Genomic DNA, 72,089 nt, shown 5'->3' with positions numbered 1-72,089 from the left:
GCTAAATGAACTAGTGTAGCCCACAGCCATATGGCATAGCCAGATCAGGACCTAACATAAGGACGTATCAGAGGATACTATTCTGTTCTTCTGAAATAGACTACATTCTCGTCATATCATGTTTCTTTAGACCTGTCTAAAATAAATTGATTTATTGTGAAGGTGTAGGCTATATTACACGGGTTTATTAGACTTTTTAAAATGTAGATATTCCAAAGGTCTGCATCAGTGGCTTGTAAGGTTTGTGTGGAAGCCAGGAGATGCTAAATGAGTTTGTTAATTAACGGTCAATCACCATGAGACCGGCAGTTATTTCCTTGACAATCACCGGCTGACAAAATTTCATGACCGTTACAGCCCTACACCAGGCACCTACCACCATACCTGTTCAAAGGCACTTCAATATTTTGTCTTGCCCATTCACCCTTTGAATGGCACACATGCACAATCCATGTCTCAATTGTCTCATGGCTTAATAATCATTCTTTAACCTGTCTCCTCCCCTTCACCTACACTGATTGAAGTGGATTTAACAAGTGACATCAATAAGGGATTATAGCTTTCACCTGGATTCACCTGGTCAGTCTGTCATGGAAAGAGCTGGTGTTCTTAATGTTTTGTACACTCAATGTAGTGCACCACTACTGGAGCTCAATCAGAGCTCCATTGCTCTTGCTCCTCTATCCCTCTCTCCATTTCCCAGCATGGTGGTGATTGATGGGGGTGTCTAGGAAGCCCAGTCGCCTCCCCAGCCCAGAGTGTACAGGGCCAGGCAGGAGCCACTGAAGAGCCATGCAGGCTTAATGGGAAAACAGTAAGAGTATGGCCCGAGACAGTGTTCATCTATCACCAACACCTGAATCTGGGTTGACGTTGTTGACTGTGCCACGGTAGGAGAGATTCTAAGGACCAATCATTATTGGGCCTGCTGTTGTTGTACTGCATATAAGGAAGAATGTTGAGTCCAACACTTCATAGTATATAATGACATGGCACAATTGAATTGATTGGTATGCAAGAGTATACACAGAACTAGAATGTGTCGGAGCTGCGGAATAATGCTGTTGTCCTCTCATCCCTTTCAATGCCTCACATAGCTCAAACACACACACACACTATCTATACTCCCCTCCCACACACACACACATTAAGACAGCAGCATGTGTAGAAGTGTTATTAATGGTTAAAGGAGAGGATAAACCTCCCCATTTTCTGAGTGTAATCCAGTGAACAGCCTGTGCTGTGGAACATCATCGCCTCTCACACATCCAAATCTGCATTAGCAGGAAGCCAGCGAGATTAATTCAGATCAATGCTCATCACACAGTGGGAGAGCGAGGGGGAATTATTAACAACCAACTTTTAACACCCCTGATCACTAACTTGTATGATTACATTAGTGTGACATAAAAATAAAAATAAATCTATGATTCTCTTATTTACATGGTAAATATTAATATTGTGAGTTAATTCCCCAAATCTATGATTATCATGTATCTCATAGTACAATATTGATGCACTAACAGGGGTGTGTAATGGACTAAAATGTAAATGCATCTCGTATTTACTTTTTAATATCGACACGTATGATTATTTTATTAAGGGACATAAAATGTTTACCAACTAAATTAAGGATTTGACTGATGCAGTCAATGCTACGCACCCGAGAAACCCATCATAAGCAACTTAACATGCATTCATGCAATTAATGATCCAGATCGGTTGATTAAAATGCAATCGCTCTAGCTTCCTGGGGCACAAAGGACACAATAATTAAACGCTACACATCTTGTGAAATAGTCACAATGCGAAACAATTTCAACCTCTCAACAATGTTGACATAGAGAAAAAGTACATTTAAATGGCTTCTCATGGTTTTTATCCTGAGCTTAGTTATACTGTGTGTGTGTGTGTGTGTGTGTGTGTGTGTGTGTGTGTGTGTGTGTGTGTGTGTGTGTGTGTGTGTGTGTGTGTGTGTGTGTGTGTGTGTGTGTGTGTGTGTGTGTGTGTGACCTCTAGCATTACTAATGACTCCAGCATCATCACTATCCCATTCTCCTTCTCAGTGCACCAGACTGTGTCCTTATTAGTCCACAGCATTAAGCCGGACCCCCACACGGACAATAGGGAGAGGACCACATCCATTAGTTCCATAGAGAAGTTCACATGCGATGAGAACATTGCAGAGACACACGGTTAAACTGGGAACAAAGCACACTGAGGAGGTAGTCGGACCCCAGACACGGAAACCATAACAGAAGCATATAATATGTGCTCCAACTGCAGGGACGATACAACAAACGGAATGCTAAGCAGTCAGCCGCAGACACAGATAGTCTTTCAAACAGCTGCCTTGCTTGTGGGTAGGCTACATCACCATGGTCTCTCCCCTTCCCTCTTGTTCTCTCTGTGCAAACACGCGCACACACTGGTGTAGCGGTGCCAGGAAAATAACCTGTTCCTCAGCGTAAAAAAACTAAGGAGCTGATGGTGGACTACAGGAGACAGAAGTGTGACGTGGTGAGGTTGGACCCAGGTGCAGAGAAGAGACCAGACGAGGAATCAGTGGTTAAGGATAAATATAATACTTTACTGAGAAACGGTAGCCTCAGGATCACAGTACAAAAAACACCAAACACTAAGTCTCGAAAAGTCACTCAGGAAATGACCGCACACAGTAAACAATTTAAGCTTCTGCAAAGAAAAAGCTGAAACACACCTCTTTTAAAGGGGAAATCACAATGAGTAATAGAAAACACCTCTTTTAAAGGGGAAATCACAATGAGTAATAGAACACACCTGAGTGTCGTTATTATCTCTAGGATGGTCTCTGCTGCCCTCCGGTGTCAAGTGGAACCATGGCGAGAAGAGGGAGCATGACCCCATCCACATTGACAGGGCCGCAGTGGAGAGGGTCAAAAGCTTCAAGTTCCTTGGCGTGCACATCAAATCCCCGTTTATTGGTCATGTACACAGTTTAGTAAAACACAGGTGCAGCAAAATGCTAAAGTATATTTCTTCAAAAGTGCAGCGATATCTAGCAATAGCCGACCTGAAATTGTGAGGACCTGAAATTGTGAGGACCTGAAATTGTGAGGACCTGAGATGGTCCCGCCACACCGACACCATTATGAAGAAGGCGCAACAGAGTCTCTACAACCTCAGGCGGCTGAAGAAATTCAGCATGGCTCCTAAAACCCTAACAAACTCCTACAGCTGCACCATTGAGAGCCTTCTGTCGGGCTGGATCACCACCTGGTACGACAACTGCACTGCCCCCAACCGAACGGCTCTCCAGAGGCTGGTGCGGTCAGCCCAGAGCACATTTACAGCACCGTATACCACAAGTATGACAAAACATTTATTTTTACTGCTCTAATTACGTTGGTAACCAGTTTATAAAAGCAATAAGGCACCTCAGGGGTTTGTAGATTATATGGCCAATATACCACAAACCCCCTCGTGCCTTATTGCCTAAGAATATATCCATATATTACATTTGTAGTCGTTCTGACATTTTTTACGTCTTGTCTATAGTTTTTTATGATTTGATTATTTGTGTGACATTTTATTGCACTGGGATGAGCTGATAACACAAGCATTTTACTGCACCCACAATAACATCTGCTAAACTGTGTGCGTGACCAACAAACGTTGATGTCCTACTCTCTGATAATATCAATGCTTACACCCTTTGATGGACATGGTTTTAACAACCTCTCATTCAAACTGAGACAAGTTCCCAGTACCTTCACTGTGCTGCCAATAGCTTCTAGTGATGCTTTGTTTTCATAACCAGCCAGACTTTGAGCCAGCTTCAAATATCTCCCTTCAATCTTCAATCAAACTGCAATTTCATCTTTTCACAGAAGTCCCATACAACACAACACAGCACGTTACCCAATTATTGCAATTATATATTTTTTAGCCCTTACTGAAATTCCCATTAAAACTTTTCACGCAGAAACTCTGTCAGCCATTTCTCCGCAGCAACGTCTTTGTCCACAAACACTAAAACTTCCGGAGCTGTTTCTATACCCTGTGTCGTGTTTTTTTTAATCAGTTCTTCTGATTAAAGGGGGCTGAAGGTTGAGCCACAGCCATTGTTATCCTCAGTTAATTGGGTCAGTTGATGGTGCAAAAGGTAGAACATTGCAGCACAATACACTGTAGATACAGTGCCTTCAGAAAGTATTCACACCCCTTGTCTTCTTCTTCTTCTTTCACAAATGTATGAAAAATAAAGCCCTAACATATCTTGATTACGTAAATATTACATCCCCTGACTCAATATGTCTTAGAAGCACCTTTGGCAGCGAATACAGCAGTTAGTTTTTCTGGGTAAGTCTCTAAGCTTTGTACACCTGGATTGTACAATATTTGCGCATGATCATTTTTTTCATTCTTCAAGCGCTGTCAAGTTGGTTGATAATCAATGCTAGACAGCCATTTTCAAGTCTTGCAATTGATATTCAAGCCGATTTAAGTCAAAACTGTAACTAGGACACTCGGAACATTCAATGTCTTCTTGGTAAGCAACTCCAGTTTATATTCGGCCTTGTGTTTAAAGTTATTGTCCTGCTGAAAGGTGAATTTGTCTACCAGTGTCTGTTGGAAAGCCGACTGAACTAGGTTTTCCACCAGAATTTTGCCTGTGCTTAGCTCCATTCCGTTTATTTTTTATCCTTAAAATCGCCCTAGTCCTTAATATTAATAACATTCCACCCATGAGGCCACTAGTCATTTAACTGCAGGAAAGGGCTACAGCGATGTTCGGGATTGGAACATAACAGAATAATGCTTGCTTAATCAATAGCAGCAAATAGATTCTAGCCTACAGGGGAAACGCCAACAGGGAGTATGTTACAGTGACGCTATAGGGGAAACGCCAACAGGGAGTATGTTACGGTGATGCTACAGGGGAAACGCCGACAGGGAGTATGTTACCGTGACGCTACAGGGGAAACGCCAACAGGGAGTATGTTACCGTGACGCTACAGGGGAAACGCCAACAGGGAGTATGTTACCGTGACGCTACAGGGGAAATGCCAACAGGGAGTATGTTACGGTGATGCTACAGGGGAAACGCCAACAGGGAGTATGTTACAGTGACGCTACAGGGGAAACGCCAACAGGGAGTATGTTACCGTGACAATAAAGGGGAAACGCCAACAGGGAGTATGTTACCGTGACGCTACAGGGGAAATGCCAACAGGGAGTATGTTACGGTGATGCTACAGGGGAAACGCCAACAGGGAGTATGTTACAGTGACGCTACAGGGGAAACGCCAACAGGGAGTATGTTACCGTGACAATAAAGGGGAAACGCCAACAGGGAGTATGTTACGGTGACGCTACAGGGGAAACGCCAACAGGGAGTATGTTACAATGACGCTACAGGGGAAATGCCAACAGGGAGTATGTTACCGTGACGCTACAGGGGAAACGCCAACAGGGAGTATGTTACCGTGACGCTATAGGGGAAACGCCAACAGGGAGTATGTTACAGTGACGCTACAGGGGAAACGCCAACAGGGAGTATGTTACGGTGACGCTACAGGGGAAACGCCAACAGGGAGTATGTTACCGTGACGCTACAGGGGAAACGCCAACAGGGAGTATGTTACCGTGACGCTATAGGGGAAACTCCAACAGGGAGTATGTTACCGTGACGCTACAGGGGAAACGCCAACAGGGAGTATGTTACAGTGACGCTATAGGGGAAACGCCAACAGGGAGTATGTTACGGTGACGCTACAGGGGAAACGCCAACAGGGAGTATGTTACGGTGACGCTACAGGGGAAACGTCAACAGGGAGTATGTTACCGTGACGCTACAGGGGAAACGCCAACAGGGAGTATGTTACAGTGACGCTACAGGGGAAACGCCAACAGGGAGTATGTTACCGTGACGCTACAGAGGAAACGCCAACAGGGAGTATGTTACCGTGACGCTATAGGGGAAACGCCAACAGGGAGTATGTTACGGTGACGCTACAGGGGAAACGCCAACAGGGAGTATGTTACCGTGACGCTACAGGGGAAACGCCAACAGGGAGTATGTTACCGTGACGCTATAGGGGAAACTCCAACAGGGAGTATGTTACCGTGACGCTACAGGGGAAACGCCAACAGGGAGTATGTTACCGTGACGCTACAGGGGAAACGCCAACAGGGAGTATGTTACGGTGACGCTACAGGGGAAACGCCAACAGGGAGTATGTTACCGTGACGCTACAGGGGAAACGCCAACAGGGAGTATGTTACGGTGACGCTACAGGGGAAACGCCAACAGGGAGTATGTTACGGTGACGCTACAGGGGAAACGCCAACAGGGAGTATGTTACGGTGACGCTACAGGGGAAACGCCAACAGGGAGTATGTTACGGTGACGCTACAGGGGAAACGCCAACAGGGAGTATGTTACCGTGACACTATAGGGGAAACGCCAACAGGGAGTATGTTACGGTGATGCTACAGGGGAAACGCCAACAGGGAGTATGTTACCGTGACGCTATAGGGGAAACGCCAACAGGGAGTATGTTACGGTGACGCTACAGGGGAAACGCCAACAGGGAGTATGTTACAGTGACGCTACAGGGGAAACGCCGACAGGGAGTATGTTACAGTGACGCTACAGGGGAAACGCCAACAGGGAGTATGTTACTGTGACGCTACAGGGGAAACGCCAACAGGGAGTATGTTACCGTGACGCTACAGGGGAAACGCCAACAGGGAGTATGTTACAGTGACGCTACAGGGGAAACGCCAACAGGGAGTATGTTACCGTGACGCTACAGGGGAAACGCCAACAGGGAGTATGTTACCGTGACGCTATAGGGGAAACGCCAACAGGGAGTATGTTACGGTGACGCTACAGGGGAAACGCCAACAGGGAGTATGTTACCGTGACGCTACAGGGGAAACGCCAACAGGGAGTATGTTACCGTGACACTATAGGGGAAACGCCAACAGGGAGTATGTTACGGTGATGCTACAGGGGAAACACCAACAGGGAGTATGTTACCGTGACGCTACAGGGGAAACGCCAACAGGGAGTATGTTACAGTGACGCTACAGGGGAAACGCCAACAGGGAGTATGTTACCGTGACGCTACAGGGGAAACGTCAACAGGGAGTATGTTACCGTGACGCTACAGGGGAAACGCCAACAGGGAGTATGTTACCGTGACGCTACAGGGGAAACGCCAACAGGGAGTATGTTACGGTGACGCTACAGGGGAAACGCCAACAGGGAGTATGTTACCGTGACGCTACAGGGGAAACGCCAACAGGGAGTATGTTACGGTGACGCTACAGGGGAAACGCCAACAGGGAGTATGTTACGGTGACGCTACAGGGGAAACGCCAACAGGGAGTATGTTACGGTGACGCTACAGGGGAAACGCCAACAGGGAGTATGTTACGGTGACGCTACAGGGGAAACGCCAACAGGGAGTATGTTACCGTGACACTATAGGGGAAACGCCAACAGGGAGTATGTTACGGTGATGCTACAGGGGAAACGCCAACAGGGAGTATGTTACCGTGACGCTATAGGGGAAACGCCAACAGGGAGTATGTTACGGTGACGCTACAGGGGAAACGCCAACAGGGAGTATGTTACAGTGACGCTACAGGGGAAACGCCGACAGGGAGTATGTTACAGTGACGCTACAGGGGAAACGCCAACAGGGAGTATGTTACTGTGACGCTACAGGGGAAACGCCAACAGGGAGTATGTTACCGTGACGCTACAGGGGAAACGCCAACAGGGAGTATGTTACAGTGACGCTACAGGGGAAACGCCAACAGGGAGTATGTTACCGTGACGCTACAGGGGAAACGCCAACAGGGAGTATGTTACCGTGACGCTATAGGGGAAACGCCAACAGGGAGTATGTTACGGTGACGCTACAGGGGAAACGCCAACAGGGAGTATGTTACCGTGACGCTACAGGGGAAACGCCAACAGGGAGTATGTTACCGTGACACTATAGGGGAAACGCCAACAGGGAGTATGTTACGGTGATGCTACAGGGGAAACACCAACAGGGAGTATGTTACCGTGACGCTACAGGGGAAACGCCAACAGGGAGTATGTTACAGTGACGCTACAGGGGAAACGCCAACAGGGAGTATGTTACCGTGACGCTACAGGGGAAACGTCAACAGGGAGTATGTTACCGTGACGCTACAGGGGAAACGTCAACAGGGAGTATGTTACAGTGACGCTACAGGGGAAACGCCAACAGGGAGTATGTTACAGTGACGCTACAGGGGAAACGCCAACAGGGAGTATGTTACGGTGACGCTACAGGGGAAACGCCAACAGGGAGTATGTTACCGTGACGCTACAGGGGAAACGCCAACAGGGAGTATGTTACAGTGATGCTATAGGGGAAACGCCAACAGGGAGTATGTTACCGTGACGCTGAAGCGAAACTGATCTCAGTAAACAAAGATATTTCTGGAATGACAGATAGAGGTTGTGGCTCTACAAAGTCTTTCTCATGAATAGTTCACCTCTATCACCTCAATCTGTCAACTGCATTCCAAAATAACAGAAGTATAGTAGAGCATTAGACAAATCGAACAATAGACAGGATCTTATGAATGCATTGACAATGTACTTCAAGCAGAAAGGAGCTATGAATGTGAAAACTAGGGCCCACCACAGAGAGGTGAACATAAATACGAACACACACGGGCGTGTGCGAACACACGCACTCACACGGCGCACGCACACGCAAACACACACCAGCCACAGCTGGAGTTTCTTTACAAATTGAATAAATGCAGATGGCATGGCATTCTGAAATTGTTTTCCATATTAAATATACAGCCCCAGATTCACAAATTACACATGAAATAAGATCAGGTCTCATTCCAATTCATTTCACATCACAGGGGGAATATGCTAATGTTTAGTTGGGGGAGAGGCAGTGAGAAAATGGGAAATTGGATTAAATACAGCCTGAGGCAACTAGGGAAGAGGATGACTAGAACTAGAGAACTCGCATTTTCTGACAAACAGGCTGAGCTCAGGTGCCGTACGAATCAAGCATCAAGGAGTGCTGATCTAGGATCAGGTCCCTCGCTGTCCATGTAATTTGATTAATTGTGATCCAGAAGGAATTACTGATCCTAAATCAGCACTCCTACTCTGAAACGCTTGATAAATAGGAGCCCGTGTGATTGCTATGAGCTAAAACACAGCTCCACGTCTCCATTCCAAACCACTACCACCCTGCCCACAGATGTAAAATAAAAAAAGGCAGGGGAATCACTCCAGTCCAATTCGCTCAATATTTCTCAAATCTCCTGCCCCTTCCAATACGATAAACAGATTTCAACACAGGGGCAGGAAAAAGTCCTAGTCAAAGAGAATCAGCTAATACATTCTGTTCTGTGAAACTAAGCTACTAATGCCGATGGCCTTTGTGGAAACCAAATCTTTAGACAGGACTAATGGAGAGTTCCCTTAGCCTCTATCCAACACGACACCTTACCAGTGTCTATCATGATGACCTAATTCACTGGCTTCTCCTGCAGTCTCCCTCTGCTGATTCCACAGCTGCTAGTGTAGAGGTGACAGAGAGAGAGACTACAGTACCATGGACAGCTCACTCTCTCCTGGATCTCATAGGGCTGTCTGGGGTGTAGACAAGAGGCCACTGGGCCACATGCTAACTTTAGCCACACCAGTCACCTAATATCCCTATGGGCCTCTATGCTATAGATACTTGTTTCACCACACAGCCATATTGGCGAACCAAAGCAAACCACATGCAGTAGAGAATACTAAAGTTGAAGGACTGTTGGTGCAAAACACACATCAAATGAAATACAGCAGAAAATGTGTTTAAACACAAAAAGAGGTATGTTTGATGGGTAGTCTGCTTTTGAAAGGATAAAAAAAAAAGACCAGCCCACAAAAGAAGCAGAAAGAACTGTCTGGCAAGCTAGTCAGAAGAAATTGCTCATCTTTAATCAGGCAAGTTGGCAAATGAATAGTCCTCGTCTCACAACATCAATATATAGGAGGATTCATATGTTCTCAAGAAAGAAAGAATTGTGAATTGATTTTCTCAGAAAACATTGGGTTGCATGAACATTATTCAGTCCCAAGAAAGAATTGTGATTTTGGTACAAATTTGCATCCGTCCTATACATACACACAGACACTTACACATCAATGAACACATGCTGTGCATTGAACAACAATAGGCTATTCTAACAAAATCCCTACAAGTTTGTCACATGAACATCATTGAACACTGGGCACACTGGAAAACTGTCACGACAACCAAAATATATTATTATTGGCCCCTGTCCCAACACTGGAAGCAATAAAAGCTCTCACACGCTGCTGTGCATCACAATCAAACACTGGCACTATAAAACCAAAGCAAATCATTGGCCACAGTGCCAAGTTCCAACATCATCTCTGTAAGGGCCCCAACTCTAGGGGCCCTAACACTAGGGGCCACACAACAACTGTCAACACAATTACACTGCAGGGTTTCACATAATTTCTCTCTCCCTCCAAGAATGCCAGAGGTTGTTTCCTGAGTGCGGCATGCAGTGCCTCTCCAAATCCCTGGGAGGGAGTGAGCGAATGAGAGGAGGATTAAAGGTCTAATGCCAGCAGATGAGAAAGAGAGAGTGAGAGAGATGGATGGAGAGATGGGCAGAGAAAGAGAGAGAGAGAGAGAGAGAGAGAGAGAGAGAGAGAGAGAGAGAGAGAGAGAGATGGATGGAGAGATTGGGAGAGAAATAGAGAAAAAGAGAGTGAGAGAGATGGATGGGAGAGATGGGGAGAGAAAGAGAGAAAGATAGAGTGAGAGAGATGGATGGAGAGATGGGGAGAGAAAGAGAGAAAGAGAGAGCGAGAGAGAGAGATGGATGAAGAGATGGGGAGAGAAAGAGAGAGCGAGAGAGTGAGAGAGAGAGATGGATGGATGGATAGATGGAGAGAGAGAGAAAGAGAGAGAGAGGGAGCGAGAGAGAGAGAGACATCACACTGGATCTCCAATCCAAAAGGATTAATGTTGGAAACAACTTCACAGCCGAGTCTACGTAGAGTATGTCTATGGAGGCCATAACTCTCTGCTGACTGGAGTTTATTTAAGAAATCAATGAATAAGTCAGTTATACCCAGCAGTTATTTAGCCATAATTAAAATAGCTGTTAAAAGTTCATATAGCTGTTAGAGTTACACATAAACATGAGGTTCATAATATCAATGTATGAGCATGTCATAATGACAAATAATCTGTGTACATTCCTCACACTGAAGCAGGTAATGTGATACCTTGTCACGTGTACCTGTTGAATGTATTGTAGCTAGTCCGCTCTAAAAGGTTTTTTTCTGACCAGTGTCAGTGTCCTAATGTATATTATGCTCTCTTGGGGCATTACTGAGGGATGGTGACTGCAGGGAGACTTGTAATTCAGCTATCCAGATGGTCGTAAAATCCTGCGCTATTAAGTGCCATTTAATGCATGCGTAATAGCCGTTTTTCCATTACATTATGAAATTACCACTCTGCACATATCGCACAGGAGACATGCACCCAGTTAAGTGCAGATTTAGTACATAGTACACACCTCGTTCATCTTGTATTTTGACAGTGATTTCGATGAACGGTTCAGTCTCCCTGTCCAGGCGCATGGCTATCACGATATCTCCACTCTCCTTTCCCACGTTGATTGGGGTAATATCTGTCTTCGGATAAACCAGCTCAAAGGAGGCTGCCTGAAACCTGGCTGGGCTCAGGCTCATAACGATAGAACCGATGCTTGCATCTTCGGAGACATTGAGGAAGACCATGCTACCAGAGTCCAACAATGCCCTATGCATCCGCCCTGCCCTACCCAGGCTGCCCAACTCCCCTGGCTGGCCTGGGCGCAGTGGGCACCACTTTCGTGGGGTAACCGTGATCTCAACACCCTTACTGATTCTGCAGGGCCAACCATGGTCTTTAGCAAAAACATAGAACTTGATTGCAGATGGGAGGCCCAGTAGGGAGTCCATCAGCAAAACTTCGCCAGTCTTTGGTACCACATAGAAACTGCCGTTTTTGGGAACAGGGAAGTACGTCAACTCTGCGTTCTTTCCACTGTCCGCATCAAGCGCTTCCATCGTGTAAACCACAGACCGGAGTGGAGTCGCGTCATTCAAAGTTAATTTCAAGTCTGCATTGCGAAATGTGGGTTCGTGGTCGTTGGTGTCCAAAACATCCACTTTCACCGACGCAACCTGAAAGGCAACATGGCCCGCTGAAACGCATGTTTCGCAACACAAACTTACACTCAGTAGGTATTCGAAGCGCTCTTCCCTGTCCAAAATCCTGGAAGTTTTAAGCAATATATTTCCCTGTTTATGGTGGGCAAAGACGTGGAAATCCTCGCTGCCATTCCCATAGAGTTTCAAGTGCATTCCCGATTCTGGACACCATTTTTGCGCGTTGATGCGCTTCACAGGAATGCTTAGTCCATTCACTTTTGATGCCTTCGGCGAGTTCTCAAATACATGCCCATGAAAGAAAGGCAGTCTATCATCCGTTTTATATCCAAAAACAAACAGACAGTAAGTCAATAGAATATACAAAATCATGGTGGTAACAAGTTGTACCACCGAATGGTTCAGGAGTTTCATGTGTGACAGCAAATCAATGAAAGGCAAAAATAAAATGCCCCCGTCTGGTAAAATCAAAAAGCTGTCACATATTTGTCCGATTTCTCCTCCGTGAATTGACCTGGGTCTACTGAACTTTCACCTTAGTATCCGGTGAGATCTTCCGACTGTCTGTCGCTGTTCCACGCAGCACTCCGTGCAATCCACCGCTGCAGGCAGTTACTGGTTGCTCGCTTACCAGCAGCGTTCAGCCCTGGCGTGCTGGACAGCTCCAAGCGCGGGGGCGTGGCGCATAGGGACGGAATTCTCGGAGAACCCAACCCCATGTGACCGCCTGGTAGCTGCTTGCATCCTGGGATCTAGTCCGTTCCACTGCGGTTAAGAAGTCTGTGACCAAATAAACTACTTGTGCAAACATGAACCATTGAGCACTCTCAGTTATTGATCTCCACTCTTTAGCCCGAAGACTTAGCGGGAGTCAAATACAGACGGTGAAGCAGTTATCTCCTGGCAAAGTCAATTCCAACTCAAATATTCAATGAATTGTGGAAAGCTAGGAACATGACACATGGTAGAGACAATATGAATGGACAACATAGTGGCAAATTAGGAGTCAAGGTTAGGCTGCTGTAAATGAGAACTCAAACAAAAATACTTGTATTGTGAGATGCAGCCTTTTATTAGAGTGAGAAAAGGGCTTTGCAAACTGGGCAGTAGCTCTGTGCTGCCTGTGTTCTGTGTTCAGCAGAGTGCTAACAATCAACACTGTCACTGGTCCATGCCTACCCAGCCACCAGAACACCCCCAACATTGTTATCTTCAAGTGCAACACAAAAATTCTCACAGTAATTTCATGGCTCATGACAATATGACAACAGCTAAATATGTGGGTACGGACTTCAAATGTGATGTTGCCAAATTGTTTATAGTGTCACACATTAGATAAGAGGGTAACAGCATGATGTAACCTGGATGTTTGGTTTCATCCAGAACTCTCCTGTAACCTCTGAGGTGAGACAGACACTTGCGGTACATCTACATTTTTCACACTTCCCCCAAAAACTTGCACACTCCCTGTCGTGGATTTATAAACATTGAATTGGTGTAAGCATTGGCTGGAGGGAGTTTCGCCCATTGTTAAATCCATGACGGCAGTGTGCAACACGCTTGGGAAGAAGGGGGTCAAGGGCTCCTTCCTGGCCAGTACAGAAAGAGGATGCTCCTCTATCCTAATGAGATCTAAGAGGTTACAACTGTGTTAGTTACATCAATTATTAATGAATATGAGTGGATGTTGTTTCTGTATTAACCTCACTTGATGTGAGAGAGAGCACAAATACCATGTATACATTCCATATTCATAATGATGATCTGAATGTCATAAACAAATGACACCATTTTTATATCTCATATTACAATTATGAACGCACTACTGCAACTATCAGTGTAAGAGGTGACACGAGCAAGCACAAACTGGCACGCCTAAGGGAGCGCGGTGTACTTAGTGTGTGTGAAGGTGGCCGAGATTCTGCCTGCAGGGATGAAAAACCAACAGGTTGAACAAACACACACACACACACACACACACACACACTACAAAAAAACCTGCGAGGAATACAAAATCTGTGAGAAACCTTTTTTTCACCCCTCCTACAGCAGAAATAGGGGATGCCTATTCAGTTGCACAACTGAACTGAATGCATTAAACCGAAATGTGCCTTCCACAAATAACCCAACCCCTCTGAATCAGAGAAGTGGGGGGTCTGCCTTATCATCATAGCAGTTGGCGGTTAACTCCCTTGCTTAAGGGCAGCACAGCAGCTTTCTCCACCTTGCCAGCTCAGGGAAGGCTACCTGCTGCAAGGGTACCATGGGAAAAAAATACTACCCACAGCCCACAGCTAGCTTCATGCTTACATTTGGCCTGATTCAGACTTAGGAAGTGTATGCCTTTCCTATGCGTTTTGAATTAAGCACTTTTCAGTGTTTGGTATTCAGACCTAACTTACACCGGTGAGCAACGAGCTCTTTGGGAGTTGTTCCCTTATGTGTACTGAAAAGGGTGAGTTCCAGACCCACCAGGTAAGGCCCCTCCCTACCTTGCATGCTGCCTGCCTGAACTGGGACAACTTGAGATCCCTGTTTTTCTACAATCAGAAGACTACAATGGCCAAAAGGCTGTTGACAATCAAAGTAACCATTACTGCAGTTGTTTAACATGGCAGTGACCCTTTCTCCTGTAGTCTCAAAATGATTCAACATGTTGTTTCATGTAATAAGGTTTATTTTCTACTTCAAATGGAGCACATGTAACAGAGAAGAAGACTGGTCTCAGCACCAGTATAACAAACGTGATTGTATATGAGTATATGAGTTGCACTTGTACGTGAAGCTACATTGAGCACATTGGCCACCGGAACCTAATTACCCTCCGGAACCTTGTCCAAGAAAGTTTTTCTCTCGTGGGTAATCAGATTTAACCACAAAGTCTCTCACATTTGGTGACCATAACGTGGGGGATATTTAAAATGGGTTTCAATTGTGGGACAGTATCAATAACGTACCAGTGCTTCCTGATAATGTCCTGAAATCTTATTTGTCACATACACGTGTTTAGCAGATTTTATTGCGGGTGTAGAGAAATGCTTGTGTTTCTAGCTTTAACAGTGCAGTAATATTTAACAGTCATATCTAACAATTTCACAACAATACACTCACATCAAAAGTAAAGGAATGGAATTAAGAAATGCCTTCCCCAATGGTGAGTATTGGGTGAAGCATGATGGGACATGTTCTGCCTTTTCTTTAACTTTTGGTTGAAGGCTTTCCAACTGTGTCAGTCCTTCAAAACAATCATTGGCATGCAAGGATGCAGCTATGGGTGGGCCTTGGAGGGCATAGGCCCACCCACTGGGGAGCCAGTCCCAGCTAATCAGAATGAGTTTTTCCCCACCAAAGGGCATTATGATTACACCTGGCCTGCAGTTGTGAGGCCGGTTGGGCATACTACCAAATTCTCTAAAATGGCGTTGGAGGCGACTTATGGTAGAGAAATGATAATTCAATTCTCTGGCAACAGCTATAGTGGTCATTCCTACAGTCAGCATGCCAAAGTGGCCTTATATTGTACCCAGCACAAGGTGCACCTGTGTAATAATCATGCTGTTTAATAAGCTTCTTGACATGCCACACGTGTCAGGTGGATGGATTATCTTGGCAAAGGAGAAATGCTCACTAACAGGGATGTAAACATATTTGTGTCCAACATTTGAGAGAAATAAACATTTTGTGCATATGGGACATTTCTGGTATTTTTTATTTTAGCTCATGAAACATGGGACCAACACTTTACATGTTGCGTTAACATTTTGTTCAGTGCAGTACAATATACAGTAAATGTAAGTACCTGATGATAGACACAAGGAAGCACATTAGATGTGCATTACAAGAGTATGTTGATGGTTGATTTGTCTGTTAGAATAGAAATAACTGTAAATTAGCAGGGAGTTAATGCAACCATTACAATAACAGCATGCTGGCTAACTCGCTTATCCCAGGAAGCCCCAAATATCTAACAGGTACAATACTGTATATACATCAGGATATGTACAGTATTCAATCATATGAAATGGCATTCAAATAAGTTGACTCACCCACATAAGTATACCTGGATCAGTGGAGGCTGGTGGGAGGAGCTATAGGAGGATGGGCTCATTGTAATGGCTGGAATGGAATCAATGGAACGGTATCAAACACACCACAGATATGGAAACCACATGTTTGACTCGTTCAGATTTTCCATTCCAGCCATTACAATGAGCCCATCCTCTTCCAGCTCCCCCCACCAGCCTCTACTGACCTGGATGCACATGTATCATGCTTAGGCTAATGGCTAGGCTAATGTGGTCCTTTGTAGCTCAGTTGGTAGAGCACGGCGTGTGTAATGTCAGGGTATTGGGTTTGCTTCCAGGGACTACCCATACGCAAAATGTATGCATGCATGACTGTTAGTCGCTTTGGATAAGAGCATCTGCTAAATGGCATTCATTATTATTATTCTACAGATGGCGACAATTAGCATAACTCTCCGTTTTGGCCCCTTTCCCACCAAACATTCCCTTGTTCATAGAGCAGGTTTCCTGCATGAGCTAGGCGGTGGAGACCAACTACAGCCAGAGAGGAAGAGGTAAAGAAATCGGCCCAACCCGGTGGTAAAATCTGGCGCCAGGCTCGAGGTTTGAACTGCCATGCTTGTTCTGCGATCTATTATGATTCCATGATGATTCCATGAAGTTAGCTACATGTCCCAAATTATGGAACAACTTGTAGTGCGTTAAATATGATGCATTATTGCTAGGAACCTACAGGATCATCCACAAGGACATGACAGAGGAAAATGAAAACCAATGATGTAATGGAATGATGCCAAATGTAGGCTAAATATTGAGAGAAAACAAAAACAAAATAAGCCCATTAATGTGACAGTTTATAACGTGTGTGTGTATTACTGATGGCTAATATCTAACATTATACAAATTGTAAAAAAGAAAATATTACAAAAAATGAAGAAAAGTCCAGGCTGAAATTAAAACATTCTAGAGCACATAGAGGTTACATTTGGCCCGAATTTTTACTGCACGAATTTGGCTTGTCATCTCATTTGGCTTGTCATCTCATTTGGCTTGCGTCAAAGAGTCATCCCTGCAAGTTATTTAAAAGGCCATACGATTTCAATTCTGCGTAACGGCACAGCATTTCATATACTTCACTGTAGGAAGCGGCACACCAGTCATGTTGATTTGATTCAGTTTGCTGCCATATGACTGGTTTCACATTTGTCTCCTGCGAGAATGGTCTTATTTCTATAGGGCAAAAAATACATGTGATGTTTTTCCACTTGCAACCGACAGTTTGGTCGACCTTATTCATCGTTTCCTCGCACGTAAAGCTGGCGGAACTATGAGAGAATTAAGACAAGGTCAGAATATGGCGTATCTGTAGACACACACCCGCTACACCTCCAATTCTTTGATCTCCACCCCAAACGCGTACTTTGCTGGCACTGGATTTTCCCCATGCATAAATTCAAGGTCAGAATATGTAGAGAGGAAAGTGCATTAAAAGGGAATGAAGTTATTTTTATGGACGCGTAGGGGAGAGTGGGGTAAATTGAGCAAAGCGCTTAGTTGAGCCACCGCTTGTTTTTAGGAAACCATATACAAAATTAATAATTTGATCAAATATTTAGGAAGATTCCATTTTATGGAGTCTGTGAAGGAAGAAACAACATGGAAAAAGTCGTAAGCAAGTTAGGTTTTCACCAAGACAAATTTTATTTGTTGTGTTAGAGGTTTCATGATGCTTCGATCTAAACCAAAGTAGATCATTTAAAGATTGTTCTATGCATCAGTTTGGGTCTCTATAAGCTTCAATTTGAGGTCCTGAACCTAGCATGAAAGTGCACCCTTGTAGCAGTGTGGGCTAATATAGTAAAAATGAGTGGCAAGTTGAGCAAATTTAATGTACTCTTCCCAGGCATAATGCAAGGCATTGTCGCAGGGATATGTGGTAACACCAGGGCCTGGTCTATGTTAAAAGTGCATTAAAAAAGTGCAAAGTGTTTGTTAGGTCTTAAGCTTGTGTTAAAATAAGTTTAAATGATTAAGACAAAAATGTGATTGTGTTGAATTGTGTTTGGGGAATAAAGATAGACATGGTTTTTAAAAGGTAGTGGTAACATTTCATTCAGTACAGAAATTAATAGGTGGCTCAACTTACCCTGTCCCGAAGCTCAACGTACCCTGTCCCGAAGCTCAACGTACCCTGTCCCGAGGCTCAACCTACCCCATACCCAGGGTAAGTTGTGCCAAGAGACTGTAATGTTTACATTCATTCTAATTATTTCCAGGGATACACAACATCCTGAACTATATGTCGATATCTTTGTTAGAAATCATTTTATATTTCCCTTGACTGAGTGATACTGAATGTAAACATGGCTCAACTTACCCCACTCTGCACTAACTCATGTCTGAATTCCCCCTTCATGAATAATTGACCAAATCCATTCCCTTCACTCAAGTAGAAGCAGCTTTAGCTTCTTAAAGGAAATGGTTGAAGTGTGCTACAGGAGCAGTACTTACTGTCACTGATGTAGCACATTTACCTGTGTCTGTGCTCTGTCTGTGCCTTAGAGAGAGAGAGAGAGAGCGAGAGAGATGGAGAGAGAGAAAGCAAGGGATGGAGTGAGGGGCGGAGGGGATGCCCCTGAACTGCGGAACGTCCACCTTGCTTGGATGAGTTGAACAATAAGGAAGGAGAGGGATGATAGCCATGGCCTTGCATTGTGCTCTGTAGGTTAACTGCCTTCATAAAAAAAAATGAATGAATACATTGATGGATGGATGGATGGCCAGACAGACGGATGGACGGCCAGACAGACGGATGGACAAAACAATGAACCAAGGAATGAATGAAACCCTAAGTGAATAACTAGGCATCAAAACTATTATTGTAGTTCAGTTCTACATTTATAGATTCCCTGTCCCACTCCTCAAAGGAAAAGTTTCAAGTTTCAGGTTTTTATTGTCACGTGTATTAATTAGTACAGTGAAATTCCTTTTTTGCTCTTTCCCAGAAATGCAGTGGTTTATATCAGTACTACTATACGTCAAGTAGAATAAAAACACACAAGAAATAGAAATAAGAAGAACAGGAGAAAGTAAGTCGCCTATACACAAGGTCAGTACCATATTTACAATGTGCAGGGATAGTGGCGTGGTAGGGTTAGATATGTATAGGGGTAGGGTGACTAGGCATCAGCATATACACTGAGTGTACAAAACATTATGAACACCTGCACATTCCATTACATAAACTGAACAGGTGGATCCAGGCGAAAGCTATGATCCCTTACGGATGTCACTTGTGAAATCCACTTCAATCAATGTAGATGAAGGGGAGGAGACAGGTTACAGAAGGATTTTTAAGCCTTGAGACAATTGAGATATGAATCGTGTTTGTGTGCCATTCAGATGGTGAATGGGCAAGGCAAAATTCTTAAGTGCCTTTGAATGGGGTATGGTAGTAGGTGCCAGGTGCACCTCTTTGTGTCAAGAACTCCAACGCTGGTGGGTTTTTCACAATCAACAGTTTCCCGTGTGTATCAAGAATGGTCCACCACCCAAAGGACATTCAGCCAACTTGAAACAACGATGGGAAGCATTGGAGTCAACATGGACCAGCATCCCTGTGGAATTCAACACCTTGTAGAGTCCATACTCTGACAAATTGAGGCTGTTCTGAGGGCAAAAGAGGAAGTGCAACTCAATATTAGGAAGGTGTTTTTAATGTTTTGTACGGTGTCGGCCACTCATCTCTGCCTTTTTCTGTGTTCACGTCGAACCACATTGCATTTTGAAGTATAGGAAATACCACCCATTTTCAAGTCCATTCTCTCATTTTTCATGCCTCTGACATGCGGTAATGGTAAAAAGTGGTGTAGTAGCCTACAGTTTTCTTGACATTTACTTTCACCCCGGCCTATATATCACGGTGACAAGGCATATGAACTAACAGGTTATAGGGTAAACAACACAATTATCACAACAAATAGGTTGTAATATGGCTTTTTTCCCCGGCTAGGCTTCCCCAGTGATCTTGCCCACGCACCGCTACTGTTGTACACTCAGTGTATGATAAACAGAGTAGTAGCAGTGTACATGATGATTTTACGTGAGTGAGCGTGCGTGTGTGTAGAGTAAGTATGAATGTGTGTGCATGTTATGTGTGTGTGAGCAAATGAAGTGTTTGTGTGTGTGTGTGCATACATGGACCTGTGTGTCAAGATTTTGATTGTATGACTTAATAATAATAATAATTGTTAAATAAAAAAAGGGCAAATTAAATCATACGATCAAAATCTTGACACAGAGGTCCATGTATGCACACAGACACAGACACACACACACTTCATTTGCTCACGCACACATTCCATACACATACATTCATACTGACTCTGCACACACGCACACTAAGTAGTATTCCTGTGCTTGTAGCTCTTCCGGCTATTTGTCCTCAATAAAAGCCTTGGGAAACTACTGTAGCTACTGTAGCCATAAAGAATCTGTATAAATAAGGATATTTCAACTATTGCTAATTGGCCCAGAGCTGTAAGCCTCCCTCAAGGGACCACCTAGAGAACTACTTCAGCTACACTGTAACGGCATGGAAGTGATCATTGTGCATTAATGAACGGTTAAGAAGATACCCATTAGTTATGAACAGAGCATCATACTCAAAATCGAGTTTAGTCTTTTACATTTCTCGATTGTCATGGTCATATACACTATCATCTTCTGCAACGAAGTATCAAAGAACAGACTGAGATGAGTGAAAGTTTTATTGTTGGTTGGTTTTCCAATGTGTGTGTGTGAGAGAATATATTCTTCACATTCCTCCAACTCAAAGACATTTAGTCATGAAGGAAGCCCAGAGAATAGCATAGGCCTTCATTGTAAATTATAGTAACAACATTGTCTACCTAATAGGCTGGTTCTAACTAACAAACACACACAAGGCCTTGCGCCAACAGGGTCTCTTGTGAAGCTCAGCAGAGAGGCTCTCTTATGGCCATACTGATTAGAAGAGCTTGAGTCCCAAGCCAAGTGATTACACTCACAAATAATAATTGATTAAAGGGAGACCTTGTTGCAGCTCTGACAGAATCATGCTATCCTACTAGTTCACTAAACGAATTCCTCTACTATCAGAGGAGCTGGGAGATAATTATGTCATTAAAAATGAACTGAAAAAATCATCAGTACTAGACGTCTCTCTCAGATATCTCAGATATTGTATTTATCTGAGAGAGATGGAAGATGTGGGAATTAGATAATGATGTACTATTCAGATTAAAAAGAATTGATGCGTATACAAACAGATGAAATACTTTCCAGAATGTCCCATTCATCATACGAAGGCGAGATAATTAGAATATGTTCTATTGTATAATTCTATTGTATAATTCATTCTCTGGATGAAGGTGGGGGAAACGGACTAATATTTTTTACTACATTTGTTAAGCCATATAGGAAGGAAGATTGCCAAGTTTCGGAATGTCCACCGTCCACCGTCCACGCTTGTCGCTCCGGATGTCCTCTTCTTGTGGCTTTAAAATCTCGCCCACTCAGCTAAGCTTCAAAAAGCAGGTGAAAGGTGTCTGGCGCCACCTTCAGTCCAGTCAACATATTGCAGCCTCTCTGGTTATTATTAAGTGCTCAGTCTCATAGTGTCCTGTCAGGGAGATTCCATCTGTATTGGCTATTTCAAATGTCAAGAGTTGTATATTTTTTTATGTGGTGATGGTTTGTAGTAGAGTAATCTTGTGAGTAGCAGCAAAATGTATCTCCTGTTCAAACATGGATGATTGCTACCTGTTTACCTGTGAAGTTAAACACATGCACCACCTGACATGAGACTGCTCTCTAGTTGTAAGAAATTACAGCTCAAGAGAAACAACTTGATCCTATCATAGATCCTATCATAGATCCTATCAAAATGGCCAACTTGATCTCAGCGCATTTCGTATCATTCTGTATGTAGAGCCGAGACACTCCAATTAGCATATGTTACAATTTGTATGCTATGGATGTCCATCATCCATTTCGGATGATATGTTATGAATTATAATTTGTATGTTATGTTAAGAATTTGCTAAATATACCATATGTTACTAATTTACAAAACATATTCAGTACCAGTCAAAAGTTTGGACACACCTACACATTCAAGTATTTAAAAAAAACTAAAATATTTTCTACATTGTAGAATAATAGTGAAGACATCACAACTATGAAATAACACATATGGAATCATGTAGTAATCAAAAAAGTGTTAAACAAATCCAGATATTTTTTATATTTGAGATTCTTCAAAGTAGCCACTCTTTGACTTGATGACAGCTTTGTACACTCTTGGCATTCTCTCAACCAGCTTCACGAGGAATGATTTTCCAACAGTTCTGAAGGAGTTCCCACATATGCTGAGCACTTGTTGGCTGCTTTCTTTCACTCTGCGGTCCAACTCATCCCAAACCATCTCAATTGGTTTGAGGTCTGGTGATTGTGGAGGCGAGGTCATCTGATGCGGAACTCCATCACTCTCCTTCTTGGTCAAATAGCCCTTACACAGCCTGGAGGTGTGTTTTGGGTCATTGTCCTGTTGAAAACAAATGATAGTCCCACTAAGCGCAAACCAGATGGGATGGCATATTGCTGCAGAATGCTGTGGTAGCCATGTTGGTTAAGTGTGTCTTGAATTCTAAATAAATCACAGACAGTGTCACCAGCAAAGCACCCCCACACCATCACACCTCCTAATCCTCCATCCTTCATGGTGGGAACCACACATTCAGAAATCATCCGTTCACCGACTCTGCGTCTCACAAAGACATGGCAGTTGGAAAAAAAATCTCAAATTTGGACTCATCAGACTAAAGGACAGATTTCCACTGGTCTAATGTCCATTTCTCGTGTTTATTTGCCCAAGCAAGTCTTTTCTTCTTATTGGTGTCCTTTAGTAGTGGTTTATTTGCATAAATTCGACCCTGAAGGCCTGATTCACGCAGTCTCGCCTGAACAGGTTATGTTGAGATGTGCCTCTTACTTAAACTCTGTGAAGCATTTATTTGGCCTGCAATATCTGAGGCTGGTAACTCTAATGAATTTATCCTCTGCACCATAGGTAGTTCTGGGTCTTCCTTCCTGTGGCGGTCCGTATGACAGGCAGTTTCATCATAGCTCTTGATGGTTTTTGCGACTGCACTTGAAGAAACTGTAAACGTTCTTGAAATGTTCCGCATTGACTGACCTTCCTGTCTTCAAGAAAAGCTGTTCTTGCCATAATATGGACTTGGTATTTTACCAAATAGGGCTATCTTCTGTATACCACCCGTACCTTGTCACAACACAACTGATTGGCTCAAACGCATTAAGAAGGAAAGAAAATCCACAAATGTACTTTTAACAAGGTACACCTGTTAATTGAAATGCATTCCAGGTGACTGCCTTGTGAACCTGGTTGAGAGAATGCCAAGAGTGTGCAAAGCTGTCATCAAGGCAAAGGGTGGCTACTTTGAAGAATCTCAAATATAATATATATTTGTTTAACACTTTTTTGGTTACTACATGATTCCATATGTGTTATTTCATAGTTTTTATGTCTTCACTATTATACTACAATGTAGAAAATTTTAAAAATAAAGAAAAACCCTTGAATGAGTAGGTGTGTCCAAACTTTGGACTGGTACTGTATGTTACGAATTCCAATTTGGTGTGGCTAACGTTAACTACGTGGCTAACACTAACTTAGCTTGCTGGCTAATGTTAGCTAAGCTAGGAGTTAGGGTTAAGGTTAAGAGTTAGGTTAAAGGGTTAAGGTTAGGGTTAGCTAAAATGGTTAAGGTTAGGGTTAGTGGAAGGGTTAGCTAACATGCTAAGTAGTTACAAAGTAGCTAAAACGTAGTAAGTAGTTGAAAGTTGCTTATTAGCTCAAATGCTAAAGTTGTCCCTGATAAGATTCGGACATGCAACTTTTATGAATGTCCCAGATTTACATTTAGTGTGTTATGCCTAGTCTATGAAACCAGGCTGAAATGGCTCTTACTCCACCTGTCCTGATAACCATGTGCTCTTTTCACCCTTTGTTCCTTCATCTAAACTACTACATAGCCTAATCACAATTCCATAAGAAAACTATACTTGCTTGGATTTTCAATTAGCATATAGGATGTCATAAAAACTGTAAAACCTCAATCCATTGTTGTGCATCATATAAAATCTCAGGCTCAAAATAAAGGGCAACATCCCTCTACAGGAAAAGGTTGGTTTAATTGCAGAATAAATTGATAGTACAGTACAGCAATAAAACCACTGCCACATCGCTCCTATTTTACATGACTTTTACATTTCTCCGATATGTAACATACATTGGTGTTCAGCTTATGATACAAACAGCAATACATACATCAGTATAATAATACACAACATAACATACAGCCAGGCTCACAGAGCAACTTAGCCCCGTCACTTTCAGACAACAGATGGCTGTGTTAGTACACACACAATAAGACACAGCATTCAACTGCCATTTTGAAATTACCTCCTGGGCCCATATTCATATAGCATTTAAGAGTAGGAGTGCTGATCTAGGATACAATCTTCCTTGTCCATTAGTGCTGAGTGATTAACTGACATTTCAGTTATTTTTCCGTATTTTAACAACTAAACTGACAGACATTGGTTCAATTATTTGAAGCTCATTTTGTTCAGTTTTCTGTAAACTCAATGCACACATTATGCAGTTTCTCTAAAGAACAATCAGATCAAGCCCAAACTCTGTGATGTTGTAGTAGTTTCCAACAGGCCAATATTCTACATTGTTAAGCTCAGAAAACATGAACTACAATGACCATAATCCATTGAGCGCCTACTGGTCCGGTTTGTTTCTTTTACGCCAACTACGTAAAAGAGACAGATTAATGTGCGATCGAGAGAGAGCTCTCGCTTCATGAGGTATTTTTTCTTGAAAATACATCATTTAAGTGTTTGATAGTTGGTATTCAGCAGTCATAAAAGTATGCCTTATTTACTTTGAAGAACTACTAAAATAGTGAGAGTGTGCAAAGCTGTCATCAAGGCAAAGGTTGGCTACTTTGAAGAACATAACATTTAAAATCTATATTGATTTGTTTAACACTTTTTTGGTTAATACATGTGTTATTTCCTAGTGTTGATGTCTGTCACGCCCTGACCATAGAGAGCTTTTTATTCTCTATGTTGGTTAGGTCGAGGTGTGACTAGGGTGGGACATCTAGGTGATTATATTTCGATATTGGCCTGGTATGGTTCCCAATCAGAGGCAGCTGTTTATCGTTGTCAATAACTGGGGATCATATTTAGGGAGCCTTTTTCCATTTGTGCTTTGTGGGATCTTGACTATGTATGGTTGCCTGCATTTCGGTTTGCATTTATTGTTTTCTTTGAGTTTCACTTCAAAATAAAGAGGATGGAACTATACCACGCTGCATCTTGGTCCATTTATTACAAACGATGTGACAATGTCTTCATTAAAAAGCTGTCATCAAGGGCCTCCCGGGTGGGGCAGTGGTCAAGGGCCTCCTGGGTGGGGCAGTGCCACCAGAGACTCTGGGTTCGCGCCCAGGCTCTGTCATAACCGACCAGGAGGTCCGTGGGGCGACGTGCAATTGGCCTAGCGTCAGCCGGGTTAGGGAGGGGTTGGCTGGTAGGGATATCCTTGTCTCATCGTGCACCAGCAACTCCTGTGGCGGGCCGGGCGCAGTGCGCGCTAACCAAGGTTGCCAGGTGCACTGTGTTTCCTCTGACACATTGGTGCGGCTGGCTTCCGGGTTGGATGGCGGCTTGGTTGGGTTGTGTATCGGAGGACGCATGACTTTCAACCTTTGTCTCTCCCGAGCCCGTACGGGAGTTGTAGCGATAGTAGCTACTAAACAATTGGACACCACGAAATTGGGGAGAAAAAAAAGAAGAAAAAAAGCTGTCATCAAGGCAATTGTTATTTCATAGTTTTTATGTCTTCACTATTATACTACAATGTAGAAAATTGTAAAAAATAAAGAAAAACCCTTGAATGAGTAGTTGTACTGTATATATAATCAAACCGAAACCAAACAGACCTCAAAAAGCACTAATCACTCAGCACCATTGTCCAAATAATTGTATTATAGATTCATTATACACGAATCAGCACACCTCCTCTGAGACACTTTGTGAATACAGGCCCTGATCACTGAGTCTATAGGAAAGGTGCCTGGGCTGATTCATTAGGAGACAGAGGGAATAGACAACCACAGCCACTAAGCCCACAGACAACATGGGAAATAGGAATACGACATAAAAATACATTTGTACGCAATTCATTACGTGAAATTTGTCCATTGGCCACCCATGGCCATTCATTGAATCTTTACACATTGACACTCGTTTTCCCTTTCCTTTCATGCAGTCTTTTCCTGTCGAAGATGAGTGTTCATTCATTTCACTACCAGAGCTTGCAGTGGCACCACAGTTCTGTGGTCAGTCCCGGTAGATACTACCGCAGTATCCTGGATGCTGCTGCAGTATCCTGCAGTATCCTGGGGGCTGATCTGTCGTTGGAGACCGCCTTGCGGAGCCTCACACCTCTCCGTATGGACACCAGCATGTCCACACCCTCCTGGGGCCTGTGTGGTGGTTGTTGTGGGTGTTGGGTTACAGAGTTGGTACCCATTGGGTCCGCTGGCAGAGGGTCCAGAGAGGAGAAGGGGAACTGACCCTCGCCCAGGGCGTGGGCGCTGGCCGCAAGCTCTCCGATCTTCTCCACCAGGCTGTGGCGGTTGGCTGCCAGCTGGGGGTCCTCCTCTAGGCTGAGGCCTGTCATGCCAGGGGGCTGCTGGGCATAGACACTTTGGTCCAGCCCCCCTCCGGAGCTCCAGGCGGTGGTGTCAGGTAGGCTCAGCCGCTTGGGGGAGGCTTTCATGTACTCCAAGGCGCTGGATGGAGTCTCGTCCCCATACAGGTACTCTTCGCTGCCCATGCTCTGGATAAGGCTGGGAGAGTAGCTGGGGGAGTAACAGGGGGAGTAGACAGGAGAGTCTGGCACCGTGGGGGTCTTGACTGGAACGATGGGGGGGCGGATGGCGATGGGGCCTGAGGTGGACGGTGTGCGTCTCACCCCCGTTTTGGAGGAGGGGGTCCGGCGGATGGTGGCTGTTCCAGAGGTGATGGCTCCGTGCCTCCCATCACGCCCTCCATCACCCCCATAAATCACTCCATGCATACCACCAGGAGGGCTCACTCCGGCGGGTAACCCGGCGGTGCTGGCCGGCCTCTTAGTCTGGATCATGCGGCGGTAGTTCTGGGCGATGTTGCTGTGGCGGGGGATGGTGGAGGACTTGTCGAAGTCAGCCTCCCTGCTGGTATCAGCGTCCCCGTTCAGAGAGTAGCACTCATAGTCAGACCCTGAGAACAGCAGAGAGAATGAGACAGCCGGATCCTATTGGATTTTCTATACAATTTCAGGTACTACTGTTAGAAGGGATACGTGTTGTTATCTGGTGTTGATCAGAGTATGTTACCCTGTGAGGGGATGGTGTCCTCTGAGCAGCAGGGTGTGTTGGTCTGGGTGCTGTAGCCACTGGAGTACTGCAGAGATTCCCTGCTATTCTTCTGCTGCTCTATACTGAGACCACGGGTCAGCACCATGGCTAGTGTACTGGCTGCTGGGGACATGGCCTCACCGCCGTGCTGTGCGCGCACACACACACACGCACACACACATGGTCACACACGCAGAGAGAGAGAGAGAAAAAACAGAATGAGAAAGAAAGAAAAAGAGAGAGAGAGAGAACAGAGAGGAGACTCACATTACCGTACAACAGTAGTAGTGGCAAACATTAAAATCTACATCTCAACAACTCATGCTGATTGTTGAGTACTGTTACTGCATCCAAAGTGTGCTCATCATTACCTTGGCTGCTATAGTAGCTTGGGCCATCCTGGACCTATGAGTGTCTGGGTGCATCCCAGAGAACCCTTTAGGACTGGAAGGAACCTCCTGCTCCCTCATCCTGTCCAATGACTCTCTGGCCAATGAGGGCTCATAGGTACTGGTTTTAGACCAATCCTGTGACAGTAATATTGAGGCAATGAGGAAATTAACTAAACAATGTACCCTTGGATTGGACATGTCTATCATTCAGCAGTTCAGAAGTCTTTCCATTGTGGTACAATGGAAGCAGTATGAGGGTCCATGAAGAGGTTAAATTCTAACAGCATGGTACCAAATCTGCTTGTGCTGTCTACACAAATAGATCTCAGCCCTAAGAATGAGTCCTTTATTACAATGAGTTTAGCAAAGTCCGCTCAGCTTAGCAAATCTTTGGCATGAGAGATTTGAAAGCGGAATTCGACAACAGAATGGATCCTGAAGATATTATGCATCATGAGTTATGCAAATTAGTTGTTAAAGCCAAGGAAAAAGCAGTTAAGCAAATAAAAGATTAAAACAGAAAAGCAGCAAATTAAAACAAACCTTCCAGCTAGGAACCTTTGAGATGGGTGAAGGGGTTTTGGATCCAGGAGAGCGGTTAAATGTGGGGGACCCAGGAAGTATGACAGAGAGAGGCCTGATGGAGCCAGTGTGTGAGAGAGCGGGGCGGAAGGTACCAAAGGATGAGCCCGAGCCAAACTGCGGAATGGACAGACATGTCTGAGTCATCGTGTTCATCACATACTGTACTATAGCAAGATTCCTCTGGGCCTCTTAAGCCATAGATATGTCACACAGATTCTTTCTTTCTTTCTTTCTTTCTTTCTTTCTTTCTTTCTTTCTTTCTTTCTTTCTGGCTGTCTTTCTTTCTTTCTTTCTTTCTGGCTGTCTTTCTTTCTCTTTCTTTCTTTCTTTCTGGCTGTCTTTCTTTCTTTCTTTCTTTCTTTCTTTCTGGCTGTCTTTCTTTCTTTCTTTCTTTCTTTCTTTCTTTCTGGCTGTCTTTCTTTCTTTCTTTCTGGCTGTCTTTCTTTCTTTCTTTCTTTCTGTCTTTCTTTCTGGCTGGCTGTCTTTCTTTCTTTCTTTCTGTCTTTCTTTTCCTTCCATTTCCCTTCTGAGACATGGGTGCCGTTTAATCCCCACAATTCCTTGGGTTTCAACTGTCTGTCTGTCTGTCTGTCTGTCTGTCTGTCTGTCTGTCTGTCTGTCTGTCTGTCTGTCTCTGTCTGTCTGTCTCTGTCTGTCTGTGTCTGTCTGTCTGTGTACTAACCGCGGTGGGAGAGTTGCATTCACTAACAGATTGGCAGGTTTCTGATGCCTCAGAGGAGGCTGAGCTGGTGGACTTCTGTAGATGGAATCAGAGAGATGGAGAGAGAAGAGTAGTGGGAGAGATGGAGAAAGGGTGAAATAGATTAAAAGAGTGACAAGAAGTGAGTGAGATTGAGAAAAGAGGAGGAGAGTGAGTGAGAGGGAGGGAAAATAAGGGGAAAGAGGGGAAAGAATATGACTCAAGGAACTATTTACTCTTCTACAACAAACCATCACACAATATTGCTCTTCTGCTTTGGAAGATTGCATCAGATTCCCATTCTATGTACAGATAAATTTTAACAGCCATCTGCCACAATAATTCATAGTATATCATGGAGGAAAACTATAGCATCTTCTAACAGGCTTGATGGTATAAGTAATAACACATACCAGCCAGAAAGAAGATTCTCACGTTACCAAACCTGGGTTCAAATACTATTTAGGATATTTCAATTACTTTTAAAGACATATGGAAGTTACATCTTTTTTACTTGGAAAGACAAGTAGTTGAATATTGTAATGCATTTGGAAATGCACATGAAAGTATTTGAAAATACACTGATTAAAATACACTCCCATGCATTTGAAAATAGTATTTGAAATGCAGTTCAAGTCGGAAGTTTACATATACCTTACCCAAATACATTTCAACTCAGTTTTTCACAATCCCTGACATTTAATCATAGTAAAAATTCCCTGTCTTAGGTCAGTTAGGATCACCACTTTATTTTAAGAATATGAAATGTCAGAATAATAGTTGAGAGAATGATTTATTTCAGCTTTTATTTCATCATCACATTCCCAGTGGGTCAGAAGTTTACATATACTCAATTAGTATTTGGTAGCATTGCCTTTAAATTGTTTAACTTGGGTCAAATGTTTTGGGTAGCCTTCCACAAGCTTCCCACAATAAGTTGGGTGAATTTTGTCCCATTCCTCCTGACAGAGCTGGTGTAACTGAGTCAGGTTTGTTGGCCTCCTTGCTCACACACACTTTTTCAGTTCTGCCCACTAAATTTCCATAGGATTGAGGTCAGGGCTTTGTGATGGCCAATCCAATACCTTGACTTTGTTGTCCTTAAGCCATTTTGCCACAACTTTGGAAGTATGCTTGGGGTCATTGTCCATTTGGAAGACCCATTTGTGACCAAGCTTTAACTGATGTCTGATGTTGCTTCAATATATCCACATAATTTTCCATCCTCATGCCATCTATTTTGTGAAATGCACCAGTCCCTCCTGCAGCAAAGCACCCCCACAACATGATGCTGTCACCCCTGTGCTTCACGGTTGGGATGGTGTTCTTCAGCTTGCAAGCCTCCCCCTTTTTCCTCCAAACATAACGATGGTCATTATGGCCAAACAGTTCTATTTTTGTTTCATCAGACCAGAGGACATTTCTCCAGAAAGTATGATCTTTGTCCCCATGTGCAGTTGAAAACCGTAGTCTGGCTTTTTTTATGGCAGTTTGGAGCAATGACCTTACTACTTTCTGAGCGGCCTTTCAGGTTATGTTAATATAGGACTCGTTTTACTGTGGATATAGATACTTTTGTGCCTGTTTCCTCCAGCATCTTCACAAGGTCCTTTGCTGTTGTTCTGGGATTGATTTGAACTTTTCGCACCAAAGTGCGTTCATCTCTAGGATCAAAGTGCGTTCATTCTTCCTGAGCGGAATGACGGCTGCATGGTCCAATGATGTTTATACTTGCGTACTATTGTTTGTACAGATGAACGTGGTACCTTCACAAGTTTGGAAATTACTCCCAAGGTTGAACCAGACTTGTGGAGGTCTACAATTTTCTTTCTGAGGTCTTGGCTGATTTCTTTTGATTTCCCCATGATGTCAAGCAAAGAGGCACTGAATTTGAAGGTAGGCCTTGAAATACATCCACAGGTACACCTCCAATTGACTCAAATGGTGTCAATTAGCCTATCAGAAGCTTCTAAAGCCATGATATCATTTTCTGAAATTTTCCAAGCTGTTTAAAGGCACAGTCAACTCAGTGTATGTACACTTTTGACCCACTGGAATTGTGATACAGTGAATTATAAGTGAAATAATCTGTCTGTAAACAATTGTTGGAAATATTACTTGTGTCATGCACAAAGTAGATGTCCTAACCGACTTTCTTAAAAAACTATAGTTTGTTAACAAGAAATTTGTTGAGTGGTTGAAAAACAAGTTTTAATGACTCCAACCTAAGTATGTAAACTTCCGACTTCAACTGTAAGTATTTAGGAAATTATTTTAAAATAAATACTAATAAATAGAAGTATTAGACTCGGGACATATTATTTGAATACTGAAATATACAGAACATAAGTATTTAAATAACAAATAATCAAATTTCAACCCAGGTCTGTGCATTATCATACTCCAAAGGTTTGATAATCAAGAACGTGACAAGAGAACCTGGAGTGGAGCCTAGAGACTGACTGACTCCGAGGAGTGTCTACCTGGCTGGTGATGTCAGAGGCCATGGGCGAGGGGGGCTTGGAGTGGGTGTTGGCATCCTGAGAGATGAACCCTGAATCATGGGAGGAGACACTACTGAGACGATGGGCACCGACAGTTGGCATCTGGAGGATACTGCACATACTGCTCTTCCTGGAGGCAGCACTGCTGGGAGAAGAGGGAGGGGTCTGGTAGGACCAACTGTAGTCTGAACCCTTCAGGTCCCCGATCACCTGGCGAGAGAGAGGAGAGAGTTTACGCAAGCAATACCTACACTAAGTGCATTCACTGTTTGACATGTTGTGCTACTGGTTAAGCATGTTTGCTTGCAAGACTGATTTCTTGCGTAAGGAAAGTCTTGTTCTTTTGTGTATATGTTGGAGATTACCTGCTCACTAGCCGGGGGCAGTTTGTGTGGGTCTTCAGTGAGCACAGTGAGGTCATCAACAATGGCCTGCAGGTGAGTGATCTCTCCCAGCATGGCTATCTCTCCATTCTGAAGAGGAGCAACAACAAGACCTTTCGCTCAGCAACACACAAAGACATAACATGTGCATTATTTAAGACTAACTGAAATAACTGTGACAAAAAAAAAAAACTTTAACATGAAAGTTAAGACCACCAAACAACAAGAATGAAAACATTCTTTCAACCAGTGGTCGGCTGGCGGTTCAGAACAATTATATTGCGGGTTGGAAACGTTTGAATTACATCAAGATAAAAAAACATTGTACAAGCCCAGGAGCTTGTTGTGTTGAAATGTGTTGCGAATTCCATTATGTGAGCAGTGAGGCAGATATAGTCTAGGACTAGGCGACCATCCATGCAGCAAGAGACTGGAGCAGGGAACTGTCCATTATGTCTGTGGTGCTGAAACATTCATAATTTGTCCAGGTGCAGATCTTATGTTCCCGTCTGCCACACGACAATAAGTTGGCAAGTTTATTTTCCCTGACTCCTAGCTCACGCGAAAATGGCTAACCTAACAGGAGAAATAAAAAGAAAGGTTATGATGGTGGAATACACCATCGTGGTAACAGGTACTGCGCGAGTGAAATCCCCAGTTTGGAATCTTGTGGACAAGGAGGACAACAACCCGATAAAAGTGCAAGCAGCAGGTGTCATGTACTGTCATGTTGTCTTGTCTCTGTCCTTTCCCTTCACCCTGTCTCCCTCTGCTGGTCGTTGTTATGTTACCTTTTCTCCCCCTCTTTTCCCCAGCTGTGCCCTGTCTCCTCCTAACTACCTCGTCACCCCGTTCCCCACCTGTTCCCTTTTTCCCTCTGATTAGGTCCCTATATCTGTCTCTGTTTCTGCTCCTGTCCTTGTCGGATTCTTGTTTGTTTGTGTCATTCATGCCTGAACCAGACTGTCGTCATGTTTGCTGTAACCTTGTCCTGTCCTGTCGGAATCTGCCGGTCCATCTGAGCCTACCTGTGTGTGGTAATTAAAGAAGCTCTGTTTAAGTTGATTCGCTTTTGGGTCCTCATTCACGCACCGTAACAGAAGAATCCGACCAAGAATGGACCCAGCGACTTCGGATCCTCTCCACTCAGCCGTCGAGATCCAGGGAGCGATGCTAGGCAGACACAAGCAGGAATTGTCTGCTGCTCGACATGCCGTTGAGACCCTGGCCACCCAAGTCTCCAACCTCACAGAACAGGTTCACCATCTCCGCCTCGATCCACCGGCCACTTCCAGGGCTTTCGAATCTCCGGAGCCCAGAATCAATAACCCGCCGTGTTACTCTGGGGAGCCCACTGAATGCCGCTCGTTCCTCACCCAGTGTGATATTGTGTTTTCTCTCCAGCCCAACACTTACTCCAGGAGCACTGCTCGTGTCGCCTACGTCATATCTCTCCTTATTGGACGGGCTCGTGAGTGGGGCACGGCAATCTGGGAGGCAAGGGCTGAGTGTATTAACCAGTATCAAGACTTTAAGGAGGAGATGATACGGGTTTTTGATCGATCTGTTTTTGGGGAGGAGGCTTCCAGGGCCCTGTCTTCCCTATGTCAAGGCAATCGATCCATAACAGACTACTCTATTGAGTTTCGCACTCTTGCTGTCTCCAGTGGCTGGAACGAGCCGGCCTTGCTCGCTCGTCTTCTGGAGGGTTTCCGCGCAGAGGTAAAGGATGAGATTCTCTCCCGGGAGGTTCCTTCCAGCGTGGATTCCTTGATTGAACTCGCTATTCGCATTGAGCGACGGGTTGATCTTCGTCACCGAGCTCGTGGAAAGGAGCTCGCGCTCTCCGTCGCCTCCCTCTCCGCATCACTACCATCTTCCTCTGCCGGCTCGGGTGCTGAGCCCATGCAGCTGGGAGGTATCCGCATCTCGACTAAGGAGAGGGAACGGAGAATCACCAACCGCCTCTGTCTCTATTGCGGTTCCGCTGGTCATTTTGCCACTTCATGTCCAGTAAAAGGCCAGAGCTCGTCAGTAAGCGGAGGGCTACTGGTGAGCGCTACTACTCCTGTCTCTCCTTCAAGATCCTGCACTACCTTGTCGGTCCATCTACGCTGGACCGGTTCGTCAGCTTCCTGCAGTGCCTTAATAGACTCTGGGGCGGAGGGCTGTTTTATGGACGAGACCTGGGCTCGGGAACATGACATTCCTCTCAGACAGTTAAAGGAGCCCACGGCCTTGTTCGCCCTGGATGGTAGTCCTCTCCCCAGGATTCAGCGTGAGACGCTACCTTTAACCCTCACTGTTTCTGGTAATCATAGTGAAACCATTTCTTTTTTAATTTTTCGTTCACCTTTTACACCTGTTGTTTTGGGCCATCCCTGGCTAGTTTGTCATAATCCTTCCATTAATTGGTCTAGTAATTCTATCCTCTCCTGGAACGTCTCTTGTCATGTGAAATGTTTAATGTCTGCTATCCCTCCTGTTTCCTCTGTCTCTTCTTCACAGGAGGAGCCTGGTGATTTGACAGGGGTGCCGGAGGAATATCACGATCTGCGCACGGTGTTCAGTCGGTCCAGGGCCACCTCTCTTCCTCCACACCGGTCGTATGATTGTAGTATTGATCTCCTTCCGGGAACCACCCCCCCCCGGGGTAGACTATACTCTCTGTCGGCTCCCGAACGTAAGGCTCTCGAAGATTATTTGTCTGTAGCTCTTGACGCCGGTACCATAGTCCCCTCCTCCTCTCCCGCCGGAGCGGGGTTTTTTTTTGTCAAGAAGAAGGACGGGTCTCTGCGCCCCTGCATAGATTATCGAGGGCTGAATGACATAACAGTGAAGAATCGTTATCCGCTTCCTCTTATGTCTTCAGCCTTCGAGATCCTGCAGGGGGCCAGGTTTTTCACTAAGTTGGACCTTCGTAACGCTTACCATCTCGTGCGCATCAGGGAGGGGGACGAGTGGAAGACGGCGTTTAACACTCCGTTAGGGCACTTTGAATACCGGGTTCTTCCTTTCGGCCTCGCTAACGCTCCAGCTGTCTTTCAGGCATTAGTCAATGATGTCCTGAGAGACATGCTGAACATCTTTGTTTTCGTTTACCTTGACGATATCCTGATTTTTTCACCGTCACTCCAGATTCATGTTCAGCACGTTCGACGTGTCCTCCAGCGCCTTTTAGAGAATTGTCTTTTCGTGAAGGCTGAGAAGTGCACTTTTCATGCCTCCTCCGTCACATTTCTCGGTTCTGTTATTTCCGCTGAAGGCATTAAGATGGATCCCGCTAAGGTCCAAGCTGTCATTGATTGGCCCGTCCCTAAGTCACGCGTCGAGCTGCAGCGCTTTCTCGGCTTCGCGAACTTCTATCGTCGTTTCATCCGTAATTTCGGTCAGGTGGCAGCTCCTCTCACAGCCCTTACTTCTGTCAAGACGTGCTTTAAGTGGTCCGTTTCCGCCCAGGGAGCTTTTGATCTCCTCAAGAATCGTTTTACATCCGCTCCTATCCTTGTTACACCTGACGTCTCTAGACAGTTCGTTGTCGAGGTTGACGCGTCAGAGGTGGGAGTGGGAGCCATCCTTTCTCAGCGCTCCCTCTCTGACGACAAGGTCCACCCACGCGCGTATTTTTCTCATCGCCTGTCGCCGTCGGAACGTAACTATGATGTGGGTAACCGCGAACTGCTCGCCATCCGGTTAGCCCTAGGCGAATGGCGACAGTGGTTGGAGGGGGCGACCGTTCCTTTTGTCGTTTGGACTGACCATAGGAACCTTGAGTACATCCGTTCTGCCAAACGACTTAATGCGCGTCAGGCGCGTTGGGCGCTGTTTTTCGCTCGTTTCGAGTTCGTGATTTCTTATCGTCCGGGCTCTAAGAACACCAAGCCTGATGCTTTGTCTCGTCTCTTCAGTTCTTCAGTAGCCTCCACTGACCCCGAGGGGATTCTCCCTGAGGGGCGTGTTGTCGGGTTGACTGTCTGGGGAATTGAGAGGCAGGTAAAGCAAGCACTCACTCAAACTCCGTCGCCGCGCGCTTGTCCTAGGAACCTTCTTTTCGTTCCCGTTCCTACTCGTCTGGCCGTTCTTCAGTGGGCTCACTCTGCCAAGTTAGCCGGCCACCCTGGCGTTCGGGGTACGCTTGCTTCCATTCGCCAGCGTTTCTGGTGGCCCACCAGGGAGCATGACACGCGTCGTTTCGTGGCTGCTTGTTCGGTCTGCGCGCAGACTAAGTCCGGTAACTCTCCTCCTGCCGGCCGTCTCAGGCCGCTTCCTATTCCCTCTCGACCGTGGTCTCACATCGCCTTAGATTTTGTCACCGGACTGCCTTCGTCAGCGGGGAAGACTGTTATTCTTACGGTTGTCGATAGGTTCTCTAAGGCGGCTCATTTCATTCCCCTTGCTAAGCTTCCTTCTGCTAAAGAGACGGCACAAATCATCATCGAGAATGTTTTCAGAATTCATGGCCTTCCGTCAGACGTCGTTTCGGACAGAGGTCCGCAATTCACGTCTCAATTTTGGAGGGAGTTTTGCCGTTTGATTGGGGCTTCCGTCAGTCTCTCTTCCGGCTTTCACCCCCAGTCTAACGGTCAAGCAGAACGGGCCAATCAGACTATTGGTCGCATCTTACGCAGTCTTTCTTTTCGCAACCCTGCGTCTTGGTCAGAACAGCTCCCCTGGGCAGAATACGCCCACAACTCGCTTCCTTCGTCTGCGACCGGGCTATCTCCTTTTCAGAGTAGCCTCGGGTACCAGCCTCCGTTGTTCTCATCTCAGTTCGCCGAGTCCAGCGTCCCCTCCGCTCAGGCTTTTGTCCAACGTTGCGAGCGCACCTGGAAGAGGGTCAGGTCTGCACTTTGCCGTTATAGGGCGCAGACTGTGAGAGCTGCTAATAAGCGTAGAACGAAGAGCCCTAGATATTGTCGCGGTCAGAGAGTTTGGCTCTCCACTCAGAACCTTCCCCTTAAGACGGCTTCTCGCAAGTTGACCCCGCGGTTCATTGGTCCATTCCGTATCTCTCAGGTCATTAATCCTGTCGCAGTGCGACTTCTTCTTCCGCGATATCTTCGTCGCGTCCACCCGGTCTTCCATGTCTCCTGTGTTAAGCCCGCTCTTCGCGCCCCCGCTCGTCTTCCCCCCCCCCCCCCCATCCTTGTCGAGGGCGCACCTATCTACAGGGTCCGTAAAATCTTGGACATGCGTCCTCGGGGCCGTGGTCATCAGTACCTAGTTGACTGGGAGGGGTACGGTCCTGAGGAGAGGAGTTGGGTTCCCTCTCGGGACGTGCTGGACCGTGCGCTGATTGATGATTTCCTCCGTTGCCGCCAGGTTTCCTCCTCGAGTGCGCCAGGAGGCGCTCGGTGAGTGGGGGGGTACTGTCATGTACTGTCATGTTGTCTTGTCTCTGTCCTTTCCCTTCACCCTGTCTCCCTCTGCTGGTCGTTGTTATGTTACCTTTTCTCCCCCTCTTTTCCCCAGCTGTGCCCTGTCTCCTCCTAACTACCTCGTCACCCCGTTCCCCACCTGTTCCCTTTTTCCCTCTGATTAGGTCCCTATATCTGTCTCTGTTTCTGCTCCTGTCCTTGTCGGATTCTTGTTTGTTTGTGTCATTCATGCCTGAACCAGACTGTCGTCATGTTTGCTGTAACCTTGTCCTGTCCTGTCGGAATCTGCCGGTCCATCTGAGCCTACCTGTGTGTGGTAATTAAAGAAGCTCTGTTTAAGTTGATTCGCTTTTGGGTCCTCATTCACGCACCGTAACAGCAGGTATCTGTTTATGATAATTCAGTTAACCTGTTAGAGCTCTAGGGGCGCTATTTCATTTTTGGATAAAAAACGTTCCCGTTTTAAGCGCGATATTTTGTCACGAAAAGATGCTCGACTATGCATATTCTTGACAGTTTTGGAAAGAAAACACTCTGAAGTTTCAGAATCTGCAAAGATTTTGTCTGTAAGTGCCCCAGAACTCATTCTACAGGCGAAACCAAGATGATGCATCACCCAGGAATTAGCAGAATTTCTGAAGCTCTGTTTTCCATTCTCTCCTTATATGGCTGTGATTGCGCAACGAATGAGCCTACACTTTCTGTCGTTCGCCCAAGGTCTTAGCAGCATTGTGACGTATTTGTAGGCATATCATTGGAAGATTGACCATAAGAGACTACATTTTCCAAGTGTCCGCCTGGTGTCCTGCGTCGAATTCGGTGCGCAATTGCCAGCTGCTTCTACTTTACCATTTGATTCAGGGGAGAAAGCATGTGTCCAAGAACGATGTATCAATGAAGAGATATGTGAAAAACACCTTGATGATTGATTCTAAACAACGTTTGCCATGTTTTCAGTCGATATTATGGAGTTAATTTGGAAAAAAGTTTGCGTTTTGAGGACTGAATTTATGGATTTTTTTTGGTAGCCAAATGTGATGTATAAAACGGAGCTATTTCTAATACACAAGGAATCTTTTTGGAAAAACTGAGCATCTGCTATCTAACTGAGAGTATCCTCATTGAAAACATCAGAAGTTCTTCAAAGGTAAATTATTTTATTTGAAGGCTTTTATGTTTTTGTTAATGTTGCGTGCTGGATGCTAACGCTAATGCTAACGCTAAATGCTAACGCGAAATGCTAACTCTAGCTAGCTACTTTTACACAAATTATTGTTTTCCTATGGTTGAGAAGCATATTTTGAAAATCTGAGATGACAGTGTTGTTTACAAAAGGCTAAGCTTGAGAGATGGCATATTTATTTCATTTCATTTGCGATTTTCATAAATAGTTAACGTCGTGTTATGCTAATGAGCTTGCTGATAGATTTACACAATCCTGGATACAGGGGTTTTTTCATAGCTAAACGTGACGCAGAAAACGGAGCGATTTGTCCTAAACAAATAATCTTTCAGGAAAAACTGAACATTTGCTATCTGAGAGTCTCCTCATTGAAAACATCTGAAGTTCTTCAAAGGTAAATGATTTTTTTGAATGCTTTTCTGTTTTTTTGTGTAAATGTTGCCAGCTGAATGCTAATGCTAAATGCTACGTTAGCCATCAATACTGTTACACAAATGCTTGTTTTGCAATGGTTGAGAAGCATATTTTGAAAATCTGAGATGACAGTGTTGTTAACAAAAGGCTAAGCTTGAGAGCTAGCATATTTATTTCATTTCATTTGCGATTTTCATGAATAGTTAACGTTGCGTTATGGTAATGAGCTTGAGTCTGTATTCACGAACCCGGATCCGGGATGGGGAGATCAGAAAGGTTAATTATCAGTTAATTATTACGCAATGTAAATTCATTCATTTAGACCATATGCAGGCCATATAAAATTTAAACCTGTGTGATCGGTAAAAGTTTGAGAAGCCAATTGCCTACTAAATAAATGTATTTTTGCAGCCTGTAGCCTATTCAATTCTGTGAATTGTTTATTTAAGTCTCAATTAAACAATTTGATTATCTAAACTTCAACCAAGATCTCAGCGATCACTGCCTCATTGCCTGCATCCGTAATGGGTCAGCGGTCAAACGACCTCCACTCATCACTGTCAAACGCTCCCTGAAACACCTCAGCAAGCAGGCCTTTCTAATCGAACTGGCCGGGGTATCCTGGAAGGATATTGATCTCATCCCGTCAGTAGAGGATGCCTGGGTATTTTTTATAAATGCCTTCCTAACCATCTTAAATAAGCATGCCCCATTCAAGAAATTTAGAACCAGGAACAGATATAGCCCTTGGTTCTCCTCAGACCTGACTGCCCTGAACCAACACAAAAACATCCTATGGTGTTCTGCATTAGCATCGAACAGCCTCCGTGATATGCAGCTGTTCAGGGAAGCTAGAAACCATTATACACAGGCAGTTAGAAAAGCCAAGGCTAGCTTTTTCAAGCAGAAATTTGCTTCCTGCAACACTAACTCAAAAAAGTTCTGGGACACTGTGAAGTCCATGGAGAATAAGAACACCTCCTCCCAGCTGCCCACTGCACTGAAGATAGGAAACACTGTCACCACTGAGAATTTCAATAAGCATTTTTCTACGGCTGGCCATGCTTTACACCTGGCTACTCCTACCCCGGTCAACAGCACTGCACCCCCCACAGCAACTCGCCCAAGCCTTCCCCATTTCTCCTTCTCCCAAATCCAGTCAGCTGATGTTCTGAAAGAGCTGCAAAATCTGGACCCCTACAAATCAGCCGGGCTAGACAATCTGGACCCTTTCTTTCTAAAATTATCTGCCGAAATTGTTGCCACCCCTATTACTAGCCTGTTCAACCTCTCTTTCGTGTCGTCTGAGATTCCCAAAGATTGGAAAGCAGCTGCGGTCATCCCCCTCTTCAAAGGGGGGGACACTCTTGACCCAAACTGCCTACCCTGCCTTTCTAAGGTCTTCGAAAGCCAAATCAACAAACAGATTACAGACCATTTCGAATCTCACCATACCTTCTCTGCTATGCAATCTGGTTTCAGAGCTGGTCATGGGTGCACCTCAGCCACGCTCAAGGTCCTAAACGATATCTTAACCACCATTGATAAGAAACATTACTGTGCAGCCGTATTCATTGTCTGGCCAAGGCTTTCGACTCTGTCAATCACCACATCCTCATCGGCAGACTCGACAGCCTTGGTTTCTCAAATTATTGCCTCGCCTGGTTCACCAACTATTTCTCTGATAGAGTTCATTGTGTCAAATCGGAGGGTCTGCTGTCCGGACCTCTGGTAGTCTCTATGGGGGTGCCACAGGGTTCAATTCTTGGACTGACTCTCTTCTCTGTATACATCAATGATGTCGCTCTTGCTGCTGGTGAGTGTCTGATCCACCTCTACGCAGACGACACCATTCTGTATACTTCTGGCCCTTCTTGGGACACTGTGTTAACAACCCTCCAGGCAAGCTTCAATGCCATACAACTCTCCTTCCGTGGCCTCCAATTGCTCTTAAATACAAGTAAAACTAAATGCATGCTCTTCAACCGATCGCTGCCTGCACCTGCCCGCCTGTCCAACATCACTACTCTGGACGGCTCTGACTTAGAATACGTGGACAACTACAAATACCTAGGTGTCTGGTTAGACTGTAAACTCTCCTTCCAGACCCACAAACATCTCCAATCCAAAGTTAAACCTAGAATTGGCTTCCTATTTCGCAACAAAGCATCCTTCACTCATGCTGCCAAACATACCCTTGTAAAACTGACCATCCTACCAATCCTCGACTTCGGCGATGTCATTTACAAAATAGCCTCCAATACCCTACTCAACAAATTGGATGCAGGCTATCACAGTGCAATCCATTTTGTCACCAAAGCCCCATATACTACCCACCATTGCGACCTGTACGCTCTCGTTGGCTGGCCCTCGCTTCATACTCGTCGCCATACCCACTTGCTCCATGTCATCTACTAGACCTTGCTAGGTAAAGTCCCCCCTTATCTCAGCTCGCTGGTCACCATAGCATCTCCCACCTGTAGCACACGCTCCAGCAGGTATATCTCTCTAGTCACCCCCAAAACCAATTCTTTCTTTGGCCGCCTCTCCTTCCAGTTCTCTGCTGCCAATGACTGGAACGAACTACAAAAATCTCTGGAACTGGAAACACTTATCTCCCTCACTAGCTTTAAGCACCAACTGTCAGAGCACCTCACAGATTACTGCACCTGTACATAGCCCACCTATAATTTAGCCCAAACAACTACCTCTTTCCCTACTGTATTTAATTTATTTATTTATTTTGCTCCTTTGCGCCCCATTATTTGTATTTCTACTTTGCACATTCTTCCACTGCAAATCTACCATTCCAGTGTTTTACTTACTATATTGTATTTACTTTGCCACCATGGCCTTTTTTTGCCTTTACCTCCCTTATCTCACCTCATTTGCTCACATCGTATATAGACTTGTTTCTACTGTATTATTGACTGTATGTTTGTTTTACTCCATGTGTAACTCTGTGTCGTTGTATGTGTCGAACTGCTTTGCTTTATCTTGGCCAGGTCGCAATTGTAAATGAGAACTTGTTCTCAACTTGCCTACCTGGTTAAATAAAGGTGAAATAAATCAAATAAAAAATAAACAATATTGATTGTAAAAGTATTGTTTTGTTATATCAGTATAGGTTTTATTAGAAGAATGCTAATTATAGGGCTCTTTCTCAAAGCAATTTGAGTTGTCAATGTGCCGCACAGCATTGTGAAAATAAGATCGGCCTATCCTTCTTATTCATTCATGGCATGGTTTCCTTTTATCCAAATGTAGACATGCAGACAAATTAATTAATTTAGGGATGGGGAATAGCCTACTGCTCTGGAGTCATAAAAAATATTAATAAATTGATGTTAATTGGCGGGTCATGAATCGGCTCTCGGAACAATTCTATGGGGGTGGCTCAGGTTGCAGAGAATTATTATTTGGAATTTTGGGGGATAATATTGATTTGGGAATTGAATTCTTGGAATTTACCTAACATTGGAATTCAGAGGAATTCAATTATCTCTGAATTCAAAGACTGACCTGGAATTTAAATTGAATTGAATGTAATTAACAGGGAGAGAGAATAGAATTCTAATGTAATTTGTGGAATTGACTTCAACCCTCAACTCTAGCCTAAAGCCAAGGCAACTTCTCCCGGGAGCCCACCCCGCCCTGGTATCTCAGCAATCCTCCTCTCTCACCACCATACGCTGATCTACAATCAGGCAGGTTTTTCCCACATACTGGTTAAGGTTAAGATTTAGGGAGTGTAATCTTATCCTAGATCTATGCCCCAGCACCCACCCCAGCCAACTCTATCATCATCCTCCCCTCTCACAACCACAGACTGATCTAAAGTGAGTGAAGTTTTCCCTATAATAGCTAAGGATTTGGATTTGGATAGGCTGATCCTAGATCTGTGCTCACCACCACAGGCTTCAGCAGGTTGATGAAGAAGCAGTAGCGCCCCCTCTCCTCTAGGAGGGCCCGGCGCACCGCCTGCTTCTCGGTCTCCCCCATCAGAAGGTAGAGGTCACTGACGTCCTGCATGGCACTGTCCAGCTGGGGACGCAGGTTTCCCCGGCCTGGGGAGGAGGGGGGGTAAAGAGAGAAGAGTACATAGAGGAGGGAAGATAAAAGACGAAGACAAGAGAAAGGGTAAGGGGCAGGGGATAGCAGAGGGAGGGGTCAATAGTGAAAGAACAGGGTACCCGGGGATGAGGGGCATTGGATAAGATGGTTAGAGGATGAGGATGAAATGAGAGAGGAGGAGGAGAAGAAAAGAGTGGTGATTAAAACCCTCTGCCAGGTTTGGGCCTGCCGGTGTACCGTAGGACAGACCACCATTGACAAACAACACTGCACTGAAATGATACGCGTCAATGAGAATGGGACGAAACTACAGCACATATCTTAAACGAGACTAGCACCAACAACTCCGCAGGTGGCCTAGTGGGTTAGAGTGTTGGGCCAGTCAGGAAAAGGATGCTGGTTTGAATACCCGAGCAACCAAGGTGAAAAATCTGTTGGTGTCCTTGAGCAAGGCACAACCCTAATTTGCTCCATGGGTGCTGTACTACTATGTCTAGCTCTGTAAAACAACACATTTCACTGTACATATCTGGTGTATTTGACCAAAAAAACAGATGATATGGATGGAGATCCTGAAATGAACATGGTTTACTAGCACAGTTAAATACAACACTGATGACATATTCAGCCGCCATGTATGAGACAGCCTTATTGTTGAGGAAAACTCATTACAACTCATTATCAGTGATAAGAGGTTTATTTGAGCAATTGCAAGGAAAATCACTCTCTCAGGATGAACCTGGGGAGTATATTGTTCATTTACAAATGACACAGTCTTTATATACTTCATCTACACAAAGAGATACATCCCCCTTCTAGGTGGAGGCAAGCTAGGAAAATAGATAAGGGGTAATTGGCTCCACTTCCGGTTCTAACCAGTTCTCACAGCCTATATGTCTAAGATAGAGGAGTGCTAGGATCTTTAAAACCAGAGGAAATTAGATTTCCGCATTGCTTTTAGTGCCCTATAGATAATGAGATAGTAATAATTCACTCCTCTGTTCGGTATGTAAAGAGGTTACTGAACAACTGTGGAAAATGACCAGTGACTGTGGAAAATGACCAGTGACTGTGGAAAATGACCAGTGACTGTGGAAAATTACCATTCAACTCAAGAGACTGTAACAAAAAAGTTTTGTACCCAAATTATGAAACATGGTGACATGATGACCAAGAGGGGTGTGTAGAGGAGGCCGTGTTGGGGAAGCTAAAATATAGTTTACCAAGCTACTAATTAAGTCAAGCTACACTACAGCTACCCTTAAGAGAAATCTAGTTGACTTAACTAAAGTTACTTTGAAAAAGTAGTTCACTACATCCAAAGTACTCAGTGATTATTCATATGTAAATCTGAAACGTCTTAGACTACAAATTGCTACAAACAGATCACTCTGGACTGGAGTCAGATGTTAACAGAATGTGTAATTCGGCAGATCTGATGACAAAAAAGAAAGGAATGTCTTGCCTATTTCTCCCATATTTCTATGTAGTGCGCAGTTCCTGTAGTTAGCTACAACGCTGCATGGCAAAACTAAGTAATTATCTACTGAAAACACTAGCTTGATTTGAATTTAGATAAACTACCACCAAGCTACTGCCAAATGTAGTTCAATTACTAGCTGAACTACATATAGTTCACTACTCCCCATCACAGACGAGGGGTATGTCAATACTGATAGGACACACCAGTATCAGACAGACTACAACACTCCAGGTGAGATGGTCAGACACAATGACGTGATGATGCAGGACACACATACACACACACACACACACACACACACACACACAGAAACACACACAATAACTATAGCATTATCATGAAATGCCTCATGCAACGTGGGGAAATGTGGGGAAAGCATAACACACATACCTAGAAGCTCTACAGCAGGGAAATAGGCCAGTGAGGAGGCAGAGGAGGAGACAGACGGGTAGCATGGGTGGAAGAGGGGAGGGGGGGGGTAGAAAGCATAGACAGAAAGCCCAATATTAGAGTTGGCACAGTCATCGTTAGACGCATTGAAATAGATCAAAGTTGTACAAATAAACCTCTTCTTTTTTACCTCCAAACCTTTTGGATGATAGCCTTCATTTCTGATTTATCCCTCATTGGAAACCCATGACAATGTATTTCTCATTCAGGACACTAGGTTGTGGCATTTCCCAGTTAGGTGCTGGTAACTAGCCTACAGCAGTACAACACATTTTCTATCTAGTCTACATCCTGTTTTGGACAGAGTTTTTAACAGTAGCCAATCAGTAACCAGTGGTTTTTAGCAGTAGCCAATCAGATCATGTCACAGGGTGCGGTTCGATATTACCTTTCCTGGCCTTCTTCTGGAGCTTCATGGTGTCTGAGGACTTCCTCTTGATCTCCTGGCGAGACCGCTTGTATTCTGACGAGGAGAGAAGGAGCGGTCAACCTGGAGTTAAGCGTCATTTGTTGATTGATTTGATCAATCAATCAAATTCAATATACATAAACCCTCACCTTTGGCGTGGTCTTTGTCCAGCAGGTTAGCTGTCTTCTTCCATTCCTCTATCCTGTCCTGGAGAGGAGTGACTAGGCCTTCCATAAGAGCACTGGGGAGGAGAGGAAAGAAGAGGAAGGGTAAGGACAGGACTTGTAGCACCATTAGCAATGCACAGAGATGTAGGGAGAGGAATCAGGCAGGGTTGAAGGTGGACCACTTACTTGGTGAAGTGGCGTAGTTTAGTCTCGATGCTGCGGTGTCTCATGCACATCCTGGTCAGAGCTGAACCTATGTCCCTGGTGCCTCCTGGAGAGAGAGGGAGAGATTGGTTCTTCTAGTGTGGGTTTACACAACCACTGGGGGGCGGCATTGCATTTCACAACAAGGGACACCAGTCAGCTCAGCTAGCACAGTTATTTTCTCCAAACAAAATCTTACAGGAAAATGTCAAAAGTAATCAACCCAACACAACTTCTATAGGCTGCAGCCCATTCATCCTGCACATTATCTTGCATCTACTACCCTGGGCTGGACACCAACTACACCAATGAAATGTAATTGCATTCAGTGATTTACCCACCCCACCCCACAGCCCAGGAAATCACAGCTTGTCTGAGTTGCTGTATTACTTCTCCTCTCTAGTCAAGCGTAATTAAAATGGGGTGTTAAGCCTTAAAGCCCAGGCTAGCCCCAAGCTACATGCTCCGCCGGCTACAGGCCGCATCCAGGGCTCATTCTTAGGGGACCGTAGAAATATCGGCCAGGATTGATCCTGCTCTAATCCACTGGGCCAACGCGGCCTAATCGGGGGATGGTCGGGAGGGTCTCACACCAACACACACATTCGCAGGCAGACACACACATGTGCATGAGCGCACGCATGCGCTCGCACGCGTGTGTGTTAGTCCGTGTGTGTAGACAGGTGGTGTGATTTACATACCCCCTCTTCCCAACTCTATCCTGAAGGAAAAAGGTGGGTACCCTGTAAGGGGATATCCCTCTATTCTTCCCTGGCCTGCTCTGCCTTTCCTGTTCTCTGGGTTTCCTAAACACCATTCTTACAGGGGTGTGAGGAAAGACCGGCTTGAACCTGTCTGTCCACGAGTAAGGCTCAATCTACCAAGCCTGGGCCTGCACACAGTTAAGCTCTTTCCACACTATTGTGCCAACCCGAACTGTGCTGGCTTCAGCAACTATGGTGGATGTGTAGCCAGGCCAGTGCAGGATTGCTCAGCTCAGTAGAGTGAAAAAGATATTAGAGGGAGAAGAGAGAGAGAAAGCTGCTGATCTAACTTGATCAAATCAAACATTGTCTGACTGTAGAATACTGAAGATTAGGGTTGTTATGATTGACCGATATGCATCGGTCCCTGGTTCAAATGTTTAAGATATGAGCGCATCGACCCCAAACTCGATTCAAATGTAGCATCCACCGGTCAGGCAATAGATTCAAACGTTACAAGTTCTTTTTTTCTCAAATGACTTTCTTTCTACCTTCTGAGAATACCTCATCTTGTGTGACAATTGCGTCCTCTCCTTCAGTGTCGAACTAAGCATGTAATTGTGTTGACAATCATTGATATACGGGGTGGCGGGTAGCCTAGTGGTTATAGCGTTGGACTAGTAACCGAAAGGGTTCTAGATCGATTCCCCGAGCTGACAAGGTAAAAAGTCTGTCGTTCTGGCCCTGAACAAGGAAGGCCGTCATTGTAAATAAGAATTTGTTCTTAACTGACTTGCCTAGTTAAATAAAGGTAAAAAAAAAAAAATATATATATATATATATATATACAAGTCATTTTTCATGCCGAACGGCACATCTGCGGGTCACCTTCAGCATTCAAATGTTTGTCAAATGGATTGCGCAATATTACATTTTATGTTAAACAATGTCATTTGCTAGGCTATTTTTATCAAATGTGCTGTTGAATAAAAGTAGCCTAAGCTACCACCGGAGACACCACTCTCATCTGTCTATAGGTAGGCTACGTGCTGATCAGGGATTAGGTTTTAATTTCATTGTTCAGGTTCATCATCAGCAATCATTTTTGGTAGTTTTGCTTGAAACAATCAGTATGGTCAGTTATAGATATTCAGGGTAAAGTTGCTAATTTCATAATGAGGACAGCAATCGTTTTTGCTACCCACACTGCATGGTTGAAGCAGAGAAGAAGAGAAGCTCAACTCTGTCAAAATGTTCAAGCGTTCTAAACCATTTGATTAGGAGACGGGGGTGAAATCCACATTTTGTAACACTTTTTGGTCGATGTACAGATGTTTTGTGAATGCTTAAATAGTGGTGTGAATACAATTATGTACATTGATGTTTTGCTGTGTCGTAGCACATTTTTAAGATGCATATGGATACATTACTAGATCTAACACTTTTAATCTGCAAAATGAACTAATTCATCTGTGGGTGATGTTTTTTTTAAATCAAAAGTGGGGAGGAACAAAAAGAAAACAATGCCCCCCCCAAACTGACAGTGGGGTGGTAGATGCCCAGCTTCCCTGAGACAGATCCGGCTCAGAGACCCAGTGCATCGAATAGTATAAACTGAAACTTATCGATCCTGTATCATATCGGAGCCAATGTATCTACAGTGGGGCAAAAAAGTATTTAGTCAGCCACCAATTGTGCAAGTTCTCCCACTTAAAAAGATGAGAGAGGCCTGTAATTTTCATCATAGGTACACTTCAACTATGACAGACAAAATGAGGAAAAAAAATCCAGAAAATCACATTGTAGGATTTTTTATGCATTTATTTGCAAATTATGGTGGAAAATAAGTATTTGGTCAATAACAAAAGTTTATCTCAATACTTTGTTATATACCCTTTGTTGGCAATGACAGAGGTCAAACGTTTTCTGTAAGTCTTCACAAGGTTTTCACACACTGTTGCTAGTATTTTGGCCCATTCCTCCATGCAGATCTCCTCTAGAGCAGTGATGTTTTGGGGCTGTTGCTGGGCAACACAGACTTTCAACTCCCTCCAAAGATTTTATATGGGGTTGAGATCTGGAGACTGGCTAGGCCACTCCAGGACCATGAAATCCTTCTTACGAAGCCACTCCTTCGTTGCCCGGGCGGTGTGTTTGGGATCATTGTCATGCTGAAAGACCCAGCCACGTTTCATCTTCAATGCCCTTGCTGACGGAAGGAGGTTTTCACTCAAATTCTCACGATACATGGCCCCATTCATTCTTACATGGATCAGTCGTCCTGGTCCCTTTGCAGAAAAACAGCCCCAAAGCATGATGTTTCCACCCCCATGCTTTACAGTAGGTATGGTGTTCTTTGGATGCAACTCAGCATTATTTTGTCCTCCAAACACGACGAGTTGAGTTTTTACCAAAAAGTTATATTTTGGTTTCATCTGACCATGTGACATTCTCCAAATATTTTTCTGGATCATCCAAATGCTCTCTAGCAAACTTCAGACGGGCCTGGACATGTACTGTCTTAAGCAGGGGGACACGTCTGGCACTGCAGGATTTGAGTCCCTGGCGGCGTAGTGTGTTACTGATGGTAGGCTTTGTTACTTTGGTCCCAGCTCTCTGCAGGTCATTCACTAGGTCCCCCCGTGTGGTTCTGAGATTTTTGCTCACCGTTCCTGTGATCATTTTGACCCCACGGGGTGAGAACTTGCGTGGAGCCCCAGATTGAGGGAGATTATCAGTGGTCTTGTCTTCCATTTCCTAATAATTGCTCCCACAGTTGATTTCTTCAAACCAAGCTGCTTACCTATTGCAGATTCAGTCTTCCCAGCCTGGTGTAGGTCTACAATTTTGTTTCTGGTGTCCTTTGACAGCTCTTTGGTCTTGGCCATAATGGAGTTTGGAGTGTGACTGTTTGAGGTTGTGTACAGGTGTATTTTATACTGATAACAAGTTCAAACAGGTGCCATTAATACAGGTAACAAGTGGAGGACAGAGGAGCCTCTTAAAGAATAAGTTACAGGTCTGTGAGAGCCAGAAATCCTGCTTGTTTGTAGGTGACCAAATACTTATTTTCCACCATAATTTGCAAAGAAATTAATTGAAAATCCTACAATGTGATTTTCTGGATTTTTTTTCTCATTTTGTCTGTCATAGTTGAAGTGTACCTATGATGAAAATTACAGGCCTCTCTCATCTTTTTAAGTGGGAGAACTTGCACAATTGGTGGCTGACTAAATACTTTTTTGCCCCACTGTAGATATGTATCGAATCATCTTGAAGGGAAAATATGCACTTCCCTACTGAAGATGGATGCATACAATGAAGAGTAATCTATTTCATTTATATACCTAGAGACTAAACTAATTCCCTGGTGAAACTCATCATAAGACAAAGCACCTTTCACAACACATACAGTAGCTAGTATTCCCTTCATTGGCTTCAATGCTCTGTGGATTATGTCAAAAGCATTCCACCTCACATAACTCCATCTCCCAGAGGCATCAGGGGCTTCCCGCCAGATGCTGGATGGATTTGGGGGATGGATGAATCCACTGACAACCATGTGTGGATGGGATGATGTGTGGTGGAAGTTTAGTCATGTTGTGATACAGCTTTATTTCCTTTCCAAGTGACTGAAATGTGTACAGGTAAGAGGTCAGAGGTTACCCAGCTGAATCCCACCCCCTAACACAGGAAGTGACATAGGGAACAGAGACCATGGGAAGATCTCTCGCATCCTCTCTCTCCTCATCTCTTTTTCAAAACCCATTGAATGAGAAAGCCAGAGGTCCCTCCCCTCTGACCTCCTCCAAAGGGTTTTGAGAAGGGGTCGAGGAGAGAGGATCAATGTTCCCTCTCCTTTTTTGCGTCACAGAGAAAATTTCAGGTCCGACGAGTGCAAACTTGAACGTTGTGAAAGTTCTGTGCAACTCCGGGGGCGTTTATTATAAACATTGAGGCTGTGCCCGCTTTAATTTCAGTGGTCAAGTAGGCTACTGTGGCTATTGGACCATAGTGTAGGCCTATCAGTGTGGTCTAACATCAAAAACAATGAGAGGAAATGCATCCCATTACATTTTAACATGGAAATAGCTGTTCTATCGTTCAGCCTACAGTAGCAGCCAATGTGTAGTCTTCAATGTAGGCCTACATTCCAGACTTTTGAAAAAAAACATGCAGGGCTTGACCTTAACCTGTTGATCCACTTGTCCTTCAGACAAGACGGTGACTGGAAATGTTGTGTTGTTTGATGCAACAAACCACTTTACAAAATAAAATGCATAATTATTCCCATACCATTATTACAGAGAATCAGATATATTATGCTACCCTCTGCCTATCTACCTCCCCACTGTCAGCAATCACTCCCCCATTGCTGACTACAAATGATCTTTAACTGGGCTAATAACCTAATAACTCACTAACTAGCAAAGGATATAAACAAATGTGCACACGTGGCTACATGTAGCTTTCGCTTTGATTTCAAAACAAGCGCATCTACTCATGACCGCTCATGCTGTAAACACAGTCCAGGTCAAAGTGAATGGCACAGTGAATGGCACAGCATATATGGCAATGGTCTATTTGCCTACTGCGGCTCTGATTGGTTATGCCGCACAGGTCTGTGTAGAGTACGGGCCTGTGTCTTGCCAGTCAATGTAATAGAATCCTACTCTGATGAGGTCTGCCTACAACAAAATCTCTTGCATAGTTCATTTAGCATACTAAGTCTTTCATAGTTCGTTTTGTTACGGTATGTTACATTGAAAGTGGCTAATATTACATTGATTCGATCCCAATTCCCACAGTAAAGGGAACCGTTGAAAGTGTTATCTAACGGGGGAAACTCTAGAAAGTTGAGTGAAGTTCAATCTCGTGCTTCTCTGCGGGGGCTGATATTTCTTCTGCGCGGCAGTCCCAGGGGAGCTGCACGCCCGCGCACAACCACAGCTTAGAGGGAACATTGGAAAGGACACGAGGAGTATGCAATTGAGATTCTCCCCATGTTGAGCCCTTAACCCCCCTTCCGACTTTCTTTCCCGGGAAATAAGTCCTCTGTCACCCACAGTGTGTTTGTGATGTGATTTGTAACACAACGGTCCTCTCTCTCTGTATGATATTAATTTTGCATGCATAAAAATGTCACTGAAACTATAGAGACTCCTCTCCACTCAGTCTCTTCTTTTCACAACTCCTGATCGATTGAATAGGTAATTGAAGGCCAAACCAATGTGAATATGCTTGTATAACATATATACATAGACATATACAAAATGCACTCACAGAATTACACATGGAAACTCTCTCTCTCCTCTCTCTCTCTCTCTCTCTCTCTGAGTGTTCCTCTTTCCACTACAGGAGGCGTCCACAGCTGCAGATCAACTCTAAAGGGGCTGGCTTGGCAGGAAGAGGGAAGAAGAGGAGGATGGAGGGGAGTAATGGGCCTTTTATCTCTATAACAGACCTTCCCAATGTCACAGTCAGCTAGCCTCCCTCCACACACACACACACACACTACCCCCATATCCTTTCCACCTTGCCCCCATTCCCATCCACACCTGCCAGGTTTCCCCTTACTTCCCCTCCGAAGGATTGGCTGAAAGTGACATCCTGGAGACGTCCTGACCAGTAGGCTTTCTACATCCAAGAGCCCTGGCCTCTGAACCTGACCGGACACGCTCCACAGCCTGGAGTCCCACAGCCCACACCACAGGCCTGGCTGGAGCAGATGCTGGGATAGCCTCAAACTCTCCATTCAATAGCCTGTCTGACTGTGATAGCCTCAAACGCTCCATTCACTATAGCCTGCTGGGCTGGGATAGCTTCAAACGCTCCATTCACTGTAGCCTATCTGACGGGGATAGCCTCCAACACTCCATTCACTGTAGCCTATCTGACGGGGATAGCCTCCAACACTCCATTCACTGTAGCCTATCTGACGGGGATAGCCTCAAACGCTCCATTCACTGTAGCCTATCTGACGGGGATAGCCTCCAACACTCCATTCACTGTAGCCTATCTGACGGGGATAGCCTCCAACACTCCATTCACTGTAGCCTATCTGACGGGGATAGCCTCAAACGCTCCATTCACTCACTGGAATCCAGAGGGATCCATCTAGTACATACGGATGCACGCATATCCACATTGACAGTAGTTGCCTTGATGCATGTTCTCAACAAGTGTGAAGCTGTGTATTATAACATAAGAATAATAACAGATGGGCAGGGCAATGGAGCCATATTATATTCATTCAGGCTGAGGTAAATGTCCCACAATGTTATTGTAGATATATCCATGACTACATATGGTACACAGTCATAAGTCAGAGGTGGATGACTGTATGTGCCAGATACTGACACTTCCCAGGTAGCTACATAGATCTATACGACCAAGTCTGCTCATGGTTAAAGTTGTTGTGTACAGTATTTTTGAGCAAACCAGGCCCATTGACTGGTGAGTGGTTCCAGACCTCTGGTCCTGATTATCCCCATTCTCCAGTGATCCTCGGGGGAGGAATTTAACAAGCTGGCTTTACAGAGGCCGCACTGGTCCCGCCATCCGCCCGCCAGTAGCTCCAGGACTAGAGCCTGGGGCCTCCCTCCCTGATGCATTCAACATGGTGTGTGTGGGGGGTGGGGGTGGGGTGGAGTCTGAATGGATTTAGCTTCCCATTGGAACACCTTCAAACTGTTCTACCTGCCAAAGATGCTAAAACTAGGTTGGAAGCTAGTTAAAACAGCTTGAGTGTTTTTGAGAGTGCTGACTGTGCTATGTCCTTCCTGTGTCAAACATCAATATGTTTATAGAGGCTGGTGCGAGGTCGCTAAAGAACAGAACATCCTCACTTTTATGTTTCCAGGAATGTCACGAAATTGGAATCTTATCCAGCTGGTTAGCTAGAGACATCTCTTAGTCCTAAGGATAACAGTTAACCAAACTCCAAAGGATTACATCATACACCTCACGTTGGCACCATAGCCATGCAGTGACGCTGACGCTGATCAGCCTGATCTTAACACAAGCTCTTCCCTTCACCCTCTCTCACCCCTTTTAAGAGGTTCAGAGAGCAAGCCGGTGGAGGCGGTGGAGGCCAATGATAGATGAACGAAGAGGGGGATGGAGAAGAAGAGAGGATGAAAAAGGGGATAAGACTTAGGTGGGGCTGATGAGTGAGGGGATAAGTGGACAACGGAACTGGTTGACCACTCCAGGTACAGCCGTGGAAGCTAGGTTTTTGTGTGTGTGCGCGAGCGTCTGTCTGACTCAGGCCTCCTTATGACCCAGAAGATACAGTATTTCTCCCTTTCCCTTTTAAGGGGTCTCCAATGGGTCCTTGCTAAACCATCTGGGAAACACTGTCTTAGCTCCATGGAAAACTCCACTTTTTTTCGTTATTCTGTCACTCACTCCCTTCCCACATCGCCTTAGTTTGCATTCCTTCATCTCAGTCCCTCTTCCTCTCTCCTTCTGTTTTCCCCTCCTCGTATCCCTTGCTCCCCTCCACCCGGGTCCTTACAGGATATAGCTGAACACAGTGTTCTCCTCAACTCTAATGTTTGTCTTCTTAGCTTGGTATTTGCCTGCAGAGTGTTCCTTACACAGAGCCAAGAGAGACTTGTTTTTCTCTCTTTCTCTCGTATTATTCTCTCCTTCCCTCCATTCCTCAAGATTCAAGGAATTTTGCTCATTTTTACGAGCAGGGGTGAAGGAAGCAAAGTGAAGCCCGTATGTCTGATAGTTTAGTTCATTTTATTTTATGAGCAGAATGGGGTGAAGGACGTTAACCTTTTACTGCAGTGGGCAAAATCATGGTCACACAGAGTGTTTCTTGGTAGTCTTAAACAAATCTACTTTGAAACAGAAGTATCCACCTCACACATATGGTTATGGGCTTAAAAAAAAAGAAGACACCTGTACCATGTCAGATATAGAGTTCAAATGTATTCAGTTTGAGTTTGCATCCCAATATTACACTTTATATACATCACAGAAGACTGAAATATAACAAAACCGTTTGACACAGAAACACCGGATTATCGGCGGGTTTTTGGAAAAAATGTATTAATTAATGAATTATTAAACATTCCACCCATGAGGCCAAAGATGGCGCTTTAGGTCATTGGCTGCAGGAAAGGGCTACAGGGTACTTCGGCTGTCCCCATAGGAGACAACCCTTTGAAGAACTGTTGTTGGTTGCAGGTAGAACCCTGTTGTCTTTAGTAATTATGAAAAAGAATAACAACATTCCTCCCATGAAGGCATGAGGTAATTTGACTGCAGGAAAGGGCTACGGGAAGCCCTGTATGATAAAAGTTCTGTTCATTCTATGAATGAAGTGAAGGACTTAAGTTGACCTCCATCTGAAACACTGTCCTGGTTATTTGCATGCTCATGAATGTTGCATTTTCCCTAATGAAACCCAGTGGCGGGTGGTAACTGCAACAAAAGGCCTACAAGTTTAAGAGATGGCATGTTACCCCAGGAAACAGATCGCAGGTGGTAACTGTAAAAAGTCCATACTTTGCCCGAGGAAAACCATTACGGCCAGTAAAGAAACCAGGCGGCTTTATTCACATCACAGGAATTTAGCAAAAAAGTGTCCGCCTATTTGCAAACGTACTTCCTTGTTATTGCACTTTTCGTTTTTCGTGTGTTGCATTTGCATCCAGTAGCGATTAGGAATCACATGATTATGAAGGCATAAATGTATGAAAGTGTTTAAGTAGTTGTGTCCTTGCGATGTACTTATCTATTCATGTTGTGTATTATGTCATGCTTTACGTTCTGTGTGGACGCCAGGAAGAGTAGATGCTGCTTTAGCAGTAGCTTATAGGAGTCCTAATAAAACACTAAGTACATCCCATTCTCCGTAGTAATAATCATTATTGGAAAGGTTCATTTGGGTGTTTAGGGAGTGACCGCAGGCCCTGATTTTAATGCTCCTGAAAAGCACATGGGAACTCAGAGCCACCGCAGCCATGACAAGCAAGCAGGCGGACAGGCGGACGGACAGACTGCTGTAATGATGGTGGTCATTCAAGACTCACTCCAGAATTACAATGTAATAAAACACAAAACAACCGGTAGGAATAGCATGTCATGGTGAAAAGAGCATCACGCAACAACAATGTATTCAATAACAAATACTCAACACACAATCATGTCCACATCTAAATAATCCTGGCCCATACATATTCTAATCCACACGTGCATCATATAGCATCTAGCCTATACACAATTCAGCCCATATACAGCACACCCATAGCCTGGTCCCAGATCTGTTCGTGCTCTCTTGTCAACAATGACCATAGGAGACAAGACAGCACAAACAGATCTGGGATCTGGGTTAGTACACACTCCTATATCTCCCCAAATAAAACTAGGCCTGTATCACCATATTACGTGGGCCCACTCTGTTTTTGTGACATGTTCATATAAATAGCTCTGCTGCTATGATGGTGGAGCTGACAGTCATCTCCAGGGCTGTACTGTGTAGCGTGGGGCAGGGCTGTATCTCGCTGTATCTGCCAGGCTGTCCAGATGGCGGACAGAGATATCCGTGCCATCTGCCAACCCAGAGAAGCACAGCGGCCAGGCAGGATTACCGCCTCACTGGCACACTGATATAGTACAACACCCCACCCCCCCCAGTGTGTGGGTGTGAATGTGTGTGAGAGAGAGGAAGAGAGTGAGGGGGAGAGAGAGAGAGAGAGAGAGAGAGAGAGAGAGAGAGAGAAAGAGAGCTGGAGGGTTGAACATCTTGGAAAGTGTCTGTGAGTGTGAGTGTCTATGTATTGCATTGTCGAGAAGGATTTCATTGGACGGTGTATACCATGTGTATCCTGTACATAAGACTAATAAAACTTGAAACTACGTGAGTAAGATCTAACATACAGAACACCTACAGTGTCTTCACGTACACACACCTCCCATCACAGAGTGATCTGCAGCACATCTGAGTGTGTTAGTGTTAAAGCTGTGGCCCTGGTGATCTGAGGAGAGGAGACCCAGTCTGTTATGTGTGTTGGAGTGAAGCAATAAGAGGATTAACTCTACGCCTCTCTCTCTCTCTGTCTCTCTCCTGGCTTCAGAGAGCTGTGAAAATTCCAACACATCCCCCATTCCATCCAACCTCATCCACAGCCACTTACGTACCCCTCCTCCCTCACTTACCTAAATATGGAGAACTTACCCTCTCTTATCCAAATATGGAGAACTTACCCTCTCTTATCCAAATAATATTAACCAACACACACTTCCACAGCCTTGTCAGAAGTCCAACCAGCCATCCAGAGGCAAAGACCTCCACTGAAGACCCACACACAGTAGGACTTCAAGCATAAACCGAGTCAAACAGCAAAAATAGTGAGGAACCATTTTACATTTACAAGATATTACATTTGCCTCTTTAAGAGAAAACAACTCTTTAACTCAATCAGCAAATATACTGTGCAGTTAAGGACAAACTTATTGAAGACAGATGCTAGGCTGAGTTCGACCATTCCCCATTAATACCCAGTGTCAATTTCCACAGCAGTACTTCCTATCCTCATGCTTTGCTCTCCTCTCATTCTCTCTCTCAGCTTTTGAGTGGGAGAACAGTGACAGGACAGGTGGATGTTTGGTTGAGTGCAGAAGGAGAGGTAGAAGACAGGATGAGTTCATTGGGTGATGGGGTGAGTGTGAGAGATGGGTGGTGAGTTAGTGGGGTGATGGGGTGAGTGTGTGAGATGGGTGGTGAGTTAGTGGGGTGATGGGGTAAGTGTGAGAGATGGATGGTGAGTTAGTGGGATGATGGGGTGAGTGTGAGAGATGGGTGGTGAGTTAATGGGGTGAGTGTGTTAGATGGGTGGTGAGTTAATGTGGTGATGGGGTGAGTGTGTGAGATGGGTGGTAGGTTAGTGGGGTGAGTGTGTGAGATGGGTGGTGTGTTAATGTGGTGATGGAGTGAGTGTGTGAGATGGGTGGTGAGTTAGTGGGTTGAGTGTGTGAGATGGGTGGTGAGTTAATGGGGTGAGTGTGTGAAATGGGTGATGAGTTAATGGGGTGAGTGTGTGAGATGGGTGGTGTTAAGTGTGGTGATGGGGTGAGTGTGTGAGATGGGTGGTAGGTTAGTGGGGTGAGTGTGTGAGATGGGTGGTGTGTTAATGTGGTGATGGGGTGAGTCCTGTGAGATGGGTGGTGAGTTAGTGGGTTGAGTGTGTGAGATGGGTGGTGGGTTAATGTGGTGATGGGGTGAGTGTGTAAGATGGGTGGTGAGTTAATGGGGTGAGTGTGAGAGATGAGTGGTGAGCTAATGGGGTGATGGGGTAAGTGTGTGAGATGGGTGGGGAGCTAAAGGGGTGATGGGGTGAGTGTGAGATGGGTGGTGAGTTAATGGGGTGAGTGTGTGAGATGGGTGGTGAGTTAATGGGGTGATAGGGTGAGTGTGTGAGATGGGTGGTGATTTAATGTGGTGAGTGTGTGAAATGGGTGATTAGTTAATGGGGTGAGTATGTGAGATGGGTGGTGAGTAAGTGGGGTGATGGGGTGAGTGTGTTAGATGGGTGGTGAGTTAATGTGGTGATGGGGTGAGTGTGTGAGATGGGTGGTGAGTTAATGTGGTGATGGGGTGAGTGTGTGAGATGGGTGGTGAGTTAGTGGTTTGAGTGTGTGAGATGGGTGGTGAGTTAATGTGGTGATAGGGTGAGTGTGTAAGATGGGTGGTGAGTTAATGGGGTGATGGGGTGAGTGTGTGAAATGGGTGGTGAGTTAGTGGGGTGGGTGTGTGAGATGAGTGGTGAGTTAGTGGGTTGAGTGTGTGAGATGGGTGGTGAGTTAGTGGGGTGATGGGGTGAGTGTGAGAGATGGGTTGTGAGTTAATGGGGTGACGGGGTGAGTGTGTGAGATGGGTGGTGAGTTAGTGGGGTGATGGGGTGAGTGTGAGAGACGGGTGGTGAGTTAAAGGGGTGAGTGTATGAGATAGGTGATGAGTTAATTGGGTGATGGGGTAAGTGTGTGAGATTGGTGGTAGGTGAGTGTATGCAATAGGTGGTGAGTTAATGGGGTGATGGGGTAAGTGTTGGAGATGGGTGGTGAGCTAATGGGGTAATGGGGTAAGTGTGTGAGATGGGTGGTGAGCTAAAGGGGTGATGGGGTGAGTGTGTGAGATGGGTGGTGAGTTAAAGGGGTGATGGGGTGAGTGTGTGAGATGGGTGGTAGGCTAAAGGGGTGATGGGGTGAGTGTGTGAGATGGTTGGTGAGTTGATGGGGTGAGTGTGTGAGATGGGTGGTGAGTTAAGTGGGTAAGTGTGTCGGGGCTAGATTAAAGGGGAATAACGTGATGAAATCTCCAGCTGTTCCAGCAGTCCATCCCCTGATGCTGAGAGAGAATCAGGGCACAGAGCAGACCCCTGTAGCGCAATAACCCCTACACGGACACACACACAGACTAATAAACGCACACACAGACACATAAAGACACACACAGACTCATTAACGCACACACACAGACTAATTGACATACACACACTCTTTCTCTTTGTCTCTCTCTACAACACCGTGTTATAACACTATTGCTACTCTAGCTTATCTCCCTGACTTGAACCAGCTATTTAAACACTTGTAGAGATCCCAGCGAACCCTGCTGTACCACAAATCAGGGAGGTGAAATGGCCCAAACCACTTCCCACTACCCAGCCTGCAGTGAGGGTTCAGGGGTCATCGTTCTCCAGCACCAGCCGGTTACCATAAATATTGACATTCCTCCAGCAAAAAGAATGGCTGCGGTTGTAGAGTCCACTGACTGGCACTGAGCACCAAAGAGCTCCCAGAGGACAAACGGAATGGAATTGGTGTCACTGACAAATCGCTAATGATTCAGAGCAGAACATTCAGAATCTCCATCTTCTTTACATAGACACAGGGATCAGTTAGTACTGTTTACGGTTTATAACCTGGGATGCTGTGTGTCTTCCACAGACCTGGGTTCAAATACCACTTGAAATCAATTGAAATATTTGACCTGGGCTTGAAGGCGCTTGCCTGGTGCAATGGAGGCAATTATTCTTTAATCATTTGTTTTAGAACATCTCTCTCCATACTGTGTGCATATGCATCCTTCTGATGCTGCAGCCCTGGATGCAATGATGTCTGTCTTTAATCCTAAAGCTAATGTCACTGGGAGAGTGATGGGGTGGGGGTGTGAGCGGGCGTATGAGTGACAGAGATTTACATCATGTCCTCTCTAAGCATTTCAAATACTTCTGCTCTTCTTTCTCCTGCCTCTCTCTCTGTCTCTCTTGCTCTCGTTCTCTCTCCCCCCTTCCCTCCTGGCTCTCACTCCATCCACAAACTCCTTTGAAGAGTTGCCCTGGCACAGTCATAACATTACTAGTGAGAATAGGTTCAGGTTGCCAGATGTTGCCAGGATCCAGCCCCTCTGAGAGCTCCCATGCTGTGAGGATGACTGACATATTGGACCTTCTTATGTCTAGGCCATCGGACAGCCTCATCACACCTGGCGGCCCACTGTTACAGCATCTGACCTCACTTTAGGTTACGTTGATGCAGCCTCATCCGTGATGCAGTCCCGTTTGGCAATTAGCTGGTGTATCCCTATTCATGGTAACACTTTATTTGGATAGCCCTATCTGTAGATGCTTAGTAAACTATCATTAGACGATGCTGTTGACATGTTACTGAGAAACCACAGACGTTTTGTAGAGCATCGACAAATGGACTCTCCAAATAACGTGCTGCCCTTATTCATCAGTCTACCTTTGTAACGAATGGGCGACTATAGAACAGCTGTTGCAGACTGTACAGACTCAGAGGTGGTTATGTGGAGGTATACATTATTCTCTATAGAACGGCCGTTGCAGACTATACAGACTCAGAGGTGGTTATGTGGAAGTATAGATGATTCTCTATAGGACGGTACACATGTAAAGTATACATAGCACACTACTACATTCTACAGACTGCTTCGTGTGTGTCAGCATGAGGTCTAAGGTCAGGTGGCTGAGCACCAGCTGTTGTGTGTGTCTGTGTGTGCGTGCGTGCGTGCATATGACTGTGCGTGTAGGTTTTTGACCTAAATACTGCTCTCGATGATCAACTGGGTGGAAATCTGTTTTAATCATTGTCCTACATCGGATCTGTCTGCCGCTCCATACAGTGGCAAAGCAAGATCAAAACACGACCTCATCACCAGCCCTACATACAATAAGCTCAGCTTTACACTTTAGTGGGTTGTTTCCATGCAGATTCACCCCTCCTTTCAGATCTTAAATTACGATACAGTACTGAATCTGGACATGAGTCCTGTTCAAATACTCTTCAAATGCATCCTTCCTTCAATCAAGTTATCTCATTGACTACCTCTACCAAGGAAGGCTGCATTTTCAGAGTTTTTGAACAGGACCTTAGAGCCCGTATACTGCTGATAGCAGACACTGTGCGCTTCCCAGTAGTCTTAAAGATGCGTTATAAAGGTTTAGTATAATTTCCGCCAGTAGTCTTAAAAGTAGCGCTCACGAGCCTTGTATTTGTGTTTCCCGAAGGCAGAAATGTAATTTATTGGCACATAGACCAGATAGATGCAGTGAAATGTGTTGTTTTACAGGGTCAGCCATTGTGGTACAGCGTCCCTGAAGCAAATTAGGGTTAAGTGCCTTGCTCAAGGGCACATCAACAGATTTCTCACCTTGTCGGCTCAGGTATTTGAACCAGTGACCTTTTGCTTACCGGCCCAATGCTTGCAGCTTTTCTTCTAGTAATCGCAGTCCACAGACAGACATTATTGGAAAATTGTGCACAATTATGTAGAACATCGTACATTTCGAAATAGTTTACGTCCTGACAAATTTCCTGCAATTCGGATGATATGTTACGAATTCCAATTCATACGATATGTTTTGAAGTTGTAAGTGCGTAAGATCCCATTCAATCTGTTTAAGTGGCTTTTTCCTGAGCCACACTGATGTGAAAAATACTAGATAAGTGAAAGCAATAACAAAATCACTGTAAGATAAGTGTTTCACTTATAAAAAAAAATTCTGATTGGTTGTGTCAAGGATGAGGAATCTAGAAAGTGATATTAGAACGTCTCCTTACCTCTTGAGTTGGTCGCCATGTCTGCCACCTTCTGAAAGGCATCTAGAAATGCCACTGTTGCCAGAACTGTGGTCCTACATGTGGACAGGAGGAGGAAACATTCAGCAGTCAGCATTCAACATCTACATTGGCTAGAAACCATCAACAGTCCAGAATGTCAACACAGGACAGTTGGAGTTACCAGTCTACTGAAGAGGGGTTGGATAGGATATTCAATTATAGTCAGTCTCATAGACATAAATACTAAAGAAATGAAGGTCTCACCTGAGTTGGGAGTGCAGTTTAGTAGCCTTGGCACTGAAGTCTTCCCACACTGGATATGAACTCTGGATGAAAAAGGAAGCAAATGTTAGTTAACACCTTTTGCACCGCAACGCGCACACACACACACACACACACACACACACACACACACACACACACACACACACACACACTTTGTTCCAGTTGGCCAGCACTTTGGAGCACTTTCTGTGCTCAGCATTTTGATATGACTCATTTGTATGACTCAGAACAACATAATACATTATCATCCTATCAAGTTTGCATATTCTCTCTTACCTAACAAAGCTGAAGACTGAATGAAACGTGCCCAACATGGATGCATAACTCTGAAAGGTAGCTTCTCCCCCAAGGGTAAGTCTTGAAGTCAACACAGCATGTCTAAAGAACAAACTCCTGCTGATACATGTATTTTAAAAGGCCATTTAACTACGTTGCTACAACGTTCCCAGACTGTGTAGCGTCTCTGCTCCTGTGGGGTGTTGCAGGGCGGGCTGGGGTGTATGTGGAGGGGGGAAGGGGGAAATTGGGGGGGACAGAACAGGTTGCATGCCGGCTCTTTAAAGGCCCAATGCAGTCAAAAATGTGATTTGTCTGTGTTTTATATACATTTCCAAACTATGGAGTTGGAATAATACTGTGAAATTGTGATAATGCCATTTTAGTGTAAGAGTTGTTTGGTGGGATGGAGTTTTGGCCTGCCTGGCAGGCAGTAAATTAGTTAATAGACCAATAGGAAAGAGAGTTCCAAACCTCTTTGCCAATAACAGATAGTTTTCAGTTTTCCCCAGAGAGAGGGGGACACAGCCTGACTGCATATTCACAATCTTCCCTTGCAGAGAAGTGAGAAGACAGCAGAGAAAGGAGAAAATAGGCAAAAAAGCACCCCAGATCATTCACGCTCATCCTGTTTCTCTCCTCATGTCCTCCCAAGAAATAAAGGTTAAACAAAAAGAAAAAAGAAGAGATTCCATGTTTTCCAGATCTTTCTATGAGAAAATTAACTCCTCACAAAGTGATCTGGTTTCACCATAAAGGCTATCACATTCACTGTTAAAATGTTTTCCCCATGCTTCACCATTCTCCCTGTCTGTCTTCACTGGGCTGCAACAGGTGGCTAATCAGCTTTTCAGCCCTGCGCCTCCCGGCGACAACAGAGGAGGCTGAGAAGAGGCTGAGAGGAGGTTGAGCCAGGACAGCTGAGGGAGCAGGGGGAATGCAGGGTTAAGAGAGCCACGCAGTGCAGTGAAGGAAGACACACACACATATGCGTGAACGCATCAACACACATACAGAGCTCCTAATATCCAGGCAGACCCTTCCTTCCTCAGTTAATGAATTCATCTGAAGAGAGCAGGGATGGCTGTTATATAACTGCATCAGATGCTGGCTGGTCTGTGTCATGTTGCGCTGTTAGATATAGAGGAGTTAGTGATACACGCTGAACTCTCAGCAGGCTGCAACACTGACAGTGTGTGCCTAGCCTAAATAGCTGGGTTAGTCATAGAGACATGGGGCTAATTCTCTCCTTGGCTTGCCAGGACAGAGGCCAAGCATTAGGCACCTGGGTAATATCCGTTAGGTACCAAATGGAAGAAAACTGACTGAAACCGGGAGGGTTTACTTGGACTTTTTCAATAAGAAAGGCTCATTTCCATTTTTCCATTGCAGCGCTTGAAAACGTTTTTCATTGCATGCCCTAGCGCAGGGGTATTCAAATCTTACCCTACGAGGTCCGGATTACTGCTGGTTTTCTGTTCTACCTGATAATTAATTGCACCCACCTGGTGTCCAAGGTTTAAATCAGTCCCTGATTAGAAGGAAGGAATGAAAAAAATACAGTGGAACTGGCTTCAAGGTCCAGACTTGAATTTGAAGGCCCTAGTGAATAAGACCCAGTTGTGCTGACTGCTGAGTGAAGTTTTATGAATCTTGACCCACCGCTGTGTTAAAGAAGCAGTGCGGCTTGGTTGGGTGTGTATCGGAGGACGCATGACTTTCAACCTTCGTCTCTCCCGAGCCCGTACGGGAGTTGTAGCGATGAGACAAGATAGTAGCTACTACAACAATTGGATTCCACGAAATTGGGGAGAAAAAGGGGTAAAATTTAAATAAATAAATAAATAAATGAAATGAGCATTAAGGACTGAAGTTTGAACAAGACTTTATAGAAGCAGAGCTTCAAGCCTAGAGAGAGGAAAGACATAATCATTCTATATCATTCTACTTTGTATATATACAGTTTAGATCTAGTTTATAACCAGGGCCCAGAGTTCTTCCTGGTCAGATCATATGACACTTTCTATATTTATGTAGTTTATAACTAGGGCCCAGAGTTTATCAGATTATGTGGTCAGGAAACTCCTAGTCCTATTTATGGCAGAGCCGGGACGAATGTGACACGGGGTGAAAGTAACACGCCCGTTTTCTCAGATAACACAGAAGCTAGAATGACGTAGTGAAGTCAGCACATTCCTAATGTGGAGGACGACCCTCCCTGCAACAAAAAGAAACAGCCCAGTCTGACCACGCTTTGCCGAGTAATCAACAAAAAGTGGTTTTGAGCGACGTAAGTATAGAAAAAAAAACAGACCCGGAAATATCTGTTGGTTGTAGAGTTGTGTTAAGTTGTTAAGGTTCCGAACATATATCATTTTCTGAACCCATCTAGTGACTAAATGACAGCATAGGTTCCAAGTACCATGCTAGCTAGTCTTGTTGTTAGCCTGGGAGAAGTGACAGGAGAGATGGGTGGGATGGAAGTAACACAATGTAAATTGATGACATGGAATAAAATAAAACATTTAAGCACAGGCCATTGTCTCTTCTAGTTCATATTGCATTTTATATTGTCATCAAAATATCAACAAGTGACTGAATGTTTGAAAATGATATGACATAATTAGAATTACGCCTTAATCAATCGACTTGATGGATCAGCTCACATAAGGTTTTATCGACAGGTTAATAGTTAAATATACACTATATATACAAATGTATGTGGACAGCCCTTAAAATGTGTGGATTTGGCTATTTTAGCTACAGCCCTTGCTGACAGGTTTATAACATCAAGAACACAGCCATGCAATCTCCATAGGAAAGCATTGGCAGTAGAATGGCCTTACTTAAGAGCTCAGTGACTTTCAACGTGGCACAGTCATAGCTTACCATCTTTCCAACAAGTCAGTTTGTCAAATGTATGCCCTGCTGGAGCTGTCCCGGTAAGCTGTAAGTGCTGTTATTGTGAAGTGGAAACGTCTAGGTGGAACAACGGCTGTTTTTCATGTTTTGGGCTAGGCCCCTTATTTCCAGTGAGGAAATGTTAGCGCTACAGTATACAATGACATTCTAGACAATTCTGTGCTTCCAAATTTGTGGCTACGGTTTGGGGAATTCCCTTTCCTGTTTAAGCATGACAATGCCCTCATGCACAAAGCGAGGGGGCATACAGAAATGATTTGTTGAGATCAGTGTGTAAGAACTTGACTGGCCTGAACAGAGCCCAGACCTCAACCCCATTTAACACCTCTGGGATGAATTGGAACGCCGACTGCTAGCCAGGCCTAATTGTCCAACATCAGTGCCCACCTCAAAAATGCTATTGTTGCAGAATGGAAGCAAGTTCCCGCAGTAATGCTCCAACATCTAGTGGAAATCCTTCCCAGAAGAGTGGAGGCTGTTATAGCAGCAAAGGCGGGACCAACTCCATATTAATGCCCATGATTTTGGAATGAGATGTTCAATAAGCAGGTGTCCACATACTTTTGGTAATCAACCCCGCCATGTGCAATTGGGTCCTTGACTTCCTGATGGGCCACCCCCAGGATGGTGAAGGTAGGAAACAACATCTCCACTTCGCTGACCCTCAACACTGGGGCCCAACAAGGGTGCATGCTCAGCCCCCTCCTGTACTCCCTATTCACCCATGACGGCGTGGCAATGCACACCTACCACTCAATCATCAAGTTTATAGAGGACACAGCCGTAGTGGGCTTGATTACCAACAACAACGAGACAGCCTACAGGGAGGAGGTGAGGGCACTCGGAGTGTGGTGTCAGGAAAACAACCTCTCACTCAACGTCAACAAAACAAAGGAGATGATCGTGGACTTCAGGAAACAGCAGAGGGAGCACCCCCTATCCACATCGAAGGGACAGTAGAGGAGAAGGTGGAAAGTTTTAAGTTCCTCTGTGTACACATCACAGACAAACTGAAATGGTCCACCCACACAGACAGTGTGGTGAAGAAGGCGCAACAGCACCTCTTCAACCTCAGGAGGCTGAAGAAATTTGGCTTGTCACCTAAAACCCTCACAGACTTTTACAGATGCACAATCGAGAGCATCTTGTTGGGCTGTATCCCAGCCAAGTACGGCAACTGCACAGCCCTCAACCCGCAGGGCTCTCCAGAGGGTGGTGCAGTCTGCACAATGCATCACCGGGGGCAAGCTACCTGCCCTCCGAGACACCTACAGCATCTGATGTCACAGGAAGGCTAAAAAGATCATCAAGGACAACAACCCCCTGAGCCACTGCCTGTTTGACCCGCTACCATCCAGAAGGCATCCAAGCTGGGACCAAGAGACTGAAAAACAGCTTCTATCTCAAGGCCAACAGACTGCTAAACAGCAATCACTAACTCAGAGAGGCTGCTGCCTACATAGAGACTCTTATCACTGGCCACTTTAAGCAATGCCACTTTAATAAAGTTAACATATCTTACATTACTCATCTCATATGTATATACTGTACCTTATACCATCTATTGCATCTTGCCTATGCCGCTCAGCCATCGCTCATCCGTATATTTATATGTACATATTCTTATTCCATCCCTTTAGATTTGTGTGTGTTAGGTAGTTGTTGGGGAATTGTTAGAATACGTGTTAGATATTACTGCACTGTTGGAAATAGAAACACAAGTATTTCGCTACACTCACATTTAAATCTGCTAACCATGTGTATGTGACCATTAACATCTGCTAACCATGTGTATGTGACCATTAACATCTGCTAACCATGTGTATGTGACAAATCACATGTTGATTTGATTAGTATATCTTCATGATTCTGGTGGCCAATTACATGGAAATGTGATGAGCATGATGAGTTTGCCCTTTGTGAAGGGCATACAGACATGTATTCTATCACGTATGACAAGAACAGCTGGAGCGCACCTGATTGGAAGGGCTAAGCATGAATAGTCAGTGAAAATTGTGAAAAACACCTCCTACTACATCCCCATTCAGGTAAGATGATACAATTATGGTTAATAAAGCTATTATGTCATCCATTTTCGTTTGACTAATATTGTACGGCAAAATATTGTGGTGGCGCAACATTGTGATGTTGACGCATGGTTAATTTTCATAAATTATAAACCTATAGCATAAATTATTCAAATCGACACAAACATGAAATTATGGCCGATAGTACATTTGTTGAATGTAATAAGCATTACAAACCAGAAACATGGAGATAAGACAGATTTTGTGCACTCGCCAGCTGTTACTTTCGCCCCAATGCTCTTTTACTCCCGCACTACCAACAGGTACATAAATAACGGAGCAGTAGTTATGTTCTCTGTCTATTTCATTGCAACTAGTTTATCTTAGAAATGAAATGACAGTTGCTAATGATAGAGGATATATATACGTGTTTTGTCATAAAATATGGAGTCTCTAGCTGTAACGATCTCTGAGTAATTAGGGAAAAAGCTACAAATGTTACCTTCGTCCTGGTTTTCCCCTAGCCTATCCTCGTAGAACAATGTCACCCGACAATTCTTGGCAGCGACCCAACTTGTCTTCCTCCACGGCTGATGACCATGCCTGTTCATACTTTCCATCTTTTGTACAACAGACCAAACCAGGCCACGGCCTCAACCGATTGGCACTTGTCCAGCTTGGCTGCCCATTCCCCAAAACCCCCATCGTCTAAATATAAAGAGAGACATCACAATCTTTGGTGGTGGACACTGGCCAGTGGCCATATGGTGTCCGTGAGCCAGACCACAGCCAACAGGGACCAGGGCCTAGTGGCCATAATGGTCAAGTGATTTGACACATGATGTCTTTGTCAAAGAGGTGCCTTCCTGGATGAGAAGGGGTCGCCAAATTTGATAAATCAACCCCTCTCTCCATCATTGGCCTGACGTTAGACACAGGAAAATGTGTAGGCACACAGGCACACACTAAAAACATGTAATGGGTTATGTGATCAATGTATACATCATGCTTTATATGTCCACATCCCAGCTGTTGAGGCGATATAAAGGTTGTTTGTCATGTTTGTCAGATTAGGTTAGTGAGCTGTCATACATCCATCAAGACATCCATAATAACTGTGGTTATAACAGTGACTGATTAGGAGGTGGGTCAATGGGAACCCAGGCTTTTTTTATTCAGACATTATTCTGTTATTATTTGGTTAAAGATAACAATAGTATAACATACATTTTGCATAACAAAGTATAGCCTATAGCCTACAAATATTAACTCATAAAAAAAATAAACAGCCTGATTCTATTCAAGGACATACATGTTGGTCGTCACCAGAATAGCTGCCCCCTACAAACCTGCCCACTCTAGGCAAATAACACAAAGGAAAAATATGTATCACAATTTATGCTATTGCATAGCCAGTGAGGGGGTAGGGAATAGGAGAGGAAACAAAGGCAGTAAATTGCGTCTGATCATCAATGCAATAGCTCGGTAAAACCTGTCGACATTAATCGAGCTCTGGTACCTTCATGTCGTTGACGATAGCTTGGAATAATCCACCCAACGCTCCGCACTCCTTTTCTACCGACTCCATAATCACAGTAGTCTCTCAACGATGACTGAATACGATCAATTAAATGTCCAGAAGCGCAAAATATTCAAACATCAGAACCCCGATCTTTTCACTCGCCCTTCGTTGTCCTTTCCCATCCAAGCCAGACGCAGAGGATGCGAAACCCCCGGCTAGAGGGCAGACAAAAAGAAATCGGCTACTCAATGGCACCGGACTTTTGACGCTCGGTGGTGACTCTCTCTGCTCGGACGAGAGTGATGGAGAGGAGGCGAAATCCTTGTTCCAATTCCCTCCAGTCTACAAACTGCGAAAAGAAGAGCAGGCTGAGTTTGAGTCAACGTCGATCTTCATCTTTGGTTGATTTCACGGGGAAATGTGGAAATCACCAGTCCGGGGACCACGAGAGTCAGTCGTTCAGTCACAGCTCTGGAAACGGGGGCGCGCTCTGTTAGAAAGGAACAGATGTCTTGAAGCGGAGGTTCTGTAGTTCGATCCATAGGAATTGAAGGGGGCCGGTCAGTGTTTTTGTCACATGCAGCGTGGAGGGAGGGACACCCCCGATTCAAACAAAAGTGAGTCCGTATTCTCATTCAAGCATACTCTGAAGAGAAAAACAAAGGATATCCCCAGCTCCAAATGTGCTTTCAGCATGCACGCGCCTGTTCATCATTGACTGTATCAATCCCGAGTTTTTGTTGCAAAGCAACAATGGATCCAACACAACATCTAGACCCCACCATGCACATATGCTGCTGAATATGTTATTTTAAGCAAACATGTCATTTCAAGTTAAAGGAACCTTAATGTTTTTCTTTAGTACATACACTAGCGGTATTAATTACATTGCATAGCAACAAAATTGACCGTTGTTGTTTGAAATATGAACTGTTCTTTATTCCACATGTGACAACAATAAAAGGTATCTGAAATCCCAACATTTTTTGTAAATTGTCTACTGTGCAGAAGATTATGTTTTTTTCAGTTGCATGTAACTTTTTATTTAGACATTTTTTGGAAGTCCATACCGGCCATTACGGCAGTAAATGATGATAGTTGCTAATTGGTGAGTAAAGAACGTATTTTGACCTGATTAAACTTGAAAAGCTAGTAAATGGCATGTTGAATGACTGCTTCTTGGGCTTAAAGGAGAATCGCCATATCACCGTCTCCTGTAAAGCCAGATTCTGGTTCAGTGTTTCCCCAACCACGTGGGCAGCCATGATGAGTCTGTCAGAGGCCTGTATGTGGGCCTGCAGCCCAGTCAGTCTGAAGTACAGACCTCGCTCAGCCTCTTGGCATCCTCAGCATTAAAAAAATATATATACAGAAAATATCCCGACACTGAAACCACCTCCCTCCCTCCTCCACCACCAACCCACAAATGCATGTGTGTCTGCACGATTTTCCCTTATTACCTAATTCAGTGAATGATGGCTTTAGTAAGGGGGGAAAACGCCAACTCTTCTGTTTATACTCACTTTCCGTAAGACTGTAAGGCTGTATGACGGAAATCAATTATCCACTCTCAATGTGTCAAGCTTGAGACTTTGAAGATCTTGAAAGCTTACATAACTTAAGTGTAGCCCTTTACACTTCTACCCGTATACGAGTTAAACATTGGAGACTGATAAGCGGCTAAATTGGAACGCAGAGGCTGGACAGTACCACGCTATACATGACGTCAGAGCACTGTCTCTGTGCTTCACGGCGCTGTATGGGTTTTGACTGTATGGGTTTTGACTGACAGCTGTTCTAAACTTGAACACCGTGCGGAAAAAAGTTGCCTCCATCCCTCCCGCTAATTGGCCAACTTTTGCAAATGTTTTGTTGTCCGAGTGAGGGAAATTCTGGAAATTACGAGAACTCAATGTATTGTAAAAGACGAGATGTTGATGATTATAATACATATAATGTTGATGTCATACAAGCAAGCCGAACACCCTTGAGTCCAAATGTGCACTTCACATTTCCATATCATAAAACTCATATAATATACAATGTCAACGTTGATGATCACTATGCTTGATGTACAGTTAGTTACAAGATGACATGGCGCGGTACTTTGGGTTGTCCAGAACAGAATGAGCCTGTTTATTGTATTGTGAAGAAAATTTGGCACAGACCACGCATCTGAATGCACTCATTACTCCATTCTATGCACAGCAAAATAATGTCTGGCTCGGCTATTTACCTTTCTAACAGCAGTGCGCTTGCGCTGCGGTCGGAGGGTTGGCGGTATTTGAGGTGTCTTTAAAAACAAGCGCAAAAGTTACAATTTCATGCAGCGCCAATGGGAAGTTTTAAGACCCACAAAAAGCAATGATTCAATTTACAGAAGTCTAGCATTTGTATAGACGCGCAAATATTATTCGTAAATACATTTAGGCATAAGTGTGCATACAGTGCCATGGAACGCGAGAAGCGATTTATGATATCATGTTTCTGACCCCAAACAGATTGGTTTCTATTTTATATCAAGCCCTCCATAGGCTACCCTTACCCATACCTACAGTGCCTTCAGAAAGTATTCACACCCCTTGACTTTTTCCACATTTTGTTGTGTTACAGCCTGAATTTAACATGGATTAAATTGAGATTGTTTTGTTACTGGCCTACACACAATACCATATAATGTAAAAGTGGAGTTATGCTTTTCAAAATGTTTACAAATTAATAAAAAATGAAAAGCTGAAAATTTGTCTTGGAACAATAAGTATTCAACCCATTTGTTACGGCAAGCCTAAATAAGTTCAGGAGTAAAAATGATCTTACAAGTCACATAATAAGTTGCATGGACTAACTCTGTGTTCAATAATAGTGTTTAACATTATTTTTGAATGACTACCTCCTCTCTGTACCCCACACATACAATTATCTGTAAAGTCCCTCAGTCAAGCAGTGAATTTCAAACACAGATTCAACCACAAAGACCAGAGAGGTTTTCCAATGCCTCGTAAAGGGCACTTATTGGTAGATGGGTAAAAATAAAAAAGATGACATTGAATATCCCTTTGAGAATGGGGAAGTTATTAATTACTCTTTGGATGGTGTATCAATACACCCAT

At 44.5% G+C, this 72,089-nt stretch overlaps 2 protein-coding genes and 1 long non-coding RNA gene across 5 annotated transcripts in view; 1 reads left to right on the top strand and 2 right to left on the bottom strand.

The window, feature by feature from the left end:
- Positions 1-13,097, bottom strand: part of LOC110532307 (neural-cadherin-like) — a 118,959-nt gene extending 105,862 nt beyond the window's left edge. Inside the window, exon 1 of the mRNA XM_090231101.1 lies at positions 11,614-13,097. Within this exon, the coding sequence (XP_090087227.1) occupies positions 11,614-12,664 (1,051 nt within the window). The 5' untranslated portion in view covers positions 12,665-13,097. The remainder of the gene's footprint in view (positions 1-11,613) is intronic.
- An 11,415-nt stretch (positions 13,098-24,512) lies between these two features.
- Positions 24,513-69,734, bottom strand: mtss1la (MTSS I-BAR domain containing 2a). Of its 3 annotated transcripts, XM_021601399.3 has the most exons (14): positions 68,977-69,734; positions 62,212-62,273; positions 61,948-62,021; positions 46,127-46,211; positions 45,923-46,014; positions 45,753-45,827; positions 43,267-43,424; positions 32,365-32,472; positions 31,979-32,209; positions 29,478-29,552; positions 28,754-28,909; positions 28,190-28,345; positions 27,798-27,966; positions 24,513-27,681 (listed from the first exon to the last, which is right to left on the bottom strand). In XM_021601399.3, exons 1-14 carry the CDS (start codon positions 69,043-69,045, stop codon positions 26,774-26,776), a joined length of 2,418 nt encoding a protein of 805 aa, XP_021457074.2. In that variant the 5' UTR covers positions 69,046-69,734; the 3' UTR covers positions 24,513-26,773. The 3 variants fall into 3 exon arrangements, with proteins under 3 accessions (XP_021457074.2, XP_090087219.1, XP_090087222.1); XM_090231093.1 differs by lacking the exon at positions 28,754-28,909; XM_090231096.1 differs by lacking the exons at positions 28,754-28,909; positions 29,478-29,552 and having other exon boundaries at positions 68,977-69,701.
- Positions 38,780-52,336, top strand: LOC149985510 (uncharacterized). Its single transcript, XR_016495088.1, has 3 exons — positions 38,780-38,907; positions 39,276-39,337; positions 52,207-52,336. It is a non-coding gene; the product is annotated as an uncharacterized LOC149985510 (long non-coding RNA).
- Positions 69,735-72,089: the final 2,355 nt, after the last annotated feature.

Source organism: Oncorhynchus mykiss, chromosome 1, assembly GCF_057628025.1.
Source record: "Oncorhynchus mykiss isolate SJ-2025 chromosome 1, ASM5762802v1, whole genome shotgun sequence".
In the NCBI taxonomy this organism is placed as follows: domain Eukaryota; kingdom Metazoa; phylum Chordata; class Actinopteri; order Salmoniformes; family Salmonidae; genus Oncorhynchus; species Oncorhynchus mykiss.
This window is presented reverse-complemented; position numbering and strand designations above follow the sequence as displayed.

Bases quoted from the DNA above. Each gene is read 5' to 3' on its own strand.
- mtss1la (XM_021601399.3), bottom strand. From the start codon at position 69,045: ATGGAGTCGGTAGAAAAGGAGTGCGGAGCGTTGGGTGGATTATTCCAA. The intron at 46,212-61,947 runs GTAAGGAGACGT...CTCTCTCTCCAG, and splicing joins CATGGCGACCAACTCAAGAG to GAGGCACCAGGGACATAGGT. The intron at 28,910-29,477 runs GTTAGTACACAG...TCCATTCCGCAG, and splicing joins AATGCAACTCTCCCACCGCG to TTTGGCTCGGGCTCATCCTT.